Below are 72089 nucleotides of genomic sequence, written 5' to 3' on the forward strand. Positions count from 1 at the left end.
AAAAATTTCTAAATTCATGTATTTACCCCGTCTACATTTATGCCAAGTTTTATTAAAATCAGAATTTTCTGGTTCGCGAGATTTCCTTGTCAATCAAAAATGGTCGTAGGAAAAATGGAAAAAAAAAATTAAAAAGAAAAAATCAATGTACAAAAATCTTTCATCAGATTAAGTCAAAAAAACTTATTTTAGCCCATGAATACGTTCAAATTTGATGTAATTTTTAAATATTTTTCTCTTGTGCTTTATCTTAAGAAAAAGTGGTCATGTTGCAAAACTTAAAGTTTTTAATAAAAAGATTAAAAAACGAGAGAGTTTAAGCTTTCAAATGCTTTTTGGTTCGTATTTCCATGACCATTTTTTCACGAAGATATAAAGGTTTAAATATGACCTAATTTTTTTCACATTTTGAGTATACACATTTTTTGGTACTGAACGTATAAAGTTAAAAAAAATCGCATAAAATTATACTAATTATAAATAAACCTTTTTTTCATAATCACAGAATAAAACAATAAAAGTATGAAAAATTTCAAACTACTAGAACAACACAGACGCGCGCTACGCGCGCGCTATTTAGTTTTTTACTTTTTAAAAATAACAATTGCAATAATAATTATATAAATAAATAATTATATACAAAAAGAAAGGAAAAAAATAGAGAGAAAGAGAGAGAGAGAGAGAGAGAGAGAGAGAGAAAGCATACTTACATACATTAATTTATTATCTAATTTTCTTTCTTCTTTAAAAATATTATACACATAAAAAAAAAAGAAATACAATATACTGAATATACACAACATACATAAATCTTCTTTAAAGTAATATGATATTGACACTGAAATGTAACGAAATGTTATCAGCTCTGACTCTTTTTCTTCTTCTTGTTTTTTTTTTCTTTAATTAGCATTAGAGATTGACGACATAGTTTGAAAAACAAAATTACAATTGTTAATAAATTATTAAATACTTTGACATTACATGTATCTTTCTATATAAAATAAGATCAACATTTTTTGGAACTTTATATACATTAATTAATTAACTATTATTGCTAGTTATAAAATAATATTGTGACATATGCATGCACACGTAGCGTGCACATATAGAAATTAATAAATTAAAAAAATAACCAAATAAAAAAATAATCAATAGAGAAAACTAACTTTCGAAAATCTTTCATTTGAGTAAAATACTCCACAGTACACACGTACGGATGCACGCACTTCTCCCCTCCCCCTCCTCTCTCTCTCTCTCTCTCTCTCTCTCTCTCTCTCTCTCTCTCTCTCTCTCTCTCTCTCTCTCTCTCTCTCTCTCCGTCTCTCCCAGTCTCTCCCGTCCTCTCCCGGTCTCTCCCCGTCTCTCCCGGTCTCTCCCGATCTCTCCCCGTCTCTCCCGATCTCTCTCCGTCTCTGCCCGTCTCTCCCGGTCTCTCCCGGTCTCTCCCGGTCTTTCCCCGTCTCTCCCCGTCTCTCCCGGTCTCTCCGCGTCTCTCCCCGTCTCTTCCGGTATAAATAACTATTTATACAAATTTGACAGCTGTCAAAATTCAATTGCAATGGTTACTCTCGCAACACGAAGTAAGCGCAACGAGAGAACCAATCGGCATCGCGGAAAAGCGACAACAATACTTCGAGAGATGCGAGTATCGATGCCATGCCCTTTTTTAGAAAGGATCCTTTGATAAATTTTTTAAGATGCTTGTAAAAGTATTATAGACGTCATATCATTAATTTCATATAAACTCTCTTTATTTGTTTTTCCAAATTTAAGTATATTAAGCGCAATAAAAATACAGAGATTGTTCTTCCATTATTCGGATCTTAAAATACATCTTGGAAAGGAAAGTGGGCCTTATTTGGTTCAATAAGATCGGCGAGAAAACAGGCGGTGCCAGCGATGCCTTCATAGAGTGAATATGGTGAGTCGGGAACACGTGCGTCAGCCTGAAACTGTGGCGAATTCATAAAATCTGCAAATTTAGCAGCACGATAAAGGTGTCGTTTGTCGTCCGTGAGTCTGTATAGAAGAAGAAAGACATAGCCGTTGCCCGCCACGCCGTGACAGATTCCAGGTCCTTTACGCAAAAGACCTTTGCGCCAAACAAGATCGCCGGCGCGTTTGCACGAATCCAAGTAACGTTGATCCTTCCAGCGCAGGTACGCCGCCGCCATCATATAAATAACGCCAGGGGCACCATGACACCAATGCACCAATTCGTCATTGCTGTCTCCAAGACTTCGTCCGGAACGTTCTATTTCTTCCATGGAACATGGAAAATTGCCAGACGTCGTTTGAAGAGTCAATAAATAATCCACACACGTTCGCACATTTTTGTCAGCATCCGCATCTTTATCGAGGAATGATGGCAACTAAACACAAAAAAATTAACCGATATATATTAGTTTAATTTTAGTTAAAGTTCATGAATTATAAAATTAATTTAATTTTAATTTATGTAATTTTTAATTTAAATTAAAAATTACATAAACAAAAACTAACTCAGTTAAAATTATTTTAAGATCAACTAATATTAATTTCAAAGAGCATTAGTTAAATTAAAATATCATAATTCATTTAAGTTAGAATATAACTTTACTGCTATTATAATTGTGTTGATGATCCAACTGTTAGATCATCAACACAATTATAATAGCAATAATCAAACAAAAATAATACGATAAACAAATCAATATATCGAGCCAAGACAAATTATCCTAATACAATATAATTTATTAAATAAAAAATATATAATTATAAACGCGACTAAAAACAACTGTGCTAAAAAATGTTAAGCAAAATTCGAGAAACGTTTTCAGAAACGTTCACAGTCGTGACAAATTATCAATGTTTATGAACTTAAACATGAGTAAAATAACGTAACCGAAAATATAATTAAACAGTAAAAAAATGATGACCATTGAACAACCATAAAACAACGCATATCGTCTATAAAAATGTGTCATAACAAATAAAAACGTGACCAAATAAATAATACAATCAAATGAATAATAAAATTTTTACCGCAAGTCGGTTTTCATATTAAAAGGAAGAAGTGCCCGTAGTTTTTTTGTTTGTTGACAAAAAACGTTGAGTACAACGAGGTTTTTCAATGGCGAAAAAAATGTAGAATCAGAAATTTAAAGTGTGGAAATTAACAGTCAGAGTAGATAGTCAAGAAATCTTGTTGAGAAATCTAAAAGATCAAAACCGATGGAAAATGTGTAATTTATGAACGACATAAACTGATATGCGTATTGTAAAAAAAACAATAAACTTATATATTGTTACGTGCAAGCTCGCGTGTGTGAACGCGAGCGTTATTCAGAAAAATCAATATATCGATTTCCCTCGTCAGCTGACGGATGTCGCTTCGTTTTGAAGTTGTGTATTGTTTGTTTTGGTTTTCGGTTTTGAGCTGTCAAGCCGAGAGTTACCGCTTTTTTGTGCTTAAAATAAAGCGCTTTCTTAAACAAAACGAGTTGCTTTATTTCGTGTGCGGGCGAGTGCTCGGGAGTGCGTGAGCGTGTGCTGTGCGAGCGTGTGCGAGTGCGCGGCGCGAAAAGCGTTCCATTTGGGGGCTCGTCCGTGATCGGACAAGTGAGCAAGCCTCGCGTTAAGAAGAAACGTAATTCTCATGTAATTCTCGATAACACATTCTTCGAGAAGGATTCGTTCTCAGCTACTGTCGATTCCCGCGGAGAGAAATGCTGAGATGAGTTGATGAGATCCCGTGAGTCGGATGTCACGGAAACGGGATCGGCGGCGGGGGAGGCGGGGCGTTCTCTTCAACGCACGCGAGCGAAGAAGAGGCGCGCTGAAGTTTCGGGCTTCCTGCAGATGCAGCCGCGCCGAAGTTCCAGGCTGTTTCAGAAGTACTTCGGCAAATGCGCGAGGAGCACGCGGAAATCCTGCAGGCGCTGCGTCGTCGAGATGAGGAGGTATAGCGACTACGCGAGACCGTGCAGCATCTCCAACCGGATACGTACGATGGAACGATTTTGTTGCGTGAATTCCTCTTCCAATTTAATATTATTGCGAACGCGAATTCGTGGAGTGATTCGGAGAAGACGTTAGCTCTTGTTTCGAGTCTTAGAGGGAAGGCGCGTTCAGTTTTGGAATCCTTAAAAATTTCTATGGACTGGAATTCAGGGAGCTCGTCTCGAAATTGGAATTGCGTTTCGGAAAAGAGTTGAATTCTTTAAATTCATATTCTTTTTTTACAAATCGGAAGCAAAAATTCGGTGAAGATTTTGCGACTTACGGGGCGGAGTTAGAAAAACTCGCGCGTTTAGCTTACCCCGAATGTCCTTTTGCGGTGCGGGATAAAATCGCGTGTGCGCAATTCGTTTCCTCGCTCGCGGATAGGTATGTAAGAAGAACTCTCCAGTTGGAGAAAGTTAATTCTTTGAAGCTCGCAATAGAAAGGACAAAAGCGGTTAAAATTATACAAGGGGATTTTGGTAAGCGGAATAAATTCTTTAAGGTGGAACGAAGGGGAAATTCTGATAAACTGAGCACAGGCGGGGAAGGAAACAAAAGGGGATGAGGAAAAACGAGAAAATTTGTTAGGAAAAAAAAACGGGCGTTTCGGGGAAAACTTCAAGGGGAGAACGAGCGGGAAGGAGTGTTGATCATGCGCGAAGAAGGATCACTTCCGTTTTGAGTGTCCAGGAACCCAGGGAAATGCGGAGTAGTCGATCTCGCCGGGGTGAGGTCGACTCGTGTAAATAATACTCCGAAAAATTTGGGAAGGGAAAGATGTGTTAGTAAAGTTAAAGGAAATTCTCGAGATTTTTGTTTTAAGGGGAAAGCGGACGGTAAAGATAGTTTATTTAGAATTGATACGGGTTCCGACGTTTCTTTAATAAATATTAAATTTGTTGAAAAGGGAAAAAAGAAAATTCTTGAGGAAAATAGTTGTTTGCGCTATCTTACTGGAGAAAAGGTTCCGATTTTATTTAAGGTCTGTATGAAAGTTCAGTTAGGAAAAATTTCGGAAGAAGTTTCATTGTTTGCGGTCGAAATAAATGACGATTGTTTGTTGGGTGCAGATTTCTTGGGAATGGTGAATTTATGATCAATTCTTGTGGAAACTTTTGGTTTAGGAAAATCCGGAAAAGAGAAAATTTTGAATTGCGGTCGGATAGGGAATTTTTCAGGGGAAATTTCTGAAATTTTGAAGGGAATCCATAGGGGAAATTCAGAAAATTTGGATGAATATGAGAATGTTTTTATGGAAGACATTGTAGCTGGAAATTGTGATGTAAATTGCTCATGAAATCGATGTAGGAGACTCTCTTCCCATTAAGCAGGTTTCTCGTCGTGTCCCACTCTTTTTAAGGACGGAAGTGAACGAAATTTTAGAAGAAATGAAGAAACAAGGAGTAAAAGAAGAGACACATAGTCCGTGGGTTTTTCCAGCGGTTCTGATTAGGAAAAAGGATGGGTCAATAAGATTCTGCGTTGATTATCGTAAGTTAAATTTCGTCACGGTAAAAGATTGTTTTCCTCTTCCTAGGATTGACGATATTTTAGATCAATTATCTGGAAATAGTTGGTTTACGACGCTCGATCTTAAAAGAGCGTATTGGCAAATTAAAATTCGCGAGGAAGATAAGGAGAAGACGGCGTTTTCCAGGAAGAGGTCTTTGGCAATTTACTATGATGCCTTTTGGGTTGTGTAACGCTCCTGCAACTTTTGAGCGAATGATGAAGAAGGTTCTTAAGGGAATTTTAAATAAAATCTGTTTAATTTATTTAGATGACGTTATTATTTTCGGAAAAAAATTTAATAAAATATTAAAGAATCTACGTTTAGTGTTTCAGAGGCTGAAATTGTCGAACCTTAAAGTTAATTCGAAAAAGTGTGTTTTCTATGGTAGAAAGATAAAATATTTGCGCTATGTAATTTCAGCGAAAAGTGTTTCTACTGTTCCTGAGAAGATTTCGGCGGTTAAAGATTGGTCAGTTCCTTCTCATAATAAAAAACAATTGCAAAGCTTTTTGGGTTTTTGTTCCTAGTATCGAAGATACGTTAAAGGATTTTCTTCTTTAGCAAAACCTCTCTTTGTTCTTACGAAAAAACAAGTTAAATTTACTTGGGATGAGAAATGTCAAGCTGCTTTTGAGAAATTAAAACTAGTTTTGTCTTCTTCACCTATTCTCTCTTTTCCTAAGGGGGAGGGGGAATTTATTTTGGACACCGACGCGTCCAAAATCGGTATAAGTTCAATCCTTTCTCAAGGACAGGACGGTAAGGAAAAAGTTATACCTTATTTCAGCCGTGTTCTCAGTAAAGCTGAGAAGAATTATTGCATCACTCGTCGAGAACTTTTGGCTATAGTGGACTCTTTAAAATCTTTTCGTCATTATTTGTTAGGTCGGAAATTTATTATTCGAACGGATCATATTTCCCTTAGATGGTTGATGTCGTTTAGAGACTTTAAGGGGCAATGAGCTCGTCGGCTTGAAAAACTTCAGGAGTATAATTTCGAGGTAGTGCATCGCAAGGGGATAGTTCATAAAAATGCTGATGGCTAAAGGCTGCGTTTATTATGAGAAGGTTGAGAAAAAATTTTGCTGAAGAAACGGTAAATATTGTAGTTAGGATTATTTTAACTGAGGAAACTCTTGAGGAATGGCGTAGGGATCAAATGGAAGATCCTAGTATTTCTTTGATCTTGCAGAGCAAAGAAATGGGAGTACGTCCTTTTCGTACGGAATTAGTCCCACAGGACGTTTCGGCTCAGCTTTACTGGTCTTATTGGGAAGCCTTAGTCCTAAAAGATGGTCCAAAAATTTGAAGTCGAGAATATTTCAGTTAATTGTCCCACGTAAACAAATTAAGGAAATTCTTAAGGAGGCTCGTGATGGAGCTTCTGGTGGACATTTTGGAGTAAATAAAACTTTGGAAAATATCCGCATGCGTTTTTATTGGGCTACTTGCAAACAATATGTTGAGAACTGATGTAAAACTTGTGAGTTTTGCATTTCGAGAAAAGATCCTTCAGGAAAAATCCTCTTTACAAATTTACAATGTGGGTTCACTTTTTGAAAGATTACAGATGGACATTCTGGGTCCACTTCCTAAATCTTCTTCTGGTAACAGATTTCTTTTGGTTGTGGTGGACTGTTTTACGAAATGGGTAGAAGCTTTTCTTCTTAGAAACATGACAGCTAAAATGGTAGTTGAAATTTTTGTTAATGAAGTAATTTCTCGCCATGGTGTTCCTCAGGAGGTCCATACGGATCAAGAAAAAAATTTTGAGTCAAAGTTATTTAGGGAGTTGATGATTCTTCTTGGAATTAGAAAAACGAGGATCACGGCTTTACATCCTCAGTCCGATGGTCAAGTTGAGCGTCAACATCGTACGATCATCAATTACCATCCCAAACATATTTCGGAAAGTCAAAGAGATTGGGATTGTTGGATTCCTATGTTCCATTTGGCGTATAGGTCTTCGAGGAATAACTCCGGCAGAACTTTATTTGGGTAAAGATCTAAGATTACCGCTGGATTTATCAATAGGAAATCCTCCGAATACAGAGCTTAGGACTGTTGACGAGTACATAGATAGTTTAAAAAAAAGTTTAAAGAAAATTCGTGCAGAAGCTAGGAATCTTATGGAGATTAGGTCTTCTCGGATGAAAGCCTGGTATGATCAAAAGGCTAGGAATCTTCTTTTTCAAGAAAGGCAGAAAGTTTGGTTATTGAACCCTCGAAGAAAGCTCGGAAGAGCTCCTAAGCTTCAAAATAATTAGAAAGGACCCTATTTGATTGTTAAAAAATGAGTGAGATTGTTTTCTGTATCCGTAGGTCGGCGAGGCATAGGAAAAAAGTTGTTCATGCAGGCAGGTTAGCTCCTTTCTTGAAAAGAAAATAGGCGTGTAGAGCAGTCGGAGCCCAAACCCTTACACGTTCTTACATCCGCACACATTCACACACTTACAAAAGGGGAACTAGTTTTAATGTTAATGTTTTTATTCTGCTTTTGAAATATTTAGTTTTCAGAATTATTTAATTTTGGATACGAAGTTGTACGTCCTTTCGAGGAGTGACTCAAAACATTTGATTTCTTAGAGATTTAAAATTGAAGTCCGTCTCACGGTTTTTGAGAGTGATTTTTCCGTGAGACGAAGGGCAAATGCCGAGACGAGGACTTGGGAGTCCTTTGGGACTGAAAAGGTCCACGTAGTTTATCCCCCCTCCCCCCCAAAAGAGAAAGGCGCAAGACTCTTTAAGAGGAAGAGAAACGCGTGCAATTTCGGCAACAAGAAGGTCTCAGCGAGAAACTCTGCAGAATGGTAGTCATCGTTCGGAAAGCGTTCTACTTCCTGAAAGAGGGTGACAGAATATTCGGGAGTAAAGGTAAGTTCGGGTTGGATGTCGCTTGGAAACCCTTGGCATCAACTGAGAAAGAGCAGGAAGCACCAGAAAACCTGGGCCTACGAGCTGAAAGGGCCCTCAATTGTCGGGACGACAATTTTGAAAAGGAGGGGAAGTGTTACGTGCGAGCTCGCGTGTGTGAACGCGAGCTTTATTCAGAAAAACCAATATATCGATTTCCCTCGTCAGCTGACAGAGATCGCTTCGTTTTGAAGTTGCTTGTTGTTTGTTTTGGTTTTCGGTTTTGAGCTGTCAAGCCGAGAGTTACCGTTTTCTTGTGCTTTTAATAAACCGCTTTCTTAAACGAAACGTGTTGCTTTATTTCGTGCGCGGGCGAGTGCTGTGCGAGCGTTTGCGAGTGCGCGGTGCGGAAAGTGTTACAATATGTTGATTCCAGATAATATTAAAACGAGCAAAAAAAGGCCAGAGTATTCGACAAAGCGTTAAAACCAGTGTGACGTTCGATAGTCCAGTCAAATTGGACAAAAAAGAGCTTTTGTCTGCAAAAGGTCGCGATTTTTGTATGTTTTAAGGTTTGGTGTCCTAATAAAAACCGCAAGTTTTTGAATTCGGCGGGCCATGGGAACCGCCGCCATCTTGAAAAAGTGACGAGAAAAACACGTTTTTTTGCAATATCTCCTCACCAGTAGGTCCTACGACAAAAATAGTTATATTCAATCTTATAGAGGAGAACATTTCCTACAACTTTTGAACATTTTTTTTGTATTTCTAATAGGTAACGAGCTGTAGCGCCGTAAAGTTGAACAGTTTAGTGAAAATTTAAAGAAAGCTACGTTTTCAGTAGACTTTTCCCATTAATGACTATTAATTACATAATGACTGGTATTAATGTGTTTTTACTTGTTTTCACACCACAACATAGCAAATCAAAAATAGCATCCAATCTTAAAAATTTTGACGGCTGACACTAAAGAAATTGATTATTGATCAATTGCGTGCACTCATTTCTACACCATCATGAGGTAGAGCTTATGGAGCATTTTTTTAAATGTGGTATCCCCAGTAAGCCTAATCCACAATTGTTTTTTTATTAAATTTAAAAAAATTTTTTAATTTTTTTAAAGTTTTTCTTTTTTAATTTTTTTTTTCGTCGTTTTGACGGTCCCGGTTGATTGATATCAACTACATCTAACTCATGAACATCGCTCTCGATGAGTTGGCAATGATGAGTCTTGATTCCTGAAAATATCTTTAAAAAATAATTCTTTTTTTTCTTCTTTTGCATCTTCATTGTAAATTAAAAGCTCTGGCACATTTTCACACGATTGTCCATTACAGAATCTACAGATGACGGAACACTTCAATTCTGCTTTTCGTTTTGTTAAATCAATAACTAAAAGCAAATTTAATCTTGCTGATTTGCCGCCAACAAGAGACGCTGCACGATATCACGCGTTCAGGACGTATCATTAAGTCCAAGTATGGTATGGGATTGAGAAAAGTCCACAGAAATGGGGCTGGAATTGGGAACGCAGCAACACAGGGCTCACTCCAGTAAAAACAACGAAAAATCCAGCACATGAGGCCTTGCTTAATTTCATTTCATATAAATGCAAAAAAGGATGCGGCGCAGCTTGTGGATGCCAAAAAACAGGATTGAAGTGTTCTGTCATCTGCGGATTCTGTAATGGAGAATCGTGTAAAAATGTGCCAGAGCTTCTAATTTACAGTAAAGATGAAAAAGAAGAAAAAAAAGAATTATTTTTTGAAAATATTTGCAGGAATCAAGACTCATCATTGCCAACTCATCGAGAGCAATGTTCATGAGTTAGATGTAGTTGATCTCAATCAACCGGGACTGTCAAAACGACGAAAAAAAAAATTAAAAAACAAAAACTTAAAAAAAATTTAAAAATTAAAAAATATTTAATAAAAAAACAATTGTGGATTAGGTCTACTGGAGATTTAAAAAAACCACATTTAAAAAAACGCACCATAAGCTCTACTTCATGGTGGAAATGAGTGTACGGCAATTGATCAATAATTAATTCCTTTAGTGTCAGCCGTCAAAATTTTTAAGACTGGATGCTATTTTTAATTTGCCATGTTGTGGTGTGAAAACAAGTAAAAACGCATTGATACCAGTCATTATGTAATTAATGGGAAAAGTCTATTGAAAACGTAGCTTTCTTTAAATTTTCACTAAACTGTTCAACTTTACGCCGCTACAGCTCGTTATCTATTAGAGATACAAAAAAATGTTTCAGACAAAATATGCCTAATTAATATACATTAATATTCTTAATTAATATTCCTAAAATGGTATAACTTTGATTATTAAAGTGACAATTATTTTAAATAAAAAATTATTGTATTCACACGCACAAATTAATTTTTCTACAAAAATAATGATATGTAAATATTTTGCGCCAATTAAGAATAAACACTACAAACTGAAAGTATCAAGTTTTTTTTCTACAAAAATAATGATATGAAGAGATATGTTTATATTAGAAATAGATGTTTATTTTTTGGATGGCGTTCATAGTTTGATTTTTCATTAAGTTTGTATCGGACAAGAGATTGATATTGAGATTGAATTGAAATGTAACCAATTAGGAACAAAACCAAGATTTTTTAACTTTGCTTTGAACGGTCATATTTCAATTCAATCTCAATCTCAATTTCTAGTCTTATACGGCTTTAAAATTGTCTTAAGTTTGTCTTTAGATACAATTTTGTTGATTACAAAGGTTATTTAATTATAAATTTAAGAAAATCTCAAATACAAGATTAAACTATAAATATCAGCCTTTCATATAAAATTATTGGCTGCTATGTGCCAATACTGCGCGCCTGTAAAAAACAATTGTCAGGAAGCATATTAGCAAGAAATAAAGGACATAATATTGAGCTGACAAATAAGTATTTTAATACAAATAAATTACAAATATTACAAATTAATCTTGTATTTGAGATTTTCTTAAATTTATAATTAAATAACCTTTGTAATTAACAAAATTGTATCTAAAGACAAACTTAAGACAATCTTAAAGCTATATCAGACTAAAGATTGAGATTGAGATTGAATTGGAATTTAACTAATCAAAGCAAAGTTAAAAAATATTGATTTTGTTCCTAATTGGTTACATTTTAATTTAATCCCAATATCAATCTCTAGTCTAATACATATTTAATGAAAAATCAAATTATAAATGTCAGCCAAAGAAGAATAATAAAAAATTAGATGTTCTAGTTTCGTACAAACATCCATTTTTATAGTTGGCGCATTCATACTTTTATTTTGTAATGTCAAAACTTCATACTTTTATTTTGTAATGTCAAATCAAAATTGTTTTGTACAAGAATACATTTTTGAGGACGTTTTGTTTTGTATAAAAATACATTTTTGAAGGGTTTTTTGCGCGCGTATACTTGGCGCTTTTTTAACCTTTTTTTAAAAAAATAATTTTTGTGAGGATATTACTAGACAACGGTTATCCATTGAATCTTATTTTTCATGAAATTAATAACAGACTTAAGTAACATTTCAATAATCAAGTAAAACTCACAGACTCTCAAACTAATTAGGGTACAATTGAAAGTCAACACATAAAGAAAAAATATTTTGTATTGCCTTATATTAGGCACATATCTAAAACCGCCTCTTTTTTTGTTAATAAAGATTTATTCACGGTTGGCTTTTGTCGCCTCAACAAATTAAACATGTTTATTAGGGTGCAGAAGGACATAACCGACATAAATCTAATAAATATTGTCTACAAAATATGCTGTAAAAATTGCAACGCGTCATATGTAGCACAGACAAAAAGATATTTAAATACCAGAATTAAGGAACATGCGAATAATTTTAAATTAAAATCGTCGAGACACTCTGTGGTAACAGAACACATGCTAAAAAATGACCTTGTTTGATTGGAATAACGTTAAGATATTAGATTCTGAATCAAGATATCAGAAAAGATTGATTTCAGAAATAATCCATATTAAGCGAGTTAATGGCATCAATCTACAGAAGAACACAGAGTGTCTTTTCATAGTGACAGTTCATATTATTGTTTGTTTAACATTTTGTCGAAAATGACTAATGGGCAATAAGTTCGCTCATTCTGCTTCTGACTACCGAACGTTACGCTCGTTTTAACGCTTTGTCGAATACTCTGGCCTTTTTTTTGCTTGTTTTAATATTGTCTGGAATTAACATATATCAAGTTTATCGTTTTTTTTTTTACAATACGCATATCAATTTATGTGGTGTGAATTACACGTATTCCATCGGTTTTAATCTTCTTAATTTCTCAACAAGATTTTTTGACTATCCACTTTGACTGTTAATTTCCACACTTTAAATTTCTGACTCTACATTTTTTTCGCTATCGAACGGGAAAAATTCGTTGGACTCAACGTTTTTTGCCAACAAACGGAAAAACTACGGGTACTCCATTTAATATGAAAACCGACTTGCGGGAAAAATTTTATTATTTATTTGATTGTATTATTTATTCGGCCACGTTTTTATTTGTTATGACACATTTTTTAGACGGTATGCGTTGTTTTATGGTTGTTCAATCATCATTTTTTAACTGTTTAATTATATTTTCGGTTGCGTTATTTTACTCATGTTTAAGTTCATAAATATTAGTAATTTGTCACGACTGAAGAGGACTATGTATAGTCGAAACGTTTCTCGAATTTTGTTTAACATTTTTTAGCACAGTTGTTTTTGGTTGCGTTTATAATTATATATTTTTTCTTTAATAAATTATGTTGTGTTAGGATAATTTGTCTTAGCTCGATATATTGACCTGTTTATCGTATTATTTTTGTTTAGCATTAACGAGCTCTTCATATTTTGTTTGTTCAATGATCAATTATATTTAATATTTTATTTGTAAAGTAAGTTTATATAAAATAATAATACATATTTGTGTTAACAAGTGAAAGAAATCAATTTTTCTTCGAGTGCAGCAAGTGAATGCACGAGTCAAAGGCGAGTCGTAGGGATGCGTTTATCCACACGAGTAGAAAATAGCCGTGTTACACATAATATTTTTTGTTACCTTGCGTTATCTTTGTTCAAAATATGGTCCTTGAGTGTGAATTGATGTGTTAACCAAGATTAGATTAGGTTAGGTTTTTCATGAAAGCGACAAAGTGTCGAGAGTTGCCGTATGCGTGTCGCAAGATGGCAATAAAATGTCCGTAATGTTTGCAAGAATTACCATACGCGTGTCGCGAGATGTGCTTGTAGTATGACTTAGAATAAAGGGGAAGGTGTGAAAAAGTGATCAACCGTATAGGCTCTGGGAAAATGATCGTGCGGAAATAATTCCTGCATACTTGATTGGTAGAAAAGTAAGTTATTTGTGTGAGAAAACTGTTTGTGTACAATCGGTAAAGAGCCTCGTTAAGGACCACTTTTGACGCACATGTAACAAAGAAAAATATTGTTTTATTCAAGAGTAGTTTTTCTTTTATAATTTTTTTCTTTTTCACATATAAAATTTTTAATTTACAAGGTGAACACCAGAAACTTTTTCATCCAATTTTACTGAGTCTTAGTTGTCTTAGTTGTAGTCTTAGCTGTAGTTCTATTTTTCCTTTATTTCATGTTAAAAGAATACGATGCACTTCTCAAGCATTCTCGAGAAAATCGGATTTAAAAATGTACATGTTCCTTACATACCAGATTGTAAGAATCGATTTGCAACTAGCAGCGTAGCCCAGTCAGTAAGGCACTTAATGTACTACACTGTATGTTGTTGCTGGTTTAAATCTCTCTCTCTCTCTCTCTCTTTCGCTTTTTTAAAATATTGTGGAATATGTTATTTTTTCGCAAAAAACATTAGTAACGACCGTTCTTCGCGCGGAACTTTAGCTCGTCGGGAAGGGTCTAGGGCGAAAAAGGCTCAGAGATAGCAAACGTGACGGTTGGTTAACAGCACAAGATTTTATTACTATTTTATATTACATAATTTCGCGATTATTTACAACGGTGCGACGAGTATACAATGATTTGGCTTCGCGATATGTACAACGGTATTTACAATAGTCAGCGACGGTGCGCGTGACGGTCGGCCGATCACCTGTTCCGTTCGGCGGGATGTCCGCGGAGCGCGCGGTGAGGCGGGCGGTACGCGCCTCGAGCTCGTTGTTCGGAGTTTGGTGGGCGCGCAACGCGGGAGCGGTGTTTTCAGTCCCGGGTGTTCGGTGATCGGCGGGCGCGCGGTGCGGGAGCGGATGTCTCGCGCTCCGAATTTTTCCCCGAATTGCTTCGACAATTCCGCGGAGCATTGGTAGGTTTCGGGGAACGGCGTCGGCCCCGAGAACGCTCGGGGGGAGACGGAGAACACTCCGTACCGATTACCGGGCCGTGAGGATTCTAAGGCGAGAATAGTAATTAGCGGCCGAGAGCTCTCGGCGGAGACAGAGCACGCTCTACCCTGTGGCTTGCTAGCAAGGGAGGAAAGGAAGCTAGGCCGAGAACTCTCGGCGATGACGGAGAACATTCCACCGTGGATCGTAGTTCCAGGTCTGGCTTCTCGTCGAAACGGATTCGGACGGGATGCGAGAAGTGAAGATTATTGCTGCCGGGTGACCTTATATATGATCCCCGGCAGCTGCTCGAAAATCTTCGGCGGTTCTCGGCCTCCTCTCGATGACGTATCCCTTCAGATCGGAATGCTGGCTCGAGAAGGAGGAGGTATGCCTCCGAAATGTGCGTCATCTCGGTGGCGTGGAGCTCTTATGGCGGGCACGCTTGCCCGATGTTCGGCCCGGCGGGTGATCGGCCAGGCCGCGCGGTCGCTGTTAGCCGCTAGGAACGCGGTTCGTTACACGTTTTTATTTGGTACTTCGCCGACGAGGTCGGAATGACTCGGGGAACGTGAGAAGATTCGCGAGAAGGTAACAGAGTACTCGGCGTAATGTAAAAGTATTTACTCGGTATCAGAGCGCGTGTACAAGTCGGCCATGCGTGACCATAGACGTAGACACATCGGCGCAGCGGAAGCGCGCGCTTAAGGCAACACCTGTTGGTGTCAGTCGATCCAACATCTATAGCGACATCCAGTGGTGTCGGTCGATCCAACAGTTTTATTAATAAAATTGATTTTATTATATTTAAAAATTGCTTCATATTTTTATATTTTATGTAATAAAAATTATATAACTTTACATTATTTTATTCTCACAAGTTGTGCTATGCAATTTATAATAAACATTTTACAATTTATAACATTTCATAATAAAGAAGGAAATGTAAGAAAGTGGAGAAAATTTTTATTTGGAAAGATCTATTTTATTAATAAATAAAACTTACAATACACAATAAAGATACTATTACAAAAAAAAAATTTTCTGTGTAAATAAAAAATAACTTTAAATTTATTAATTAAGCAATTTTTAAATACAATAAATTTTATTAACAATAGTAACAAAACTCACCAAAATCGAAGAACTCTCTGGTGTTCCCCTTGTTAAAAAAAGTTAACAAATTAAGGTTTGTCTTAAAAATAACTGCTTAAAGTTAAAAATTAAATTATTTAAATTAATTAAATTAAGTTAAAAGTTATTGACTTTTCAACTTTATTATTAATTCTCCTTTCATCTGATTACCCAACTCTGGTTTAATTTTTTAATAAAGCATTTTAGGTCCTATGTTTAGATATTTTTTTGTTCGTACAATATAAGTTAGTAAAGTGTCCACAGAAAATCTTGAGACACTTTGTGTAGTTACAATAAAAAAACAGAACTTTTAACATAAACACTAAAATATAAAAAAATTGTTATTATTATTAACTTTTTAGAAATAATCAACAATTATATTGTTACGCGCGCGCTCGCGGAAATGGAGGACACACTCTTTTACTCTCGAAGCAATCGGTTTTATTCCCGAAAGAACAGAGACATCCGCGGGAGATGGAGATTCCACTCCGTTGTTTACATACGTTATCAAGCTCTTAACAACTGACAACACTTCGTCTCGAAAATCATTATATCGATCGGTCCTCGGACAGCTGAGTCGCGACCGAGGAGTATACTGGGCGACGCACGTAACAATATTTTACAGGAAACATTAATCTCGAAAACTTATTTTTTAGGCAATACATACAGTAGTAACTTACAATAAATAGATCTGCGAAGCTCGCACATAAAAAACACAATTAAAGTTCCAGTAGCACTTTCCATAGTTTTCAAGTTTTTTATAAAAATAAAAGTTCCGTAATTTTTATATAAAAAAAATAAAAATGCAAAAAAATGTCCTGCTAACTTCGCGAAGTCAGCACACCTTCCCTCTAAAGTACAAGAAAGCAATAAATATTACTATTTTAATATACATATACCAATTTCAGATAGTACTGTTAGAGTTCTACCATTATGTATAATATCAAAAAACATTTAACAATTTTGTTTCTACACTTTTAATCAAGAAGCACGGTAGTGTCTCGCGCCAAGTGTCGTGCCTCTTTTACGTGAGACGCCATTTGCGAGATTTCGTAGTTATCGGATTCTCCACAACGGCTGAATCGATTGTTGCTTTCCGCAAGATAGATGAATTACGACTTTATACGAGTTGACACAGACACGAGAAGTTACGTGTCATTACTGACGGCAGCGATATGTACGTTAAGTTAGTACCACCATTTTTATTTAAAAATAAAGAAAAATTGTGCTGAATTGTGCTAGGTTTATGCTACATTATGCCGCAAAAATTAGTCTTATATATTATAAAACAAAGTGTAAAAATAGAAAAATTGTATTTTTGCCAGTATTGCCATTTGACTTATCGACAAAATAAAAATTATGCTGAATACAACATTAAATACTGCATACTGTGCCGCAAAAATTTCAACCGTAATTTTTCTAGTTCCCACAAAAAAAATAAAAAATTGTAGTACCCACTTAAAAGTTAAGTGCACCTAATATCGCTGCGGTGCAAAAATTACAACTGGATATTTTTGCAGCGCAGCTATATTAAGTGCACTTAACTTTTAAGTGGGTACTACAATTTTTTATTTTTTTTGTGGGAACTAGAAAAATTACGGTTGAAATTTTTGCGGCACAGTATGCAATTATGCTAATTTACGCTACGTCAAAATAACTCGGATATACAACTCCGTGTGTGGCCGATAATTACAAACACTAATCGGCCAAAAATCCAATTGTGAAGACAGGCGTTCAAGAGTAAACTGCTCTTAATATCGCTACAGTGCAAAAATCTCCAGTTGTGTTGACTTGTGCTGCGCCAGGACAACTTATATATGCAATCCTGTGTGTGTATATTTCTGCGCGAGTAACTGTGTACGAGTGTATTTTGTTTAGTATGCTGTGTGTGTGCGCGCGCGCGCGTTTGTGAAATGTGAATAGGTGTCATACCAAAGATAAGGACCCCACTGTTCGTCACTCTCATAGTATTTATACCGACTTCAAACCCTCTCTGCTACATACATTTGTGTGCGCGTGCGCGTGTGTGTGTGTGTGCGGTGCGTGAGCGCGGACGGACAAGTGAACCTGTGTATGTGTTTATGCACATTTTTATATATTTAAAATATTTTTTCGTTTTAAATCTACATTTTAAAAATGTTGTTTTAATCCTTATTTTGTGAAATGGTGTAAATACATATGAAGTCTTTGAACAATGTCTTTCCGTCAACAACTCCTAGTTTACCTTTACGCGAATTGTCATCATACACAGTGAACACATTTTATAGCAGCAATATAATATGGAAGTTACATGTAATTTAACATTGTTATTCTTGTGATATGTAGATGCTATATGACATGGAAATAACCTGTTACGTAACATTTGTTATACGCAAGTGATATAACTGGTATACATCGTTTTGGCGTTACAGAGAGTTATTCAACAAAAATTGTATAATCATAACATAACACGCTCGTATCAATGTTATTACGGAACAATGCGTCGTAATTGACTCAGAAATCAGACAACATTATAACATCCTGAATGACAGATCTATTTAATAATAAAAAAAATTATCATAAAAATAATGTTTTCAAAAATAACGGTTTGTCTACAATTACTGCGCACAAAAAATGCACAAAATCTAAATTCATCATGCATTAAACAAAAACAGAATAATAAATATATACTATTCAATTTTTCTTAGAATCATAATCTATATAGTTAACCATCTAATTAATCATTTGAACGTTTCAAAGATTAGTGCTAAATAGATCGCAATTTCTATCAAATTATTAAGGTTATAGAAAAAAATAAATTTAACAATAAAATTAATAAGTAATAATAAATTAATGCTATTTATTTTTAATATATTTTGCAAAATTAAATTGCTTTTATAAAAAATAATATAGCTGCGTCAGTTTATAACATATAGGTATATGTAGACAATAACAAGTACCCATATCAATGAGTCAAATTGGCGTAGCAGGTAGAGTATAAGGTTCGTCATCCTAAGGTCCCGGATTCAAACCTACCAGAGGCAAGTAAGAATAAATTAAAAAAATAACAATTTAAATTTAATTAATTAATAAAAATTTATCCTAAATTTAGTATGCGCTGTTAATAAAAATAATTTAAAAAAATGAAATTTTTATTTTATTTTATTTTTCTTTGTAACTGTTGTGTGACGGTTAGATAACATGTTATATAACATGTTATATTGCTGAGTCGGAAATTGTAACTTACATGTAAGTTACGTGTAACTTCAGAGTAATGTAATCTGTTATATTCGGTTACATTGCTACTATATTACTGTGTTCACTGGGTAGTATCATCCATTTTTTGTCTATATTAATATAAACTATGTAATGACCGACACATTTTACATCATCACTACCTTCATATGCAATTACACCAGATAAGATGTATTTGTTATCGCCATCAGATATGCGTAATTGTTCGGGATATTCAGATAACTGTGTCAATTTTTGATTATTACTTTGAGTTTCTATAATTAAATGCAGGCTATACAGAATATTTGATTTCTGAGCCTTTCTGCAGTATGATACGTAAGATGACAGCAGGAGACGGTAAAGAGAAGTCCTGGGAAGCGAGAGTAGCGTTAGATCGCTCAATATTCCGATCGACAACGGAATCAATAGTTTCCTGAAAATTACGCGGGGTGCGCAAGTACCGCCGCGAGGATTCAGCGGGATTGCAACCGGTCTCCTAGAAGTCACTATTCGGCAAGCCAGCGACACGAGAGGTGCAAGCTCTGAGGACTCACGGACTCACGTCCGTGAACGAGCCAGTAATTTTTATTCACATTTAATGGAAGTTAAATAAAATAACCTTAAATCTAAAAAACCTTATTCATATAAAGGATTTAAAAAAATTAACAGCCTTAAATTAAGCCTTTAATAGATTTATCGAGAAATTTTGTCTATATGGAGATCTCAAAAGTGATCATATTATTAGCATACTTAGACCATATTGACAACATCCTATATCATCATTTAATTTTGTATAATTCGAAAAATAAAATACTCAAGTGTACATACATTTGGGTGATAATGCAATTAAGTTTAAAAAAAATGAGGAAGTATGTGTAATTAAATGTTAAAATGTACCGAAAAAATTTGCGAAATTCTTAAAAGTAAAAATGTCTTACAGCAAATGTTGACTGTTGTGTTTTGTCATATTAGTATCATTATATAACAGTAGGCTACTAAACAAATGATATCATAAATAATTATAATACTAGAATTCGTCAGCTAATAATGAAGAAAATATGGGTGGCCATATTATTCGCACTGGCCATATTACTACCTTCTCTATTAATGTTTTTTATGTTGTAATTGTTAACAAAAATAAATGTAAAAAATAAATTTATCTAGATGTTATAATTAATATTACAATGAGGATGAGCAAGAGACAAAAAAAGGAGAAGGAAGAGGAGAGAGGGAGAGAAGAGAGAAAAAGGAGAGAAAAATCGCGGCAGAGAAGACGGACGGCACAGGAGAAGATAAAGAGGAGGAACGGGAGGATTATAGAAGACAGGGAAAAATGACCAAGAGAAAAAAGGAAGGGGCACTTGGGCAGAGGAAGCAAAAGAAGAGGGGCGGCAGGAGAAAAGGAGGTAGTGGCGAAAGGTAAGGAGAAGAAAGGGGAAGCCAAGAAGGGAAGAAACAGCAAAAAGAAGACGGAGAGCAGGGAAGAGAGAGGTAAAGAACAAAAAGAGGAAAGGAAAGAAGTGGAAGACAAAGGAATGGAGGAGGAAAAGATGAAAAGGGGGACAGAATGGGCAGGCAGAAGAGGAGAGGGAGAGACGAAGAGAGAAGATGGTAGGAGTCACGGGAAGAAAACAGGAGGAAGACAAGTGGGGATAGAGGCGATAGAAGGGGAAGAAGGAGGTAAAGGGTGATGGAGAGTGGTAGAAGAAGCGGAGGAGGAAAAATGGAGATGGAAGAAAGAGGAAGAGACGAGCAAAGAATGGAGAAGGGAAAAAGCTCGGAGAAGACTAGAGGAAAGAGAAGAAAGAGCTAGGAGATTCAAAGAAAGAGAGGCAAGAATACAAGAAAGGAGAGAGGAAGAAGGGAGAAGGAAAAGAGAGAAGAGGATAATATGGAAAGGAGTGGATGGTGAGGACTCAGAAGAGAGAAGAGACTTAGTAGAAATTATCATGGAGGGTGCCTTAGACAGGACGGTTAGAGTGAGAAAAATTGAGGAAAAAAAAAGGAAGATGGAAGACAGGTTTTGATTATGGAATTAAAGAGTGTAAAAGACAAGAAAGAGATCCTGAGAAAGAGTATGGAGATAAGGGGAGAATGGAGAATTGGAGTGAACGAAAATCTGTCAATGGAGAAGAGGAGAGCAAAATGAAAGATGATGGAACCGGCAAAGAAGGAAAGGGCAAAGGGAAAACAGGTGATACTTACAAATAAGGAATTATGGGTAGAAGGAGTAAAATGGACATGGAACAAAGGAGTAAAAAGTTGGAGAAAGGGGAAGAAGAAATAAGATAAGAAGGAAGGACAAAAAAGAACAGAGGCAGAAGGAGTGGGGGATGAGGCAAAAGATAGCGATAGAGGCGTGGAGAGGGGAGGAAGAAGTAGAATGTAAAGGTCGCAAATGACCAGGCCGAGTACTAGGAGAAAGAAGGGTAATTGTTTGAGAAGATTGTAAAATTTTCTCTGTAAACCACCCCGGCAGCCCTGAGGGGAGCCCGGAATGAAGATTATTATATTAATGTTTATACTTATGTTGTTGACAATAATGTTGCTGCTTATATTTACGTTGTAAAAGATGCTGATCAAAAATTAGATATTAATGTTTTTAATGTTGTAGTTAAGAATTAAATTGTAAGTAAATAAACTGAATATAAATACAGAAAATGAAAAAGTACAATGTTCAGTATAAAAAAGTTAAATGGCGCGTGCAAAAAAGTGTTCTAGTGTTGAAAAAAAGGATAGAAATGGGGTAAATTAAAGTTTGAAATTTTTAAAAAATCTAAATATACTATTGTAAGGAGTATAAAATACTATAAAACTTTTGTATAAAACACATTTTTTCATAAACCTTATATTTTCAAAGATATTCGCCAAAAATAGAAAAATGCGTTATATTCGAAGGTGGTTTCAACCCCTAAACGTCGATATACGCAGATAAAAAAATAGGTCTAATATTTTTTTATGTTCTACATAAAATTAACATTCTGTCCGTTCCTTTAATAGTCCATTTAGTAACTGTCATACATTTTATGCGAGCTGGATATATGGATAAGCCCAGAAATATACCGATAAAGCTCTTAGTCAAATCAAAAATTAAAAAGTAAGTATTTAAATACTTTATTGTTCCTAAAACAATTTATTCTAATTAATACAATTCTCTTCATATGTACATTTACAAAAAAATTACATTTAAAATTTTTATTTTTAATTTTCTAACTTATTTTTTTTGTAAATTGAGACCTACATGAGACAAAAGACTACAAAATGATTACGAGTCGACTTTTCAAATATGAAACGACACGTTATTTCATATTTTATTTTTCATTCTCTTTAATCAATTTAATATAGCGTTATATTTAATTATACTTATTGATATTTTACAGTTAAATTTGTGTAGTTAAATTGTAATTGTACATTTATAAATATATTCATTGCTCTTTTACATATTATTGTTTTAATTAATGCTTTTAGAAAATATAATCATGTGCTTGTAATGAAAAACAAAAGCATGATTCTTATGAAAATTTCTCAAGCTTTTCAACTTTGCAAGTGACAGCTTAGGTTACTTAAAGGCCATAGACCACATTCACAATGTGGTCTGATTTTTCCGTAAAAGTCACGCTTTTGTTTCCCATTACAAGTCGGCACATGACAAGTCTGAGCTTCTGTGAATAAATAGCGTAGAAAATTCACTCCATTTTTTTATTATATACAATTCATTTATTCTCAAAGGTTTGGATTAATGAACAAACAAAACCTGGATGTTACAAGTCTGATGAATGGAGACTATTCATCGATTCTTCTAAAGGAAGCTTGAAAACAATGTTGCTGCCATAGACTAACTAGAATAGACTGCTTATGAAGTGGAAAAACGGTAGTGGAAGTATCCGTCACTGAGAAAAGAATAACTGTCGTTAATATGGGTTGCTATCTTTTTCTAGTGGGCGTAACTTCGTAGCAGCGAGGAAGGTCTTTTTCATATTCAACTTCGCATACGCAGCAGCTCAACACCATTATTTCAATTGTTTAAATAAAATTATTCACACGTTAAACTCACTAACCCCAAAATATCCGTTGTGATTATCCGATCTCATGAAGCTCACATCGACAACACGCATACTATGACAACACGCTCACGCTCTGACACCGTTATTGGTCGCTATGCTTCCCCACTATTCTGCATTAAAAAGATATAGAACCTCATCTTAACGACAGTTATCCTTTTCTCAGTGACGGATACCCCTTACCATCATAAGCAGTCTATTCTAGTGAGTCTATGGTTGCTGCACAATATATACTAATGTATATGCCTCAATTCCTGTAGTAGAGTCCTATAATAAGAGAAGCGCGATCTTGTTCCTATTTTCTGATTGGTCGATGATTATAGCCGCCATGTTGAACTCGCAAGGTCTACGTGACCCATATGTTGTATTGTTACACAATGTAAATAAATGCACACTTGTATTCACGGTAAATAGAAATGTTTTTTTTTAAACAGCACTGATGATTTTCTTTTGCATTCACTGCAACAAACTGCTTACGTTTAGTCCAGTTTACACTAACCTAGCATGACAATGTCATGATGACATGTCAGACATGCGCAGACATGCGGCTGTACAATTCTAAGATGGTGGCGGTTACAAGATAGGGGTAGAGTTCGCGCTTCTTTGATTATAGGACTCTATCCTGTAGCGCACTCGGTAGTAATAAAAGAAAAGTACACAAATCTGAAAACAGTTTTTAAAAAAAATTAAAGAAACTTTGCCTTATATTTTTCTCTATTAGTAGACTAAATTCTTCAATGCTAAATTTTTTATAATTTCTCACAGTAAATACTCTATATCTATTAACTTTTTTTTTCTTTCCTAACGCAATTTTTATCCACATATGGTCTGTTATTTTCGGCTCATGAACCACATGTACCTGTGCCACATTATTAGCAAAAACTAAGTCTATCATTGCTGACTGTCTTTCATAATCCTCGTCAAACTATTAACTAGTTGTTTCATACCTAGACTAAACATTATTGTTCGTAATTTATTTGTGTAAAATAAATCTATCTTAAAATCTATGTTAAAATCTCCTACTATCATACATTCTACCTTTATCACTAAATCCTCTACAGCTTCCTCTAAAAATCTCAGAAAATCGCCATCAAAGGCACTCGGTGAGTGATATACTACCATCAGCACGCCTTTATAAAATTCTTTTCTTACATCTATCGCAACGCACCAACAATTCGCACTTATAGATTTAATCCATATCAATTCATATTTAATGTCTCCTTTTAGATATAATATTGCACCTCTTGTATTTCTGTTCTCTCCATCACATCTGATTATATCATAAGCTAGCACATTCACTTTACTATCTTCTATTTCCGACTATCAGCCTCGTTTCAAACAATGCTATAACTGCTGGATGAATCTTCTTTATAACTTGATTACGTATTTCATCTTTATGCGCTATCAAACTTTGCGCATTTGTATACAGTATCAGTTCCTCTTCTTTCTGTGATTGCTATTTTGCATCCTCCCAGCCGGGCCTTCTCTTCTCCTCTTGAACGTAGAACTTTCTTGAACGTCGGGACATTCCGGGCTCAGTGCATCATAGTCATCTTTTATCTTCAGGTTGTATGTTTGGTTTTTATACATCCAATTTATACATTTCTTCTCATATGTTGTATACTCATTTGATTTGTGATTACCTGCACATTTATGGCACGCCTTATTTCGCGTACAGTATTTCGCAAAATGGTGATAGTCCCAGCATTTAAAGCATCTCTTGATACTGATATGATTAAATACAAGACATCTTTTCCATTCTATATTTATTTTTCCTTGGCTTAACATTAATTCATGGGTTTTTTCATCTAGTTCAATTATTATGGCGCCTTCTGTTTTACCTCTTCTATTAGATTTTTAATCTTTTCATTATTCTCATATTACTTTCTTCTTGTGTCCCAAGTTTATTCTGCTTTTTGATTGAATCAATTAATTCTTTATCACTCAAGTTCCATTCTTCTTCGTCAATATAAACAATTTTTACTTTCGGCTTCATTTGTAGTGACTCAGTAACTTTAAAGTCATCACCTAGCTTGCTTTGCACTGTAGTTTTCAATTTTGCCATTCTTCTCCAGTCTCACATCTCAAGATAACTGTACCATTGTTTCCTTTCCTTATGTGTGTTACTCCCAATTCCATATTCTTTATATCTACTTTCTTTTTTATTAACATAGCCGTTTCAACATTTTCTTGCTGAACCTTAGATTTAACAATTATAACATTTTCTTTCTTCTTTTCTTTAACTATCTCACTATAATTCTTCTGTGCTCCTCTTGATGAATAGGTCCAGTAAACAGCATCCTTTTTACTTCTTCTAGCTCTTCTTTGATATTCTTTAACTCATGCTGGATAACTTCTTTTATCATCACTTTAATTTCTTTCTTACATATAGTCTCGTCTTTTATTTCTTTTATTGTTCTCATGAGCCAATCAATTTTTAGGTCCATATTTTTCAATCTACTCGTACTTGTGCTTGGTCTTCCAGATGCTCCCGCCGATCCTAGCCTATCTCTGTTGCTATTTGCCGTTTTCTTTGCTTCTCCAATTTCACTCTTTATCCCAAATTTTGCAAAGGGACTCTGGCACGGTACTAGTTCATTATTTCTATAAATTTTGTGTTTACTAACACAGCCTGGATGGTAAAACAGTTTAACGCATGATTTGCATTGTACTACTTCAGTTTTAATAGCCTTCTTGCATGCCGAACATCGATATTCGGTATCCTCTTCCATAATTTATCGATCGTCGACACCTGTGTTCCGACGCTGTCGAATTCGCTACACGTCAACAGATTCCATCCACGTCAATGCTTGCTTGTCACAACGTCGTTGATACACATGATTATAGAAATGTACTTCAGCTATTCCCAAATTTGCATTTCCCGGCTAGATAACAATTCCTGTTGTCACCAATCTATAGAATTATCATCACACTAATTTTGTATTTCCCTCCTGCTTTCTTTTTCTTAAAACACACTATAAAGACGGAGCGATGTTCGACACGTCTACTCCATTCCACAGAGAGAGAGAGAGAGAGAGAGAGAGAGAGAGAGAGAGAGAGAGAGAGAGATACAATATAATGGAGAGGTAAGGGAGAGGGAAGAGGGAGAGGAGAGTGAGAGGGCGAGGGAGGTAGAGGGAGAGGGAGAGGGAAGGAGGAGCTTTTGGGATGGGGAGAGGGAGAGGGAGATCGGGCTCTGAGAAGAGAGACGAGAGAGAGCGTGAGGGGGGGAGCGAGGTCGCGAGGGATGGAGAGGGAAGGGAGAGGGAGAGGAGAGGGAAGGAGAAGAGAGATTAGTGAGCGTCTAAGAGGGAGAGTTTTTTTTGCTCGAGAGAGAGAGAGAGAGAGAGAGAAGGGAGAAAGAGAGAAGAATAGCATTGTGTAGTAATGTCTATACATATGTGCATATGTACATATACATGCATGTGTATTTTATATATATGTATATCTCTCTTTTTGTGTGATTCTCTCCCCTGAAACTTTATATTATATAATATAATAAACTTCAAAGCTCGAAATTAACAGTGTGGCCAATAGAATGTGTTTCTTTAAAGGTACCAAATATAACGTAATTTTACAAAAAAATTATATGATAAAAACTTGTCTGAAACAATTACAACAAAGTATACAGACTACAATGACACCCAGCTAACCTGTCGATGACGTGATTACAGTATGCAATATCGGATGTTTATATGTTTATATGAAAGTATTACTTGTAAGAATTATTTGTCTTGATCTATTTGGTAACTGTCATGTATTCTATGCAAACCGGATATATAGATAAAAAACAGAAATATACCAATAAGGTCTTAATCAAATTGAAAAACTAAAAAGTAATTATTTAAATACTTTGTTGTTCCCAAAACTATTTATTATAATTAATACAATTCTCTCCATACATTCACAGAGATAACATTCAAAAAATTATTCATTTGTAGTTAAATTATAATTGTGCTTTTATAATAATGTTTATTATTTTTTTACAGTTATTGATAATAAATCTATTTTGTCCGTGTTCACTTAACGCTCTCGAAACATAATCATGCGTATTGAATTTTCCTCGGATAATGTGGTTACGGAAGCCTGCATACTCTGGATTATACATTTGTGACCCAAACTGCTTTTACAAGGTGTTTTTCTTAGGTTAGAAAAAAATAAGCCAATTCAGCAATTCTGACATTGAATTTGGATTTTAGCGAGTCAAAATACATAAGAATAGACTAGTGTGGTCCACCGGACCAACATAAAAAAAAATTTTTTTTGAAATTAGAAAAAAATAAGCCAATTCAGCAATTTTGACCTTGGATTTAAATTCAGCGGGTCAAAATACATAAGGGTAGACTAGTCTGATCTGCCGGACTAACGTTAAAAAAATTTTTTTAATTAGAAAATACGACCTAACTTTGCAATTCTGACCTTGGATTGGGTTTCCCCCAAATGTCAAAATATTTAAAAATTGACTAGTCTAATCCGCCAAACCAACCACTTTTTTTATGTGCCTGTGTAATTATTAAAAAACCATCGTAAATATTTATAATTTTTACAACACAGAAGTACCAAGTATATACGGAACGGAAAAGACCTCAATTTTTCCGAAAACTTCACACTTTATTTTATCGAAAATTAAGGCCCGCTAAAAATCCTTTTACCCAAACACACACTGGTTTTTACAACATATATGTTGTTATGAGTGACACACTCATAACGATAAGGTGTCAGTAACACGATGACGTAAGTCGGTCAGCTGCAGTCAGCATCGAGCGCATCGCGCGAGGTTTCGCGCAATCCGCTTGACAATTAGCGCAATGCTCCTTAGACAGCACTTGCTGTCTAAGCAATAATTTGGAATACTGACCGATTTGCGCCCTCACGCAATCCTCCCCTTCTTTCGATCCAACTACCGAATTATCGGATATATAAACCGGCGAAAGAAGGTGAGGATCGGGTCAATCCGAAGTAGACAAACTAAAACTACACACGACACTCTGCTTTGCGGGGTCGTGTATCGCCGAGATAACTTGTTGTAAACACACAACCACGACACTCTGCGTTGCGGGGTCGTGGACAACAAGTTCATAGACGCGACACTCTGCCTTGCGGGGTCGCGATCTAACTATTGTAACTGAATACAAGAATAAAAGTGTTCAAGACAAATAACGGTGTATGTGACAAAATACCTTCCTCGCGAGATCTCTGGCAGCGATCCCAAAATCGTACTCACAACGAGGGGTACAACAATGTAGAACTTTAATCAAAATTGATTATTAACATGGGCAATTATTCAGTTTAGGGAGGCAGCCCCGTTGACCTTGACCTTGACATATGTTATCAAGGTCATCCTCCTGAGTGACCTTCAAAAGATTTTACCCGTCGCTCATAATTCGTTAAAAAGTTATTAACAAAAAAAATTGACATAATTATTCAGTATAGGAGTATATCACATGATTTTGCGACTTTCCACGCGTAGCGGGATCCATCCCCTCTTGCTTACAAAGTGAAACGACGTCCACGCCTGTACTTCACCACAAGGGTTTGCGACTTTAGATTTAAAATTGTGGCCAAATAGCGAATTAAAAATATTTGGGCTAAGTTAGGAAAAAATACGAGGAGGGGGTCCCCGCCCCTCCCACGCCCACACGTTCTCTGCACCACACTTTGCATGTGGATTAGCAAACATGCAAATCACGCATTTCATATATTATTAAATAATATAAAATATACATATTTTAGAAATTAAGATAGATAACAGTGATTGTGCAATTTAATTCTTCCTACATCAATAATAAAAACTTAAGAATTATAAATTTCTTACGTATACTATACTATGGTTTATGACTTTATCTGACACCATATAGGTAGAATTGTAGTATATACAATCTCAAATATAATAATAATAATAATAATAATAATAATTAATACATACATACTCAATACATACTCAAAATATTGAATATCTGTGGCGGGATATTCGAGCTGGAATACCACGATATGGCATCCGAAAAGAACACTATATGTATTATATAGCTGAATTTATTTTTAAACGTAAAAAATATAATTACTCCGAACAAATTGATAAATTCTTTAAAATTATGGCTTCAATGTATCCTATTGAAGAATATCATGAATAAATAAAATTATTATTGTATATAAATATTTCACACTCTCCTATACTGCAAAGTATGGCGCAAAGACCGTGTGGCAGGGGGAGGGACTCCGCACACACACACACACACACGCGCGCGCGCGCGCGCGCGCGCGCACACACACGTGGGGGTACAAGGGGGAGCCTTCGGCCCCCCTCCCGCACCCGCCTCGTCCAAGTCACTAACCTATGTACACATTGCAAACGCAGCCATAATGTATGAATATTTAATATGCGTTTGATTGAACAGCGTGCAATTGAACGATGCGCAATCGAACGGTGCGCAATCGAATGATGTCCAATCGAACTGTGTCCAATCGAACGGTGTCCAATCGAACTGTGTCCAATCGAACGGTGTCCAATCGAACGGTATACAATTAAACGGTGTCCAATCGAACGGTGTCTAATCGGACAGTGTCCAATTGAACGGTGCGCAATTGAACGGTGCGCAACGTTTCGTGTCTAATAGCACGGTGGGCAATTGCAACGTGTCCAATTGTACCTCTCCCCATCGGAGCTGCCTCGCCTAAACTGAACAATTACCTTAACATGTTTAAGGATTCCCTTGTTAGTTCGTGATGCTTTCTACGTTACACAAACAAGAGGAAAACTAAAAATTACATTAAAAAAAATATAAGCAATATTAGAATAAACAATAGATTTGTTCAAGCACTTATTTCTGATTAAATTAAAAAATTTAATTGTAATTTTATTTGAAATAGAGTTAAGATTATAGATTTTAAATCTAGATACTACAAAAGATTTATCTCAAAAATGATTCATATCAAAGAACAATCTAAAATAATTCATATCAAAGAATCTAACGGGCTCAGACAAAGATACTTAACTATTGGACATTGTATTTTGTTATCCTTGATAGGCTAAGAAACAGACAGAAAGAACGCGTTAAGCAGATCGATATTTAGGTATTATATCGAGTCTCTAATAATCATTTACGAAGTATACATATGAGAACATCTTTATGCGACAGTCAGAATGATCCGCATAAACAGAGTTCAAGAATCCCCACTTTCTCAATAGAAAAAAAAGATTTGATTGATGCGGCTAAGATCTTAAATCCGTGGAAACGCTTTAATGTTTTTTTTAATCAAATGCGTGTATACATGTTTATGCTCGTATGTAATGTATTTGACCTTTAATGTTAGTCGTATACGACTTCGATTTCTGTTTCGTACGTTATAGTATGTATTATATATAGTAATTCTCTACATCTATATGTTGATAAAACTAGAAAGAAGCAATAAAATTAACCTGCTTTTCGAATCCGAGCTAATAAGAATAAGAGTTTTACGTTAGATTAACTTTTGATAGCTACTGAGGATGTAGAAGTAATGAATTCTGATTATCTAAGAAATACATTACACTTACAAGATAAAGAGATGATATTTCAAAATTAATATTTTTCGAAGCGACATGACAATATAATATACAAAATGAAAATATTGTAAAAGTAATAGACAATCATATCGTCATCAAAAACACTCATAACATATATATGCATTTTCATCAATTTTGGTTCGCCATATTGAATTTCGGATCTCAGTATTAAAAAATTATTAGAGATCTCAAAAACTACCGAACAAGTTTGCTAGAGGCTAGTTTAATTCATAATTCTTCCACGTCGTAGACTTTATGATAGACTTTTTCAGGCAAATATTCACATCAACATCGATACTTGACTACCATTCTGATCATTTGACGTTTTACTAGTTGACTTAAGGGGATCCCAAAGTCGTTTGTCTTACCGACATTTTTTAAATAGACTAATCTTTTAAGAGGATGCTAAAGTGCCGTCAAACTTGATCGAGGTCGATAATGTAGAGTCATTTGTGCATATCATTAACAAGATTTCATATATATTTTTTTTATAAATTTGGAAATCTTTCCAAAACTAAAATATACGTATTAATATCATCATATAAACTGGATTTTATACCAAGAATTAAAAAAATGTTTTTTAGACTGCTCTTTTTCTAACCTATATCTGAATTTACATTTATAAAAACAAGCTAATCTTTTTTTCTAGATTTTAAATCTTAGTTTAAATTGCACGATATTCTTCGTATATGTTATCCCTAGAGAAATACGGTTTTATTTTGGACATATATATTGTAGATTTTGTATACTATGCAAATTGTCATCAAGTGACAGCTCTACCCCAGTGAGAAAGGATAATAAATTCGACATCAATTCGACGTCGAATCGACATCGAAATGATGATTTCGATGTCGAATCGATGTCGATTCGATGTACTATTTCTCACTGGGGTAGAGCTGTCACTTGATGACAATTTGGTCCCCAATATAAAATTCTTTTTCGTTTTTAATATCAACTTGACTGTATTTCTCTAGATTTTGATGCATACTTTAATTCTGTAAAATAATTTTACAATTCTATAAAGCCAATTAAAAAATTAATTTATTTAAAAAATGTCGGTAAAACAGATGACTTTAGGATCCCGTTAATTGGTTGTATAAAATCGCAAAACTCTTTTATAAAATTAAAGTACACATCAAAGTACGATCGAGTTGATGTCAAAAATGAAAAAATAATTTATTTTCAGACCTAAAGCTGTCACTAAATGACAATACCTGCATACTATTCAAAATTACCGATATATATAGTACCAGTCAAAATTATATCACCTTTAAGTATTTTAAGTATAACTTTCGTCAATGTACATTAAATACGCTAAAAATTTTACAGTAAACACCTAGTAGCAAGTGCATCTTGTACACGAAATGTAATAAGATTTGATCAAATACACCATAATTTTTAAACTTTTTATTAATTTTCTCAAAATTGCACACTTATGCTATCTTTGTTTTGTGTCACAGTCATATGTTTAACAGTTATAACATACTTTTAAATGTTAAATTTATTATTTTACGATATGGCAAAGACTCGTGGTTCTCGAGATATAGACAAACAACAGCAATTATAAAAGGCAGTAAACAAGGACGAACGCACAAGAAATTCGCGGAGCAGTTTTAACATGTCCAAATCGGCGGTGACCGACTTTTGAAGTTTAACAAGCAGTTTAGCATCTCTTAAAGTCAAAGTTAATTAAGCTCTTTTCATGTAGTAACTAGAATCGGTATCTCTTTTTATCTACTCATATAAAAATTATTATCATAATTCCGCGAGTTAAGAGAGAACCCCATCCTTGAGGTTTAAAAAAATTAATTTTTTATTGTTTAATTATTAGTTTAAAGTTTAAACTAGGCCTATTAATTTTGATCAAAGTTAGATAGCTTCGAAGCTTCAAAAGAACGAAGTTTCGAAGAAATCTTCGAAGATACGAAGCTTTGAAGGTTCGAAATTTCCAAAAATGTGTTATATCGTAAACTATCACATTTATGCTAGATTTTCAGCATTGTGGCACTCTTCAAGTGTACATGGCTATCTTTTCTAAAAAAAAGCATGTTAAAATCGATATTCAAAAGTCTTGAAATATTGTCAGCTCTTTTCTTGCATGATGCTGAATTGGTTTTCTCACTGCGCTAACTTAATGAGGTTGTCATAGCGGAATTAGCAAATGATAATTCATGTAGAAAGTTATCATTGCAATTTATATTTAAAAAATAAAAAATAACAAGTTAAATAGCGTTAGCAAAGCACGCGTTTGTGATGTCTAATAACTAGAAAAAAAATAAAGCATAGATAGTTTACAATTTGACACATTTTCGAAACTTCGAACTATCGAAGCTCCGTAGATTCAAAGATTCCTTCAAAGTCTTTCGAAGCGTCAAAGCATCAAAGCTTCGAAAAAGTAATAGTACTAGTTTGAACCCTTAAGAATACGAGAAAAAAAGGTCCAGAAGCAAAATTCAAAGCCAAAATGATTGAAGAAATGAATTTTCCGAAGCAAGGAGCACGACGCAGCGCGCGCGAAGAAAGAAGAAAAAAAGTCCCATAAAGGAAAGAGGCTAAATCATTACTAGTGGTAAAAAAAAAAGCTGATAAGGCTGATGAGTTGAGAAAAGGTCAGTTTTATAGAGCAGGCATTGCAGATTAATAAGATGAAAATTCTTGCTGTGACACAGTGTAATGTTTCAAAAATTTTAAACGCGCTTTTCTCAGAACTGCATTTTTTTCCAAAACGGTGTGATAAGTAAAACAATTTTCATCCGATTGACTTCAAATTAACTGAATATACTCATCAATATTCCCTATCGGCTCACGTAAAATTTTTGCAAAATATTTTGTAGTTTTTTTATAGACAATTAAAGATTCTTTAAGATTAAATGATTTTTTTATTGTAACTTTTTTTAAACCATCGCGATTTAAAAAAAATCAATATTTTAATCCTAATCCTACACTTGGAGTAGAATAAACCACATTGGTTTTTGGCTTTAGTTTTAGACTTAGTTTTTTGCTTAGCTTCATGAATTATTTTCACTGTTTTAAGATTTAAATTGTCCTAAACTAACCTTTAGACATTTTTAGAAGTTTTAAAAATGTTTTAAAAATTATTTGACCCAAAATGTTTGATAATGTACGAGTAATAACCATTTAAAGAGGTTGGGATGTATTACACCCTTTGTGTAGAATATCGAATTATTTGATAGTGTGTAGGATTATGGTTAAAAAATCCTTACGTCGGACGATAACTATAACAATGCAGATAATGTCTTTTTTTCATTTGCCTAGGTTGAACTGTTTTGCCGAAATCAGTCACATCACTTGAGCCTGTCTTACGAAAGGTGTTGCCGTAATTGAAGCAGAAAGCCGCCATTTTATGGCTCAAACGTAAAAAACAAAATATTTTTTATTTATTTCCGGATTTGTCGACCATAAAATTGCAAGCAGAGCAACATCTCAAATCAAGAGAGGCCTTCATTTGCGCACAGTACAATTGGACACGTTGCAATTGCCCACCGTGCTATTAGACTCAAAACTTTACACACCGTTCAATTGCGCACAGTTCGATTGAACACAGTTCGATTGGACACCGTTCGATCAGACACCGTTCGATTGGACACAGTTCGATTGGACACCGTTCGATTGGACACAGTTCGATTGGACACCGTTCGATTGCGCACCGTTCAGTTGCGCACCGTTCAATTGCACACCGTTCAATTGCACATCATTTAAGTCGCAAACTCATGTACACATTGCAAACGCAGCCATAATGTATGAATATTTAATATGCATTTGATTGAACGGTGTGCAACTAAACGGTGTCCAATTTAACGGTGCACAATTGAACAGTGCGCAATGTTTCGTGTCTAATAGCACGGTGAGCAATTGCAACGTGTCCGATTGTACTGTGCGCCACTGAACCTCTCCCTCAAATTAAGCCAATCTCGCACAAATCTTGGTCTTTATAAACACGTCGTAACTGCGAAAACTGCTTACTACGCGACTGCCTTGCTATCCCCCACGCTACTTACGTATACCGAAAGCATATGGAAAAGATAGTTTCTACTAACGCGAAGTTTACTATCGCGGGATTTCACTGTATTTTCTATAAGTTTTTATATATATGGAAATTCTGAAAAATTCCATAAAGAATTCCGGGAAAAATTTTCATATCAGAAATTCTCTGAAAAATTAATTCAAATAATCAATTATTTTCTTTTTAAATACCTGTATAAGAACTTGTAGAATTGCGCATAGTCCATGAGCTGCTCCTAGATATTCTGTGCCATAGTACGCATACATCAACGGACATGGACTGTTATGCACTCGCGCGTATGTCTTTCCCGAAATAATAATCGTTTGCGCGATTTCGTGCATTATATCAAGTGGTATAATGATCCTTTTCATTATGCGATTCAACCATAGCGCACCATATAAAAAACCGGCGCGGCCTACAAAAAATTCATCCGAGCCGCATTTCAAAAAATTCAGCTCTTTGCAACGCTCTCCCATTGCTATATAGCGTTTTATCAGTGCAGTGGCAGTTTCCTCATTCTTTCGAGCGACCGCAAGAACTGCACCCATTGCCAGGATACCCCAATTGCCTACAATATAAATGTAAATAAATCAATTGTTTTAAAATTTTCATTATTTTAAGATTTCGTTTTACCTACTTTTCAGCAAACATAAAATAATCCATCTGTAAAAAAATTCTTTGAATATTCAAATGTTTTTTCGTTCTTATTTTCTTTCTGATCGTTATTGCTTAGCAAGTTTAGCTACTGGCAGAAATAAATTTTAATATTTTGTATCTCTCGTTTTTTTGCATAAAGATGCGATTTAAGAAAAAAATGTATGTTTTTATAAAATAGTAATTCTTTTCTATAATATTCATTGATGTAGTTTTCTTCACATTTAATTTGTAATAAGTTATTTATAACAATTAGTTTTAAAATTGATTTTTGCAAAATGCATTTTATGTTAAAAATTTTTTTATGTTCTTATTCTGTTTTTGATTATTAGTGTAAACTAACTTTTTGTTGATTTGGCCTTGAGACTTAATTGGTTAATTAACTGTCTGTCTTTATCTTGTGCGATTTTTGTTACCTTTTTTTGTTTAATTGCTTATGGGCTCTTTTGTATTACTAGCTTATTATATTTTACTTATGCTGTTATCATTCTTTTCAAAAATAAGTAAACATTAAGTTACTTATTTAATTTTTAATAATAAAACTTAAGTAAAATGTTCAACTTTCTAGTCAGATAGTTAAATTGGCCTATATAACAAAAGACCTTGCAATATCATTGCAAACTTGCATATTGTAACGTAATTTTTCAAAAACATTGTTAGAATAAAGATATGTAATATGATTTTAATTATGTTCTTGCAATATTTGTTTAATATATTGTAAAACAACATATGGTTAAAATACATCACGAACAATTTTATGTGTAAATATTTATGTGCGCATATTTTCTAATTTATCAGGCTTTTAAGCAATTTTATATAAAAATCTGGTTTTGCATTTAAGCATGAGCTATTGTTATTGTGAAGCTATTCTTAAAAATACTTAGTAGCAAACATTTTTACAGTTAAAGACATTTTCAAATTAAAGTACAATTCAATTCTATAATTTTGTTTTCACAGCAAAGTTTTCACATTAAATTTTTTATGTAATTTGAAGCCATCTTATAAATATACAATATTGATTAAATCATGAAACATGTATACAAATGTCAAAAATTAAGAACACAATTACATATATAAATGCAAGTAGAACTTTGCAACTACGTTTAACACATCTTTAGTGTAATTGTATATATTATGAATAATGTGTATATTATTTTAAATAAAAGATATTATAATTTTAAACATAACAAACACCAAAATAGGCAATCTTAATTTTATCTTTACGTTTAAAACATTAATTGATCGAATAGTACTGATTATCGCAAAAAATAATGCTATATAGCTCAGTAGTCGAATTGGGAATACACCCTCATGGAATAATGAGAGATTCGGTTTCGAATCCAGAAGCAGAGATGGGTGGCAGCAAATACCTTTGTCTCCAAATTACACATTCAATTACATATTACTTTTACAATTTGTAATTGAAATCCATCTAATTATCCCTTATTTTCAGCACTTGGAATTAAGTTTCATTTAATTACTCATTATTTTGAGTATTTATAATTGATGTTGACAGTAATTAGTGCTCAAAGTAATTAAATTACACTATTGTAATGTAATTACATTCATGTAATTTAATTACATTTGTGTAATTTAATTACATTTGTGTAATCTAATTACATTTGTGTAATCTAATTACATTTGTGTAATTTAATTACATTTGTGTAATTTTAAGTACTTATTTATAATTAAATTAAATATTCTCGAAGAGGTAATACTTAAGGAGAGTTCACTGTTCACCAAATTTGTTAAAACTTAACAATATTGTGTGTTTTTGTGCGTAGAACACGAATCTGGCAGAAAAAAGCGTCCCTCTGCCCCGCAAGACGAGATATTAATCGTTAAAGTTCACTATTTGACAGGTTATGAAACCTGTCATACCGACGAAATGTTGCGACTGAACGTCCCGTGGCCATATATGCGCATGCTCCGTGCAAACACTTTAATGCGTTCAATTACATGCACTCAAAACAAGGTATTTTCTGCTTTAACAATTTTTTTTTTCGTTAAAGCAGAGAATATTTTGTTTTGCGTGAAACAAGACTGTCTCCTTCAGTATTATCTTAATATATTCTTAGAAAACGCGTGGACGAGGGAGGAGCTCCGCCCCCTCTCCGTAATTTTTCCTAACCTAACCTAACCTAACCTAACCTAACTCAAACGTTTTATAAATACGATACATGATGTCAGTGTTTTACATAAAATAAACGACGTCCACGCTTGTACAGTACCACATAAGTTTGCGACTTTCCACGCTGTTCGTTTCCAATGTTTTCGCATTAACCAAATAGCGACTTTAAAATATTTGTTAGGTTAGGTGAGGTTAGGAAAATTATCTTTTAACACATACCCGCTGTGGGGGACACGGCCCAACCAAATTGGGCGCGGAGTCTCCCTCCCTTACTAAAATGTTGCGGGTCGCTGGGGGGGGTCGAGACTGCCCGGGGCGACGTTTGCCCCCCACCCTCGACTCTCCCAGCGCGAGAGAAAAGGGAAGAACCGAACACCCGTCCCCCCGTCTCTACCCCCCCCCTACACGCATTGTGGACGGGGGGGAGAGAAAAAAAGTGGCGGCCGGGAGAGACCTGAGATAACAGTCTCCTCTCGCCGCCCTCCAGCTGATGGCCAGGTCCACAATGGACTAGTCGGGAGAGCGGGGCATCACACCCGTCCCGCTCGCCTGACAAGACGCCATTGGCGTGTCGGCGCGGGGGGCCCACCGGCAGTAATGCTGGAAGCGATCCCCGGTGGGTTCCCGATATCGCGCGGCCAAGGCCATCCGAGGTGGGTTTAGTGGATAGTACGGGTATTGCACGCGGTCGGGAAGGATTAGCCTTCCCGATCGTAAATCCGTGAGTCCCACATAACCCCCGCCCGAATAACACCCGTGGCGGGGGTATGCGTAAATGCATTCCCACTTCGTAAAAAAAAAAGTTAGGAAAATTACGGAGAAGGGCTTTGTCCCTCCCCCACGCGTTTTCTGAGAATATATTAATTCTCTTTCAATCAAAAGTATGCGCATATATAGCCACGGGATCATGTTCGGTTGCAACATTTTGTCGGTATAAGTTTCATAACCTGTCAAATAATAAATTTTAATAACACAGGCACGCAAAAAGAAAGTGGTTGGTAAGATAGACTAGTTAATCCTTATGTATTTTGACCGCTGAATTCGAATCCAAGGTCAGAATTGCAAAGTTAGTTTGCATTTTCTAACCTCAAAAAAATTTTTTTTTTAAACGTTGGTCCGGCAAACCAGATCCAAATTTAAGGTCAGAATTGCTCAATTGGCCGGACCAAAATTAAAAAAAAATTTTTTTTTAGATTAGGAAGAAAGAATGAGCCAATGCAGCAATTCTGACATTGAATTTGGATTCAACGGGTCAAAATACATAAAGATAGACTATTCTGGTCCGCCGGACCAACATTTAAAAAAAATTTTTTTTTGAGGTTAGAAAAAATGAGCCAATTCGGAAATTCTGATCTTGGATTCGGATTCAACGGGTCAAAATACATAAGAATTGACTAGTCCGGTTCGCCGGACCAACATTTAAAAAACATTTTTTTTGAGATTAGAAAATGCGAGCTAACTTTGCAATTCTGACCTTGGATTCGAATTCAGCGGGTCGAAATACATAAGGATTGACTAGTCTAGTCCGCCGGACCAACCACTTTTTTTGTGTGTGCCTGTGTAATTAATATTTCGTGTCGCGGGGTAGAGCGACACTTTTTTCTGCCAGATTCGTGTTCCACGCACAAAAACACAATATTATTAAGTTTTAACAAATTCGGTGAATAGTGACCTCTCCTTAAGTATTACATCTTCGAGAATATTTAATTTAATTGTAAATAAGTAATTAATTGTAAATAAAATTAAAATTACACAAATGTAATTAAATTACACGAATGTAATTACATTACAATAGTGTAATTTAATTACTTCGAGCACTAATTACTGTCAACATCAATTACAAATGCTCAAAATAATGAGTAATTAAATGGAACTTAATTCTAAATGCTGAAATAAATAATTAAATGGATTTCAATTACAAATTGTAAAAGTAATATGTAATGGAATGTGTAATTTGGAGACAAAATTTCCTGCTACCCATCTCTGCTTCTAATCAATATCTAACTAGTAACTGTGTTTCAAAACTGACAAAATTATTGACGCACAGTTTATATAAATTAAAAATCTATTAAATTAATAGAAAAATTACCAGCATATTCAGCACCAACATTTACTACAGACCAAATTAAGCAATCTTAACTTTATTTTTATAGTCTTGGAAAATTAGCTTAAAAAAGAACCGTTTTGGGAAAAAATTGATAACTCAGGTTTGACTGTACGTAAAGCACAATTCATATATGTAGATTAAGATAGGTACGTTTGTCACTCGCAAAAAGCTGGAGGGTTGCGAAATTACGGGTTGAAGTGAGAAGAAAGCAGTCTTTTGCTTGCGCCTCGTGAACTAAAAACGGAATAAAAAGTTTCAAATAAAAGTTGTAGGTATTAAGTAGACCTACAATAATAAATTTAGTTCATTAATTGGTCAATTAGTTTGGTTGTGTCAATCGGTCAATTAATTTGGTTTTTTTTACCAAATTAATGGTTTGGTAGAAAAAAACCATGAAAAATGGCCGTTTTTTAAATTGTTTGTAACTTTCTTAAAAATTAACTCAAACATTTAAAATTAGAGGAAAGTATAGCTTTTATTATAATAAAAAAATGTACCAAATTTCATTTAAAAATATTAACTTTTCGAGTTATGTCAATTGTTTATCCGAAAAGCGCTCCACTAAATTTAATTTCTACATTTTTGAGACCATGTACAAATCCGAACCAAAGTTTTTTCTCTTGTTAAAAAGTTGCAGTATCATATACCAGTATACAAAATATGTACAATGCAATTAAGTGCCTTAAATAAACGTGTAAAAAACAAGGCTAATTAAGAGGACCGTCTACATTAGAGGGTAAAAAAAATCGATTTTTTTTTCTTGCTTAAATCGATAGTATTTCATCCGTAGAACATGCTCCTGAAATCCCAAGTATAGATTCAAATTGTATCAGGCCGAAATGAGCACGTGCAGTGCGCACGTCTCGAGCGCTCCGAACGGGACGGCAAGTAAAAATCCCTAACGGTCTTTGAAAAGGTACATTGCCTACTCAGAAAGAATTACTTGAGAGGTGTTTAGATGGGTATACACAAAATGCCAATGAAAGTTTTAATGCGACGAATGCGACAGGCAACTGGCCCCAAAACACTTCCATTGCGGCCGCAAAATCATTGAAATTGCTGCCTACATAGCTGCTGGAATTTTCAATAAAGGCTATTTGTCGGTTCTAAGAATCATGTCATGCATGGAAATAATTATTGGACCAGTATGCAGAGATCTATTGCGGATAGAATAAACGAAAATCGCACGATTAGCCAAAATCGTCGTAGCAGATTTGTTGCGCAGGAAACGCGTACTTACGACAAACAATGGCTGTTGGAAAAGAATGAATTGTATGAGGACACTGAGGACATTTATATGGAGCAGTAGAGACATTTATATGGAGATAGTAGATTTAATCGAAAAGTACGGATGAACAATCATTAGCAAGCTTTTATCACCCTTTTTCTTTAATTGGAAACTTTAAACGCGTTTTTCTCGAAACCACTTTTTTCGAAACTGCGTACACGATTAAAAAAAAACTAATTGACGGATCTACTTCTATTTTTTTTAAATTAAAGGTTATTAAATTATCTTTTGTGTGAACCTAAAATATAAATTAAGTCATGTAAAAGTTATTTAAAAAAAAAAGTCAAAAATTTTTCACAAAACATCAATTTTTTTTTAAATGCCATTTTTATAAATATTTTGTAATAAATGTATGGCTTTTTTAGGTTCACTTAGAAGCTATACTCATAAACTTTACAAAAAACTTTGGTTTTTTCCTTTCAGTCAATTCTACTGGATGTTATCGTGTACACAGTGTGGAAGGAATTTTTTAAGGCAGTTGTGCATTTTTGCTTACAACTTATAATTAAATAAATAAAATTTTATAATAAAAATTTTAGGTACCTAAAGACATGCACAATAAGTGAAAAAAATCGCAAAAGTGCTCCATTGCTTAGTTTCATTAGAAAAAAATCATAAATAAGTGCTTAATTTTGACCTCCTAATGTAGACGGCCCCCTTAATAATTAAATAATTTTTAAAGTATTTACGTTATCAAAATGGGATAAAATGTATTTGAAAGGTGCAATTTCTCTTCAAATTTTAAAAAAAGTACATTATTCAAAGTTGCTTAAAAGCAGAAATAATTTTTTTTAAATCATTGTTGCTACAGTTATGAATATTAAGATCTAAAATTTTGACAACGTCTTATTAAAAAGTTAAAGTAGTCTTTCTCAAAAATTCGAAGCGATTCATGAAGATCGACCACTGCAAAAATTTTAACAAAAGCAGTATCAACTCGAGAGCGGCCGGCGACGCCGCGATTTTAAGTACAGCTCTCTCTTGTGTTGAGAAGGTATGGGATAATTTTCGCGTAAAGGGGTTGCAGCTTAAAAATTGAAACATACGTATTTCGTGAGCTCGTAAATAAACAAACAATATTTAGTTATGAAATAAATAGTCTGCGTAATTCTAAGTACGGTTCTTTCTTGTGTTGGGGAGGTTTGATACGATTTTATCGTAAAGGAGTTGCAACTCAAAGATCAAAATGTATGCATTGTAAAAGTTAATCTTTAAAATTTGTACGCTACATTCTTAACATGATTCTTAATAGGTTTCATCATTTTTTCTTACATTTTTTTCGAGTTGCATTTGTTAGGGGGTTGTTTGGCGTTTAAAGGGATGAGTTCAATTGCAACTATATCAACTTAAAAGCTCATAAAAAGATCATAATTCTCTCGCAATGATTCAATATCTTAATTTTTAAGTGGTGGGAGAGCTGAGTCGACGACGCCCCCCCCCCCAAATGTTTAATTCGTACTCAGAATAATGAGCTCAAAATTTTAATTTGTGGCGTGTAAATTATGAGCTCATAAATAGCTCATAATTTTGCGTTATTCGTTTTTTTATTTTTGCATGGTGAGAGGGCCAACTCGACCGGGGTTTCTATTATTAAAAATATAATTACTAGAAAATCATATTATTTAAGAGATAATATAATTCCAATAAGAAATAAATGGCCTTTATGTAAGTTAAAAAATTTATTTGAAAAATGATTTTATCATTACTTGTCTCCTTTTGCAGACCATATAATTTTTTATTAAAACATATTTAACCCTTTGTGGTCACACTTTGTATTTATAACAATTTGGTCACGTAGGGTGTGTTATATCCCACTGACATTTTTAGGGTTTTATAATTATTTTGCATTTTAAACTTTTGACTGGTATTGATACTTCATTAAAGGGTTTACAAATATGTCCCAATAATTAAAATGGTGAGAATAAACAGATGTAGTAGTCAAATTTAGCTTTGAATTTAGAATTTCAGCATGTAAATTAGAATAAAAAATTACATAATGCTATACACCCTATGTGACCATCGAGAGTCAATATGAATCTTTCATATAGAAAGAGTGAATAGATGGTCTAATATAGCTCCTGTACATTACACACATAAATTATTACCTATATCACTATACAGGAATATCTTCAAGAGTTTAGACCCACTTTTGAATTTGAAGGTTTAATGACAAGTAAAAATGTGTAGGTTTGAAAAATAATTTTATCATAAGTGAATAAATTCAGTTAAGTAAATAAATAAAAATTTTAGATCACAAAAATAGCTTAAGTTTAAAAAACGTAATATTTTCCAAAAAATGTTGTCCAAGTCATATAAATTTAGGAATATTTTTCTCTTTACTTTTTATCAAAAATTAACAAAATCAGAAAAAGAAGAAAAATAATATTTGAGTAAAATTTTTTATACTAAATATCAAAAATAAAAAATAAAAAATAAACTGCTTTCTAGATTTTTTACAATATATACAACACATAACATGAAACATCCTATAAAAAGCACCCGATTTCAAATAAAAAGGCATTTAGTGCAAACCTAGTGCAAATTCTGCACATTAAAGAGTCATATAGAAAAAAAGCATATTTTGCACATAGTAGTTTAAAGCATGGTCTACAATATATAGAGTAAGTATGGAGTAAAAAGTAACAGTAGGCGTAAAGGAGTAAGCAAAATAAATTAATTTTATTTCCTACTCCTACTCCATCTTTTACGCTTACACTCGGCCAATTAGAGCATAGGAATAGCTGTGAACAGTGCAAACAATGCCATTAGTTTCATAAAATTGTAGAAAATTATATAGCAAATTGTTAGGGCCCCCGCACAGACTTCTGCATAACACGAAATGCATAATGCATAAGAGAATTAAACAATCAAAGGTTTTTATTTCTATCCTGGGGAGGGAAATAGACGATTCTGATTAATTAATTCTCTTATGCGTCATGTACTATACAAAGTCTGTGTGGGGGCCCTTACTCTTACACCTTACTCTACGCTTACTCCATATATTGTAGACCATGCTTAATATTTAATATGGACCTAGAAGAAAGCCAGTGTTGGAATATCCTTCGCGATGTTGCATCGATAAAGATGAACGCAGATAATGCTCAGACAATAACAAATGTTTTTTACAGATTTCAGCTTCCAAAGCAGCGCATTCGGCAACTCGCATAAACGCATAGGAAATACCGGACGCGCCAACATACAGCCCACCGTTGGCTTCCGCGCGATCAGGTGGCTCCTTGTCAACGATACGCTGTAAAATCTTGCGTAAGTTATTTTTAGCGACACCTTGACTCTCAACAATACCACGTTCTATCAATGTCGGGTTGTTAACGATTTCGTCTTCACGCGCACGATATTCGTTAACGAAATATCTGGATCGTCGCGACATAATACAATTTCGCTCTTTCAAATATAACGGATTACATTGATAAACTGCGAACAATTGGCTTGTTCTTTTTCGCTCCACTGCTGCACTGGTGCAAGAGGTTAGAGTAAACAAATATATTCTCATTTAAGGGTCTTGCACAGACTTTTGCATAAGGGCCATCACACACAAGGTGCGTTCGGGGAGACGCTATTAAGGCCCTCACACATGAATTGACATAACCGTGTGACGTCGTCTTAAAAAATTCTTTTTTTTATTTTCTCCCTTTTCTTTAAAAACTCAGCTATGTTCCTCTGTTTCAGGACTAAAGGAGTCAGATTCTCGCAAGGACGTCACTTCTCCCCTATATAAACTATTTTACTAACAGAACTAACCTTTCTTATAAGTAACGCACGTAAATGTCTTCTATCTAAAAGAACAAACCTAAGAAATACGATCAAACTCGGATGACCACGTTCAGAAGGCCAAAATAATAAATCCCTAGATACTATAATTTTGGACCTAATTCAAACTATTAAATATTATTGGATCTCGCTCTTATAATAACATAAGAAGGGACTTCTCCACCAAAGAGAATCCATTGGAACTTACTATTTCGGAACTATACAGATTCTCACTAGAACCACTCCCTTGATGACTCATCCTAAATCTCCCGACAAACGACTATTCCTCCTTCTCCATTACCTTTCCAAATCCTTATGATCCAATAATAAATCTGCAATCTAAGACGATATCCCAATATAACGAAAAGTATAATAGTTATACTTTCGACATATCGAGACCAAGCACTCGTGGCAATCTTGAACGACTTTGAAATACGCTAAAGTCATTATAAAATGACCTGAAAATATACAAAGTCGCTAGCACGCTGAGGGTCTGTTGTAAGGAACTGCATACGTCGTTATGTAGATATTATACGACCTCGAACTTAAAAATATGAATTCAGAAGCTCAAAAATCTTTCTGGGAAGAAAGCGCTCAGAAGAGTAGATTGCAGCCCAAACTCAAGACCATAATATCTCGAAATTCTTGAGACAATACATTCTCCAATCATACCATACTCTACCCTTGACAATACCCTCGCCAATTCCTATTCCTTAAAACGTTTCATTAACGAGGACAACAAATTGCAAATACAAATTTATAGATTATAGATATCATTGTAATTTTGTTACAAGCATTGATTATTATATTAGCATAATTATTAACATGATTCTGATAATGAATAAGCCTAATGAAATATAAAAGGTCATCCCAGATTAATCCATGGTTATTAACATACTATTATTAATTACACAAAAGGGAATATTGTCCTCGGAAAGAATCTTGAAATAAGAATATTCAAAAATTAAAGATCATAACTCTTATAATAAAATTACTAAAATTATATTTCGAGACTATTGCAATAACAAAACTATAATCATCCGCAGAATTCAAGATTTCCAAGGAAATCAAGCATCATTGCATGTGCAAATAATAATATAATTATAAGAATTGATCTACATTCACCTTTTGTGTACTGTCAATGGATAGCACTACTAATCATTACTAACAAATATTAAATAATACTATTGTTAATCATTATTACAACCTTATATTATCATTCCTATTACCAATACGTTACCGATTTTTATGAACACTATATTACTTATTATATTATCAGTTCTTATATATATTGTCAACTTTATATATTACCAATTATTATATGGTGTCGATGATATATTATGTCGTTTTATATTATTCTTATCGATTCGCTTATAATATGCACGCCCAATGTAATACAACTACCAGTAACACGTACTCTAGAGAACTATCTTATAAACTGATAAGGAAGGAAAGAAACTCCGTCGCGCTCGCACCTGAATGTGTACATATAAATATGTGTATATCAGCATACTGAAAATTAACGAATTATTAAATAGACCATCTGAAAATTTTTATTCCCCAAAAATGATTTATAAACAAATAGGAAATAGCCAGAAAATTATAACGTAATATCTTGATAAATTAATAACTTTGACTGCAAGTAGAATCGTAGCATTAGAAGCCGATGTTGTGAAGGCCTTGCCGAGAGTCACGTCTCGGGAGATGCGACATATGATATATGCTGGCACACTGACACATATATATATGTATACACATTCCAATCTCCGATCACCTGAAAATTAAATTTAAGGCTTTTGCTTTACGCAAAGGAATATTGTTCTATAATTAAGAAAACATTTACATATTTTGTTTAATAACTTCCTTCAAACAAGAATATATATATATATTTTTTTTTCCTTTTTTTTTCTTTTTTTCCTACTCCTTTTATTTGTAATAATTTAACATATATTTGGACGAACATTAGAAATTTTGACTTTATAAAACCAAATATATTAGTTCAGAATTATTATGAAACCTTGTTGAGGAGAAACCGACCCCAGATAATAAGCAAATCAGGTATCAGGTGAAGTAAATATTCTTGTTTGAAATATCTCTATCAGCTCGAGTAGAGTAAGGATATGTAAGCGCAAAGCTTGTAGTAAGATTTAGAATTGCGAATAAACAAACAATAGTCACTAATACATAGTCTTATAAACACTGAATATTTACGACGACAAATTAAACTAACCGACAAACAATAATTTAAAATCAATTTTGTAAACAGGTTAATCAATCGACCACTGCACATATTCGCTCATGCTCTAATACGATCGATCGTTTTGTTTTACTTTATTGCTATTCTTATTTTATCCTTAGCGATAACTAGTAAACAATAATAATTATTTTAAAATTCTTAAATAATTCTATGCCATTGCGCCACTCCACCGATAACTATGATTCACTCAAGAAAACGGAATAATCAAATTGATTAACTCGATTGATTAACTTGCGGCCGACCTACACCGTGAGTAGCGTATCTACCACATGTATGTTCATTCACACCGATTATCACGCTCACTGATGTATTCTTGCGGCGCGTAAGGCGATAACTCGTGGGGGCTACCCGAGCATCTTGGGCGCCAATTGTTAACCGAATTGGAACCACCCCTATACAAAATCCAAAATGTAATTCACATAAAATATATAACCGAAAATTAATCGATAGTTTAATAACTAAATTTAATTATAAATTTAGATTATGCATCCTTAAAATTAAGATTTTTTACCGTTTAAATTACACCATGAAAATTTTCGATCGACTTAGATCGCGAATCCTGTTGGATCACCATCAGGGACGACCTATTTTTACACCATGCGACGAGGTCGGTTGTCACGTACACTTCAAAGAAAAGCCGCATTATGCATCCGACTAGCTAAGATAGCCATGGAGGGGTAAGGGAGGCTCGATCTATGTGCATCTAAGGGTATATAAACCCTGCAATTAAGACCGACACGCTTTTATGCCGTTTTGATTCGTGCGTGTACTTCGTGTGCATAGTCGTGTCTTGCAGAACAAAGTCTTAGAGCGAACCTGAAAGAGCAACTTCGATTTTGAAGTCTTGAACCACCCCTGTTCCTCACTGCTATCTTGGTAAGTCCGTTAACACGAATTATTGTACTACACTTCTCTTCTGCTTTTGTTCAAGTAGCCTTATTATAATACCCTGTAACCCTATTTTATACATATAAAAGTATAATTATTAACACAATAAATAAATCTTGAAACTATAATCAATGATAATTATTTATCGTTCTGAGAAGCCTATACAGTGTCCTTAAGCCGTATACTAAGCGACGCGCAGAGTCAAACTATAAAGTAGTCCTTTTGAGTTACCATCATAATTCCGCGTGTTTGCAACTCAGCCAGGTTTTTCCATCGAACCCTCTTTCACTAGGCCAATAGATCTCTCCTTTCTTCTGTCTCTCTTTCCCTCTCCCTTTCCTAAAGCTCACTATCGACATTCTTGCTTTTAAATCCTTAATTTTAAGAATTATTTTTAAGACTCTATCTCTGGTGCGATAGTGGGTGAGCAAGCGCTCATCTGCCGACGGCGAGGCTCCGCCACGCCCGAATATCGCCGCTTCCTTTCTTTAATTTTAAGAATTATTTTAAGTTTCCATATCCTCTTTCTGGTGCGATAGTGTAGGTGAACAGGCGTTCATCTGCCAATTGCGAGGCTCTGCCACGCATGTATATCGCCGCTTCCTTTTTAATTTTAAGAATTATTTTAAGTTTTCATATTCTCTTTCTGGTGCGATAGTGTAGGTGAACAAGCGTTCATCTGCCAATTGCGAGGGTCTGCCACGCATGTATATCGCCGCTTCCTTTTTAATTTTAAGAATTATTTTAAGTTTTCATATTCTATCTCTGGTGCGATAGTGGGTGAGCAAGCGCTCATCTGCCGACGGCAAGGCTCAGCCGCGCCCGAATATCGCCGCTTCCTTTCTCGTTTTAAGAATTATTTTAAGTTTTCATATTCTCTTTCTGGTGCGATAGTGTAGGTGAACAAGCGTTCATCTGCCAATTGCGAGGCTCTGCCACGCATGTATATCGCCGCTTCCTTTTTAATTTTAAGAATTATTTTAAGTTTTCATATTCTATCTCTGGTGCGATAGTGGGTGAGCAAGCGCTCATCTGCCGACGGCAAGGCTCAGCCGCGCCCGAATATCGCCGCTTCCTTTTTTTTAATTTTAAGAATTATTTTAAGTTTTCATATTCTCTTTCTGGTGCGATAGTGTAGGTGAGCAAGCGTTCATCTGCCAATTGCGAGGCTCTGCCACGCATGTATATCGCCGCTTTCTTTTTAATTTTAAGAATTATTTTAAGTTTTCTTATTCTATCTCTGGTGCGATAGTAAATGAACAAGCGTTCGTTTACCAACTGCGAGGTTCTACCAAGCACGAATGTCGTTGTTCCTCATTAACTTAAAGAAATTACTAGTCAAGCCGCTCAATATTGATCTTAAGGCCACAACTTTCCTTCTCCCGCTTCCCTCTGTCTTTATCTCCTCTTTGCCCAAATAAATAAAAATGAAATAAAACAAGATAGTTGCAAACACCATTCCCCCAAATTTAATTTTCGAGCCGATACTCATAATTGTTTCCCTCATTTCCTTATCAATGTAGATCGAATGGCTACAACATCCTTTAATTCGTTCGGGCCATTGACGCGAAGCGTCGCCAAGTAAGGACTTAATTAATTAAGTTCCGAGAACATCAAAATATTTTCTTTCCTCCTTCAACAAAAAGGTTGATGAAATTCATTCCCCTCAGTAGGCGCGCAGCAAACCGCGTATCGTCAAGGTCCTTAACGAAGGAGGAGCTTAAAGATTTCGACCGCGAGATCCAAGAATTCCTCAATTTGGAATTGCCTCCTCCGCCAAACGAAGAGGTGAAAGAATCCCACACCCTGCCTCCTCCTACTAAACGATTGAAACTTGATAACACGCCCGAATTCATACCCACGGACATTTACAATTTTGAAGACAGTTTTTTCCCAAATTTAGATGAGATCCCTGATATCGAAGATCCGACCGTCCCTATAAATTTTTTGATATCCCCTATAGACAACTATTCCCAACCCTTAGACGATCCACCCCCAGCTAACCCTACCACATCCCGAACATTAACATACCCCTTCAATCCGCAAATTTTTACTTTGGAGGAAATTGATGAGTACATCGAGGAACAACTGCTCGACGAAGAAGTGGAGAACATCTTGAGGAACGCGCCTCCACCAGGAAAATTTATATATAGATAATCATTATTCGTCATCTTCGGTTACAACTCCTAGCACCGCCATTATATTAAAACCCATATTATTAATTCGTAGTCTGGCTTTATTAGAGTTACCTAATTGTTAATTTCCTGTTATGAACTCTCTTGTCATCATCACTATTTACTATTTCTCTAAATTCTTGCAATTACTAATTTCGTTACTATTATCACTACTGCTGTTCAATTATTATCTTATTATTATTATAGATTTACAATCTTTATTATTATAGACACTAACTTGCTGTTACCATTATTATTATTGTTCAATTATCAGTTATCTTATTACTATATTATTGCTAGTTCTGTCACAAGTATTATCATTACCATTTAATTGCAATATTATTATTATTGATTTACATTATTATTATTAAATTATTATTATTGAAGTTACCAACTTTCAGTAATTATTACTATTATTGCTATTTGATTACTATTTCATTACCATTGTTGATTTATAATCTTTATTACTATATTATTGCTAGTTCTGTCACAAGTATTATCATTACCATTTAATTGCAATATTATTATTATTGATTTACATTATTATTATTAAATTATTATTATTGAAGTTACCAACTTTCAATAATTATTATTATTGCTATTTGATTACTATTTCATTACCATTGTTGATTTATAATCTTTATTACTATATAGTGTCGACTTTTAGCTACAACTATTATTGTTCGACTACCAACCAGCTATTTTACTGCCAATATTATTTAAGATCCTACGGAACTCTTGTAGTCGCTGATTTTGTCGTAATCATTATTATTATTTAATTATCATATTATTATTGTTGATTTACAATCCTTATTATTTAAGTCATCAACTTTCAGCTATTATTATGATTATTATTCAACTATCAACTAATTATTCAATTGTCATTATTATGTGTGCAATTTTACTAAACTCTTGTAATTGATAATTTTGTTGCGACTATCTTTATTATTATCCAACCACCAATCAACTTATCTCGTCATTACTAGTTACAATTTTATTGAGCTCTCATAATTGCCAACTTCGCTATTATTATTATTATTATTATTATCGCTATTCAACTGTTATCTTATTACCATTACGGCCTTATAATCTTTACCGTTGAAGTTACCAATTTTCAATTATCATTATTATTATTCAACTATTAAACAGTTATCCTATAGATATTATCATTTATAATTTCACTAAGACTTTGTAATTGCTAATTATTATTATTATTATTATTATTATTATTATTACTATTACTATTACTATTACTATTACTATTACTATTACTATTACTATTACTATTACTATTACTATTACTATTACTATTACTATTACTATTACTATTACTATTACTATTACTATTACTATTACTATTACTATTACTATTACTATTACTATTACTATTACTATTACTATTACTATTACTATTACTATTACTATTACTATTACTATTACTATTACTATTACTATTACTATTACTATTACTATTACTATTACTATTACTATTACTATTACTATTACTATTACTATTACTATTACTATTACTATTACTTCATATTACTATTACTATTACTATACTATTACTATTACTATTACTATTACTATTACTATTACTATTAACTATTACTATTACTATTACTATTACTATTACTATTACTATTACTATTACTTTAACTATTACTATTACTATTACTATTACTATGTACTATTACTATTACTATTACATACTATTACTATTACTATTAATATTACTATTACTATTACGATTACTATTACTATTACTATTACTATTACTATTACTATTACGATTACTATTAACTAGTTACTATTACTATTACTATTACTATTACTATTACTATTACGATTACTATTACTATGACTATACTTTACGATTACTATTACGATTACTATTATCTATTACTATTACTAGTACTATTACTATTACTATTACTATTACTTATTACTATTAAATATAACTATTACGAATTACTTATTACTATTATTATATTATTATTCTTTCAGTTATCATCTTAGTGTCAGGACTATTTTATAATCTTTATTAAAAGGGTATTAATTGTTGCCAGAAGTTATCCATAGTTGCTACTAACCTTACTACTATTCTAGATTTTATCGCCCTTATTACCACTCTTGTTACTCGTAAGTCATTGTCACTCTTGCTTCTATAGAGTAAGCTTACCCAAGACCCTTGAGTAAGAACTCCGCATAGAGGAGTAAACTCAGTTATTTTGTCCAAATGTCTTACAACAGCTAATAATTGAATCAACCCTAGCTCTCATATCCCAGGGTATTGCCGGCCCAGCAGGTAGCCCAAAAAGAGAGAGAGCGCCCCTTTATCTACTGCCGAGGTAAGTGGAATAAAGGAAGGTCCGTCGTCCAGGACGTTACAACCGTAACAGTAAGGTTTCGTCTTTAGCGCTATCAGCATCAGTTTATCCTTGTTCTACTTTTAATGAAGATAGACTGATGCTGGTAGCGCTAATAGCGTCTCCCGAACGCACCTACAAAAATGACATGAGCTGAACAAGCATAGCATAAGACCGTTGAATCAATCAACTCCCAGCATAAGGTCGCCATATTGATTTACATAAGATGCTTATTGGCTTAGGCCGAAATCACATGGTGCGGAATAGACGTGCGTCATAGAAGCAGCCAATCAGAGCTTTGCCGCATTAGAATGCGTTGATGCGGCAAAGCTCTGATTGGCTGCTTCTATGACGCACGTTCTATTCCGCAGCATTAAGGGCCATCTACAATGGAGAGTTGTAGGCCGTAGTAGTAGTCGTAGACAATATTTTCATTACGTACTGTTTTACTGATTACGGCCTACAGCAGACATTAAGCCAATTCAGTGGATGCTTACGATGAGCGTTCAGGTGTTCGGGATTAGTTTTTAGTCACCTCTCTATGATAGCCGGCTTGTATATTATAAAAACCTATAATCAAAGATGCGCCAATGGCCCCCCACCATGACTGCTATCCACCATATTGTACCCATACGGAGACTGGATGGGAGCTGGGGTCGGGGGCTGGGGTCTGGAGTAGTAGAGATAGTAAACAATGCAAGCCTGCTCCAAGTTGTACGCAGCTATATAACAGATGCAAATTTAATTTTTCTTGTTCTTCCTGAGTGTATCGTCAAAATATAGTGACCCTCGAGAGTGCAGAGATTGAATTACCCTATAATTTCTGACACATATTCCTTTAACCTATATTGTTCAACACAGAGCACTCTCCCCTCTTCCTCGCCCAGCGTGGGTACGCAATGGCGGATAAACCATGTGACTCAAGTGACCAATCAAAATTGTGTTCGCCATTGGCGAATCTTTGATTATAGGTCTTTAGTATCCCAGGTAGCAAGGTGACGTCTAATTGACGGCATTTTTTGGTCATTTTATGACGAACCAGACGTCATAATGTCGAGATAAAATGACGTCTAAATGTCGTAAAACTGACGTACACGCACCGGCAGAAATGGTGTCCCGCGACGTTCAGCGCGCGGCGATCACCCACACACGCGAAGCGCCGTACGTGTTACTGGGCGCGCGGAGGAGCCGAGGAGATGGGAGAGGAGCGAAAAAAGTGGGGATCGCGCCGGTGTTGCATCCTTCACCAACGTCGCACGTTGAAGAAGGATAGAGCTAAGATGAGTGAGAAGACGTGATACCGACTCGATGGTGTCCCAATATCCGTTTCACTCGCACTCGATACTAATATCGTCTCTCGCTCGCCAATACCATATTAATTATGTTAAATGTTAGATGAACAAAAAATTAACTTACAATCTATCTTACAAACTACAATTAACTTACAAACTATCAACATTAAATAAATCTAAATGTTAAAATAAAATTTTTATTATCTTTTAAAATTATTATTTACACAATTTTGCACACACTTACTTACAATACAAGAAATTAATCTTATACTCTAAATTTGTAAATGGATAAGAAACTCTTATAGTGAGTCTGAAAATTATCCGTAACAATGGTTATAATTTCACACAAAAATTTGTTACGGGATGAAAAAGAAGCATTATTACGCAATCATAAGTGAATCAATAATTAATTGGGATAAACGTTAATTTTTTTCTTTCTATGTATAACATAATTAATATTTCAATAAAAATTTGTGTTTTTTTAAATTAAATTTTATCACTTTACATAATATAAAGTAATGAATGACATGCTAATAGAATAAATGTCGACGCTTCGTGCACTCGGATAGCCGTCTCTCAAAGAAAAAGGAAAGCACGACGCATCGGTATTGGCGAGCGAGAGACGATATTAGTATCGAGTGCGAGTGAAACGGATATTGGGACACCATCGAGTCGGTATCACGTCTTCTCACTCATCTTAGCTCTATCCTTTTTCAACGTGCGACGTTAGTGAAGGATGCAACACCGGCGCGATCCCCACTTTTTTCGCTCCTCTCCCATCTCCCCGGCTCCTCCGTGCGCCCAGTAACACGTACGGCGCTTCGCGTGTGTGGGTGATCGCCGCGCGCTGAACGTCGCGGGACACCATTTCTGCCGGTGCGTGTACATTTGTCTCATCTTAACGACGTCATATATTGACGTCAAAAATACGTCATTATTTTCATATTATTGACGTCATTTTCAAGAAGCTAGTATCGTACATTTGACGGTATTTTATTGTTATTTTTATGACAAAACATAGGTTTTTAGGTTACATTTAATAAAGACGACATTTTAACGTCATTTTTATGACTATCCCAGGTAGTAAAAGCCGTTATTTTGACGTTTTAGAAAATATTTCGGGTACATGTCCTATATATGCAGTACTTGCATTATGAAAATATCGAAATAACATAATTATAATGTAAAAAAAAATCTACGTTATTTCTCAACAAGCATCACGACCCACCACACCATAGTTACATTTGGAATTGCCTAACTTCCGCGGTTACCCATCCAACTTTGAACCGCCGTCGACGTTGCTTGACTTCGAAGATCGTACACTACCTAGCCCTTTGTGATGATCCATGAACACTTGATGATCATGAATACATATTTGTTATAGATCAGTTCAATAGATGCGAGAAACATGAAACTTGTATGATAACGATAGCGAGTGAGCGTAGCGAGAGAGTAGGGAGGAGCGACGAGAGATGGCGTTAGTAAAAGCGAGAGTGGCGGCATGAGGCTGCGCGATGTGAGGTGTGACGTGACGCGTCGGGTCGCGTTCGTCACAAGGGCGTAAGCCCGACCGAGGGGGTCGAGTTGGGGCTCCTCCTCGCCGAGCCGAGGGGGACGCGACTTTGTTTTACGTTTGTTTCTTTCTTTTTTTTAGTTTCCGCGTTACCGGGTCAGATTGTTTAGAGTATTTAGGACTAAGGCGCCGAGTGAAGGCTTAATCTTATTGTACCACGAACGGAGGAGGAGCAGCCATCGGGGGAAAAAGTATCGCGAGCAGTCGACAGTAGGAGAGGTGCCCCGCGCAGAGTTTCCCCGCCGAGCCGTGCACCGAGCCCGGCTGATTATTACCGCCCTGAGCCGCCTGGATACCGCCGCCCTGAGGATACCGTGGCAAAAATGATACCGCCTAGCAACCGGAAAGATTCTTGAGAGGAAACACGCCGAGGGCACGCCACCGGCCTGCGGACCGGGGGAGTTACCGTCAAATTGTAAACGGCCCGCCACGCAGATCGGTTCGGCCACGGCATGGCCAGCCGGGCCAACCGAAAATGGCAGAGCCATAGCACTCTCCCCGGCGGAAGTCGTCACGCACGGAACACGAGGCAAGTGGATAGGCGATGCGGCGCAGCATGGGATCGAGGCGTGCGGATCGACCGAAAATCGAAGCACGCGCATGCGCGGCGGCTCGAGCCGGCCGGCGTGGGACCGGGGCTCCTCACTGTTCGGCAAGCCGTGACTGTGCGTACTTGGCAGAGGACGAGCCCCAGATACCGCGACAGATACCGAAGAATTCAGGGACCAGGACTCCGTTCCATATTGTAAGGCCAGCACTCGGCAGCCATCGATACGTAAGGTTCGGAAAAGGCGGTCAACCCTCGTGCGGGACCGGATACCGGATACCGTTTCCTCGGAGGACATCGGTCATCCGAATCCGATATTATTAGTGATATTAGTGTGTAAAGTAACTCAAAGAAAGAGTAGAGTTTTGTGGCCGCACGAGGGCTCGGACCGACCGGCCCCGAATAATTGATACCGCGAGTACGTCCCTCTCGGACTACGCCGGAGCCGACAGTCATAGGATTAATCTTTGTTACCGCGAATCGGTTCCGCAATCATTTATTTTGTCTTTGTTGGAGCGGAGAGCCTCGTCGGCCTTCCGCCGCGTATTATCAATTTTGTCTTTTCTACATGTTTGTGTCCAAAGTTCGTTTCCGTCTCTATCACAGTAAAATCCATGAATTAATCGTGTACAGACGCATTGAGTAAGCTCCTTGCAGCATTGTTACCGTTTTCAGTAAAGAAATATAAAATATTCTTTTGTTGTTTAATAAGTGAGTACCGAATCTTTATACGACCTGCCTCGATCCGACATCTCCACGCCTTCCGTCTCAAAAAGAACCACGCCACTCTATCGTCTCGCGAGAAAGAGCTACCGGCACTTGTAACGCTTTCCAGTTGGTTACCGTATTATAGCTGATTATTGTGTGGCGCGAGAAGTCGCGCCTGGCGCCCAACAATTTAGCGTATTGGGAAGTTACCGTTCTTGCAAGCTACCGCTATCGTATCGAAGGCAACCTCGATCGATATTAGGGGATACCGTATACAAGATACCGCTATCGTGTCGAGAGCAATCTCGCCCGATATTTGGGGGATACCGTCTATGAGTTACCGTTCTCGCTTCGAGCGTAAGCCTCGAGCGAGTGGGGGATACCGTATGCAAGCTGCTGATACCGTATCGAGAGCATTCTCGAGAAATATTGAGACTACCGTTCTAATAACTATCGCATCTAACTGGAAGAGCGTTACTCGTTACCGCGTATACTGAGCTTTCCGTTTAATTGAGCGTAGCCCCCTCGGACCTGGCGTTCCCGAGGGAAAGCGACGTTGCAAATTTTGGACAGTAGTGTGTGAGCGAGAAAGTAAGAGAGAGCAGTGAGAGATTTGGCGCGGAGAGTTTCGGATGTACGACCGAGCGATTTAGAGAGAGTGTGAGAGATTCGAGTCTTGGAACTGCGTGTCGCGAGGAGAGTGATTACGAGTTACTCGATTGGTTATTGTACCGAGCTAGACAATATATTTATTTGTGCAATTGAACACATCGTAAACTCAGTAGACTATCCCTACGAGCCAATCCCGACATCCCGACATCCTTAAAGCGAGAATACCCAGAGTTACGAGTGAGCGAGCAAACTTAGCAGACGTAGAGTCTCTATATACCTCTTGGTTAACATTCAGAAGTGGGATAGGTCTGAAAAAGATACAGTGATTGTGATCGGTACTGTGCGATGGCGTCGAGAAAGGATCCAAGTGAAGACGCGAACGATACTTCCCGATGGAACGATCTAGAAAGCACGATTCGGCCACAGGATCAAGATGGCGGCGTAGCATACCGGAAGACGCGGGAAGACAGAGAAGATGGCGGAGAGGCGAGAATATTCCCGGAAGTGGTAAAAGATTCACGGCGGTCGCGAAGAGGATCGATCGATGAGCGACAGAGTGTGATTACCGTCGATGAAGTCGGCGACAACGACGAGGGTGCGCCGGGCGGATCGTCCACGGACGCGCCAATCGGTACTAGAAGATGTAATCCGAGCCATGAAACGCGAAGACGGCGGGAACACCGACGCCATGTTGGTCAAGTTGCTCGCACGCGCGCTCTTGAACGAACAACCACATAAGGAAGTACCACTGTATCATGTGATACCAGACTTAAGTAAGAACATCGAAAACTTTACGGGTGACGGTAAAGGAGTGCGACCTAAGGATTGGATAACTAATATCGAGAGTATGCGCAAAATTCATAAGTGGCCAGAGAATTACGCGTTAGAAACGGCACGCATGCACTTACGAGGAGGTGCACGAGATTGGTATCGCGCACGCGCTTCGACTTTGGTGGACTGGGAGACTTTCAAGTTGGCATTTGAGGCTACGTTTGTGGTGCCAGATAGTACTTCCGATCGATGGCAGAAAATGATCGATCGAGTGCAGTTGAAGGACGAATCATTGAGTGCATATTTTCATGCGAAGACAAAGCTTTGTATAGATCTGCGACTAGACTTTCGCGACATTAAGGAGCAAGTGTTCGATGGGTTGTGGTCAAGAGAATTGTGTATCTCCGTGATGGCGAGGAATCATTATTCGCTAGACGACTTGCTACATGATATTGTGGCTAATGAACGTGTGTTATCCCAGCGTGCAGCTAGAATACGCTCTGGTAAGCCGAAGCCACAAGGAACTCCATTAACAAAGACGGTGAATACCGATAAGGAGAGCAAGCCGGGATCGTCATCAAACAACACCAAAGCGTCCAATCCGGACAAGCGACCTTCCGTAAAGAACGACGAGGGACAACCGAAGTGTTACAACTGTAAAGCGTTCGGACACATTGCACGTGATTGTCCCGAAGAGCCACGCGAGTTAATCTGCCGACAGTGCAAGAAGAAGGGTCATACACAGCGCCATTGCCCTGAGGCTAAATCACCGAATAAAGCAGAGGTGAACACAATCGACGAGGTGAATAGTAGCACGATCGAAAAATATGTGAAACTAGTGAAGATTAATGGCCGACAAGTACGAGCGTTGATTGACCCTGGAAGTTCCGATTGTACTGTGAAAGCAACGAGAGTATTAATCGAGAGATTCGAAGTGATACCGGTGCAGTCAGAGCTGAAGGGTTTTGGACCGGCCCATTACGTAGTAGCATCGCCGGGACTTGTTAAAGCAGAATTAAACGTTGATGACGTTGTAGTACCGGACGTGCTAGTGCGGGTAGTGCCGGACGATACGCAGAGCTACGACATGATCATCGGGCGCTCGTTCACCGAACAGCCGTACGTGGAATACCGCAAGAGTGGAGACGAGTTAACCTTCACGATACGAGAGGATTCGTTTCTATCAATCATTGAACCAAGCGAGACCGAGAGAAGAGTGAAGTGCGTTACTGTAACGAATGACGTGATAATACCACCGTCATCAATACAACTCGTTAACGCCATAACCGACACTGAACGTCACGAACTGATGGTGCTAAATACAGGAGTCTCTCAAGGAACTGTGACCAAAGGGCAGCGTCTAGAGCGAGGCGACGTTACACGGATGCCCGTAATACCAAGGATGGAGAAGAAGGAACCCATCACACGTCAGGACTTGATCATCGGAGAGGACCAACCAGAGGAAGTGATTGAAGAACTCGTGCGTATCATGAACGAGTACCGTGACTGTGTCGCAATCAACCTTTCGGAGTTGGGCCAGGCAACGAATAGTGTAATGGACATTGAAGAAATACCGGGTAGTAAACCAGTGATGTCAAAACCCTATAGAGCTAGTAATTCCGAGCGAGAGGAAATTAAGCGTATCATTCAGGAATGGCGTGACGCGGGAATAGTGCGAAACACAGACTCACCGTATGCGAGTCCAGTGCTGTTAGTTCGAAAAAAGAATGGCGATGCGCGACTAGTAGTAGACTTTCGAAAGCTTAATCGGCAAACGGTTCGCGTACCTTTTCCTATGCCAAATCCGGATGACCATCTAGAACAAGTAAGAGACTGCGCACTGTTTATTACACTCGATTTGGCACACGGTTATTTGCAAATTCCGTTGACCGAACAGGCAATGCCGAAGACTGTGATAATTACTCCGGACGAAACAGTAGAATTCACGCGAATGATTTTTGGATTATTGAACGGACCAGCGTATTTTACTAAAGCGATGAAGAAGGCATTAGGGCTACTAAGAGAGAGAGTAGTATTATTCTATTTAGATGATATATTTATACCAGGACGCGATTGGATTGATTTGCGCGAGAGATTAGTACTGACGTTACAAGCGTTACGAGAGGCGGGATTAACGATTAAGTTAGGTAAATGCAGATTTCTCCAGAGACGAGTTAGCTACCTAGGATTTGAGATATCGAGCGAGGGTATTGAACCGGGAGAGTCGAAAGTGAAGGCAATCATTGATTATCCGACCCCGACGAATGCTCACGAGACGCGACGATTTATAGGTATGGCTAGCTTCTTTAGGCGATTTATTCCAAGATTTGCACAATTGGCCGCGCCGTTACATGAGTTACTAAAAGGCGAAGCTAAGTTCGAGTGGGGCGAAAAAGAGCAACACGCGTTTGAAAAACTGAAAGGATCACTGTCGAATAAACCGGTATTGCAGCCATTCAATCCCGAACGAGTAACTGAGTTACATACCGATGCTAGTGCTCTGGGACTAGCGGCGATGATGTTTCAACGCGACGAACATAAGCGTTTACGTTTAGTCTACGCGATTAGTTGACGAACGAGCGAACTCGAGAGGAATTATCATTCTAGTAAGTTAGAACTTTTGGCGATCGTTTGGGCGATTACGCGATTGCGACCGATGCTAATAAACATTTCGTTTACCATAGTCACAGATTGTCAAGCGCTGTTATATTTAAGTACTCAGAAAACTGTAAACCCGCAAGTAGTTCGTTGAAATAACACGTTGAGCGAGTTTGATTTTAACATTACGCATAGACCGGGAACGAAACTGGTACATGTAGATGCGTTAAGCCGAGCGCCAGTAAGCAAGGGCGAACAGATGGACGAGTGTGGTATGTTTACGTTAGTGAATGAACACGACGAGATTGCGATGAATCAGCATAGCGATGAAGCGATAAAACGGAAAAGTGCTATACTTAGAAAAACCGCGAGCGATAGAAGTAAGCATGAAGTAAGCGAGATAGAGGATTATGAGCTAGTGAACGGAATAGTATACAAACGACGAGGGGACCGATTACTCTTTGCAGTACCACGTACGATGAGGAAGAGCCTAGCTATACGCTTCCATGATTTAAAAGGCCACCCCGGACTGGATCGGACACTAGCAATGCTAACGGAACATTATTATTATCCAGGAGTGAGAAGGTACATACGTCAACACATTGGAGCTTGTCTACAGTGTGCGCTGACGAAGATCAAGACCGGCAGACAAAGCGGATTGTTACACCCTATCCCACCGGACGAACGACCATTTGCTGTAATTCATGTGGACCACACGGGACCGTTTGTGACAACAAAAAAGGGCAACAAGTATATATTCGCAATAATCGATAACTTGACCAAATATGTAATTCTACATGCAACCAGAGACACGAAAGTGAGTGGAGTGATACGAGCATTGGAAAAATTCGTTTTGGACCATGGGGCTCCGCGTAAAATAATCTCGGATCGCGGGACATGTTTCACGTCCAACCGGTTTGCTAACTTCTGCAAAGAACATGGAATCCATCATACTCTGAATTCGCCACGCCATCCCCAGGCCAACGGCCAAATAGAGAGGATAAACTTTACCTTGATACCAGTGCTACAAGCGAGCTTACGAGACGACGAAGAACGAGATTGGGATACCAAATTACCAAAGGTTCAACAGCAACTTAATGACGCACCTAGTGCAACGACTGGGCGAGCACCTTTCGAGCTACTTTATGGTTACCAGGCTCGACGGAACGAAGGGGAAATACGGAAGATAACGGACGAGAGTGCGACGTACACGAAACCAGGGGAACTGCAACAGGCAGCCTGAGAGAAAATCGACAGCGAGCAACAACGAGTGAAGGAGCGCTATGATCGGAATCGCGCGAAGAACGTTCGATACAACGTTGGGGATATAGTACATATGAGGGTTGCACCCACCCCGACCGGCGAGAGCACGAAATTACAGTGTAAATACCGAGGGCCACTATTAATTACAGAGAAACTACACGAGGACACCTACAGAGTAGCTGATCTGCGACAAGAAGAGCCAGGACGTCGATATGCCTCCACGGCACATGCTAGTCAATTAAAAATTTGGCGACCACACATAGAAGACAATAATACATCTGAAGATGAAAGCGACGAGGAATACGAGCCGCCGGATTCAACCGAAGATAACGAATCTGCACAAGAGGAAAACAGGGATCCAGAACATACCGATAGCAGGGAGAGTAATACGACACAGGCAGGTGGTAAAACAGAAGAGGAAGACGCCGAAGAGGGAGTGAATGGAAAGTCACAGCCACGACGTTCGAGAAGAGATAGACGAATTCCTACACACTTAAAGGACTACAAGACACAATTACCCGAGGACGAGTAATTACTAGGATGGCCGAGTGATAACAATAGCGAGTGAGCGTAGCGAGAGAGTAGAGAGGAGCGACGAGAGATGGCGTTAGTAAGAGCGAGAGTGGCGGCATGAGGCTGCGCGATGTGAGGACAGTAGAGCGAGAAAGTAAGAGAGAGCAGTGAGAGATTTGGCGCGGAGAGTTTCGGATGTACGACCGAGCGATTTAGAGAGAGTGTGAGAGATTCGAGTCTTGGAACTGCGTGTCGCGAGGAGAGTGATTACGAGTTACTCGATTGGTTATTGTACCGAGCTAGACAATATATTTATTTGTGCAATTGAACACACCGTAAACTCAGTAGACTATCCCTACGAGCCAATCCCGACATCCCGACATCCTTGAAGCGAGAATACCCAGAGTTACGAGTGAGCGAGCAAACTTAGCAGACGTAGAGTCTCTATATACCTCTTAGTTAACATGTAGTTAACTAATATTTTTATAAATAAATATAAATTTACAGTTTTTTTCCTGATTTTTACATATGCAAAATAACATGTTGAATAACTTATAGAAATATGTTTTTGCTCTGTTCTTTTGATAAAGCTAAATTATACCTCAGACAAAACGCAATATTTACAAAATATTTATAAAATATTTATAATATTTATTTAAATATTTTATAAATATTTATCCAAATATTTTATAAATATTTTTGTGGTCTTAGATTTGACAAATCATAAAGATTTATCATAAATATTATAAAAATATTTATAAATATTTACAAAATATTACTTATACAAATCTTTATCTTTTATTTACCATAAATATTATATAAAATATTTAATCTATATTTTAATATGTTGAATAAAGATTTTTTCTTCGTATATATAAAATATGTGTAAAATATTTATATAATATTTTGAAAAAATAAATATTAATAAATATTAATAAATATTTATCATAAATATTATGTGCTGCCTGGGATGATTATAAAATATTGATAGTATAAATTATATAAAATATTATATTAATTTTAATAATGTTGTTTATTAACCAATCTTTAAATAATGATAGTTATAGGTAGCAAGGTGTCGTCCACTAGACCTCAATAATTTGTCATTTGAGGTCAAATCGTCAATTATTACAAAGAATTATAGTTAACGTCAGTAATTAGTCACTAATAAAATCTTATTAATACGTCGTAAAATGATCAATTAACTGACGTTATTAATTAGTCAAGAATATGACGTCGGAAATACGTTGTAGGATGAATAAATGACTGACGTAATTAATAGGTCAAAAAATGACGTTACTATTACGTCTTAATTTGGTAACATGACGTCTGCGACCTTAAATGACGAATTATTGACGTCGTATTAACGTCACCTTGCTATCTGGGATATTATTGCTACGTCGTTTATATTATTGACAGCATGGTCATAAATTTAGCGTTGTTACGACTAAAACACTCCATTGTAGATGGCCCTTTATTCCGCACCATGTGATTTCAGCCTTAGCGCTCTTATGCTATGCATATGCAAGTTATGCCATTTCGTCCCAGTGAACACATTTTATATCGGCAATGTAACATGGAAGTTACATGTAATTTAACATTGTTATTCTTGTGATATGTATAAGTGCTATATGACATGGAAATAACCTGTTACGTAATATTTGTTATACGCAAGTGATATAGCTGTTATACATCGTTTTGGCGTTACAGTTATTCAACAAAAATTGTATAATCGTAACATAACACGTTCGTTTCAATGTTATTACGAAACGATGCGTCGTAGTTGACTCAAAAATCAGACAACATTATAACATTCTGAATGACAGATCTATTTGATAATAAAAAAAGTTATTATAAAGATAATGTTTTCAAAAATAACGGTTTGTCTACAATTACTGCGCACAAAAAATGCACAAAATCTAAATTCATCATGTGCTGAACAAAAACAGAATAATATAAATGTATACTATTCAATTTTTCTTAAAATTATGATCTATATAGTTAACCATCTAATTAATCATTTGAACGCTTCAAAGATTAGTGCTAAATAGATCGCAATTTCCATCAAATTATTAAGGGGTTACACCAATCTAGCGGGAAAAAAATTCAATTTTTTTTTATTACATTTTTTTGAAGCTTTAAGTTTCAAGAATATATCCTGAAAGTTTTATGTTGATATCTGAAAAAATGCCGGAATTACAGAAAGTTGAGTAAAACGGGATCGAGCATTCGAGTGCTCGAATTGGAGCAATATCAGTATAAATCGCCACTGGACGATGATGTGATTAAAGCCATTCATCCAATATTTGAAAACAACTTTCTAGTGATAATTTACTGAAGAAATGCGTCGGTGGATTTACGCAAAACGTTAACAAAAGTTTAAACAATCTGATTTGGCGCATAGCACCAAAAGTGCAGCACAGCGGTGCACACGTTGTGCAAATTGCTGCCAATATTGCTGCATATACATTTAATAAAGGTGCTGCCGCACATTTATTAATGATAATAAAAGAATTGTGCTGCATATTGCGAAAATCAAGACCGAGCGCGCATCGATGTGGCCAAAGTACGAGCGCAGAAAGCGACGCGCAAAGAAAGGATTGCTCGCCGTCAACAAAAGTCTTCATAAAACGCTGCTGCTATTAATGTGGAAGGAATCTCATATGGCCCCGAAATTGCGGGAGCGTCCCAGATGCGCACAGTAATAAACGGACACAGCAGGCTGAGTGAAACGGACACAGTAATAAACGGACACAGACCAAACGGACACCCCAGCTAGCAAAATGACGCAAACTTTGCGCGAAATTTGCCGCAAACTCGAGCAAACCTTTGCAACAAAATTACGACAAGGTGTGTCCGCATTAAGCTTAGCTTTTGTTGGCAAGTCTTGTTGTAAATAGTATGACGCATATTTTATGCAAATAACAGGGTAAAATTTGCTAGTAAAACATAATAACAAATTTGCAGCAAGAACAAGGCAAACCTTGCTGTACACAATATGATAGCAAATTTGTGGCAAGAATAGAGCAAACCTTGCTGTACATAGCATAATAGCAAATTTGTGGCAAAAACGAGGCAAATATTGCTATGCACAATATGATAGCAAATTTGTGGTAAGAACAGGACAAATATTGTTGAAATTTAGATCAACAAAAATGATTATTAGACTGAAATATTAGACTGATTAGTCCAATATCAAATGTTAATGGTGCAATCATACTTGGTTCTCTGTTCTCGACGAGCCCTTTTTATTAATCCAGTAGGTAAATCTTTTTCACGAGAAATGCGCCATCTCGAGATAGATAGTAAAGTCAGAAATAAATTTTAAAACCCGATAATGCAATCCTGTTATTTGCATAAAATGTGCGTCATACTATTTGCGACAAGCATTGCCAACAAAAACTAAGCTGTTTACACACCTTGTCGCAATTTTGTTGCGTAAGTATGCTCGGCAAGTTTTATTTTGTTCTTGCTACTAATTTGCCGTTATTATGTGCTTAACAAGATTTCCTGTTTCTGCCATAAATTTATTGTCATGTCGTGTAGCAAGGTTTGCTTTGTTATTTGCTTAAATTTTGCATTTTATCGTGTCGGAACTAATCTTGTAATTTCTATACGTAATATTTATGTACAAGTCTTTCTCTGTTATTTGCAGCATCGTGTGATGAAAACTTTTGCCGTAAATTTGCTCGAAACTTTTAGAAAACAAAGCAACAGACAATTACTTGTCATAAAATTGTTGTCAAAATTGAAACAATCCTTGCTGTAAAGCTTTCACGATATGTGATTTTAACAGGCCTGGCTAGCTGGGACAGTAATAAACGGACACAGTAACAAACGGACACAGACCAAATGCGCACAGAGCGAAACGGACACAGTGCGAAACGGACACAGTAACAAACGGACACAGACCAAATGCGCACAGAGCGAAACGGACACATACCAAATGCGCACGGACCAAATGCACACGGACCAAATGCGCACACTGCACATGCGCACACTGCACGTGCGCACGGACTAAATGCAATCCATGTACATTGCAAGCAGAGTAAAGTCCACATAGATTAGCGACTTGGACGGGGTGGGTGTGGGAGGGGGGCCGAAGGCCCCCCTTGCACCCTCCCGTGTGTGTGTGTGTGTGCGTGCAAAGCATTCACTGCATCACATGGGTTTGCGACTTTCCGTGTATGCATTTGGTCTGTGCGCATGTGCAGTGTGCGCATTTGGTCTGTGTCCGTTTCGCTCTGTGCGCATTTGGTCTGTGTCCGTTTGTTACTGTGTCCGTTTCGCACTGTGTCCGTTTGTTACTGTGTCCGTTTCGCACTGTGTCCGTTTATTACTGTGTCCGTTTGGTCTGTGTCCGTTTGTTACTGTGTCCGTTTCACTCAGCTTGCTGTGTCCGTTTATTACTGTGCGCATCTGGGACTCACTCGAAATTGCCGACTAGAGGTAAAGTGCAAAATTCGGCTGTTAACAATAGTAGAACTAAACTTGAAACTTTAAACGCGTTTCTCTCGAAACATGGTTTTCAGTAGTATAGGGGCAGCCATGGGGCGTCAAAACAAACCCCCACTCCTCGCCCTCACAGCGGGGAGTGTCTGCCCCCCTTCCCCCCCCCTGTTTGGGGCAGCCATGGTGCATCAAAACAAACCCGAACTTCTTCCTCGGCCTGATGTCAAACCTAACTCCCTTCCCCCGTCTGGGGCCTGGTGGGGAAGACTAGACGCTGTGACGTCACGAGTTTGAACGGCGCGTTTTGATTGGCACCCCATGGCTGCCCCAAGTCTTGATTGGGTACCCTGAGTTTGTGACGTCATGATTTTGAACGGAGGGTTCTGATTGGATACCCCATGGCTGCCCCGAGTCTTGATTGGTACACCATGGCTGCCCCGAGCCTTGATTGGCTGCCCCTGAGTATACTACTGGATTTTGAATAGGAAAAAGCAGATCTTAGTGCCGAGCGTTTTACCCCAGCGGGGGTGCGGCTCGAACAGGTACGAGTTTTTGTAAAATGGGTCAATAGGTTTATAGGTCAAGTATGCTTTGTGAGCGCGAGAGAGAGAGAGAACTTTTTGCTATTATGTAGTGATACCTAAGGTAAAAACAGGTGCGAGTATAATTTTTGACTCGGATATAGGAAAGAGTTATATATTATAGAGTGGGAGCGAGAAAGAAATAGACATTGCTTAAAATTACAAATAAAATATTTATTAATATAGCTTACTTTTTAGGAATACAAAATTGTACATGGCAGCACGCTTGAGGTTTTACACATTTTTTAATTTCTTTACACGAAAAAATTTTATTAAATATTTTTACTATTTGTCTGTCGTTGAGCTCACAATTGGAAGAAAATAAATTGAGAAACCGATTAAGATTATAACCACGAGACATAAAATATAGAAAAACACAGCAGTATTGTCCGCAAGTTTGTGAGAGTAATCCTTGTAGTGGCACGGTGTTCCATCGGTACTTCGCTGAGTTTCGTCGCAGTCGTAGGAGGAATCTGGAGTCCAAGGGTGGTAATCCGTAGCTATCGAAATATGTTCCTGTTCCGCGTTCATCGACGTAAAACGCGACCCAGTGTTCGCCAGGTTGATTGTGATTGTCTGTGTTAGCGACGATTGCTGTCGATCTCGTCCACACCCTCGGTAGTCTGTCTGCAGGATAGACGCCGACATACTTGACATTCAGTTGTCGCAACGCACGTAAAATTTCCAGTGAATTCATACGAAGGCGACGACCGGGAGAGTGGAATCGTTTGCATAATTTCTGGGTTCTCTTTAGCCGTGCGTTCGTTTTCTTTCTCTTCGTCTGTTGTCGGATCTTCGACTTTTACTTCTACGTTTTGTATGATTTCTCCTTCTTCTTCCTCTTTTTCTTCGTCGACGACGTCGTTAGTCGAGAGACTGGCGTGACTCGAGTTTCGGCTAGATGGCTCGTTTAACCAACGTTTTAATTTGTGAGCGTTACGTAACGCACAATTAAATTTTGCGTTAGCTCGAAGTCCGTGATGAGTACAGCGGTGACCGTACTCGTCGACATCAGGCAAATATTTTTATGCCGGAGAATCTGCTTCCAGATTATATATGTTTCTGGAGAGAAGATCACGCAAGTAACTTGCTTTTTCATGGCCTCTGGTAAAGATGCAGCGAGCCCAGCGGGTAATGTCACGTAGTTGGCTTACAAAAAACTTTGGATTAGCTTCACCGTCGAACCACTCGATACCGTGGTAATTCTGTGAAAGCCAATTGTTTTCACGTCTTGAACTTTCGGGTAATTCTTCAAACGAGCAAGGAGGCAGTGTAATCCAATGGCCGATGATTGCTGCGTCGAGTGCGACAACTGCGATCTCTTTAGAAGTAAATTTTCCCTCGCTATCCCGAAAGCCTTGGATGTCAATAACTATGTCCATGGTTATAATCAACAGCTTGCTTGCTTCACTCTTTTAAGTCGATGTGACTGTCTTCGTGTCTCGTAGAAAACTGATTTCTCTTCGTATGATTTTAAAAATATCAGCGAAAAAGTGCGTTGTTAGCGTTAGTGACGGTGGTGGGGTTAATTGATGATAGTACTGCTGAAGGTAGTGGTGGTGGTTATAATTTTTTTCACACGATTTTACCGTTTATCAGACATAAAGTCTATCCGGAAAAGTCGACGATAATTTGACGAGAAGAGTCGATTTCTAGAACATTATCAAATTCTGCATAAACGATACAGTTAACAGACGTGGATAATGCCCTTGCGAATCGTACTTTTAATCGTAGACTGCCATGTTTCACGAGATTCCAATGTCCGGCACAATTTGCGGATAAATCGGGAGTGAGATCGAAAGCGAAAAGTGTATATCCATCGGCATAATTGTTTCTACTTATAGAATTACCCTCGTTCAAAAAGTGAATGCCAGTTCCGGAAAAGAGCGGCTTCGACGTAGAGCGGTTCGTCTTTCGAGAAGTTCGGCTGTAGCGGTCTACTAGGAATTTGTACACCGTCGACGTATAGTGAAAAGAAATTTATATCGTAGTTTTTGAAATTAAACGGATTTAATTTTCTATCTCCGTTAAACGCTCTGTTATCAACAAAACCGACAATTACGCGTTTCAGTAGTTGACCGAGGATCACGTTATCTATCGATTCTCCTACGAGCCCGGAGTGTATCGTGAACGTTTTAACCTCTACTCTCGTTAGAGAAGGATACTTGGCAGTTGTCTTACTCAACATTTTAGCGTGAGCGAGTAATACTGGGGCTTATTTTTGCTCTTCTTACGAGTAGACTAGCGTCTAAAATACGAATTTTTGACGTGGAACTAGATTCCATTAGACAGAAAGAATCTTTCGAGCGTACGAGCCTCATTCTAACTTCTACTCCGTTAATTAAAAATTTATCCTGATTAAAAACGTCGCAGTGAAGATGACCTAAGAGATCTAACTCCTGTCCTGCCTGAATATAACGCGCTCGTCTCACGAGAGCGTTATTTGGTGCCGAGGAATCTGCGTGAGTGTCCATGAGACCGGGTGTATCCATGTCCTATAGACACGCTGTCAGATGAGAGGATTATGCGGGAGAAGCATAGTTTAATAATACTTCGATGTATGCACGATACGCGTAAGCGTTGTTTGGAGGTGACACGAGTTTCTGATTAAAATATACGTCAATTTGATTGAACATGGAATGTAACAAATGATTTACAGGGCCTACTTTGAGTATGAAGTCACTGGCCGTCGTATCTTTCTCCCCACCGGCGAGAGGAGTGGTTTCTACGCGTAGCCGAATACTTAACATGGTATGCGTGAGATCTAAGTAATCTTCCCCGTGACCGGGTATGACAAATTCTATAAGTGCATTGTCAGCGAGTGATGTCACAGGCTTGTAATAAATCCATTGTGAACTCGCTATGCTGGTTTGAGTGGGAGGTAACGAGAAGAGATCGAGTTCACTCTTTAAGCACTCGCTGGAATGAGTGTGAAGAAAAGACATACTTATTTCTCACGCAGAGACTTTTGACGTGAATTAAAAGAATATATCGGATACTCCACGCTTCTTACTAACACGACGACGACGATTCGTAGTAGAAGTCTTTTTATTTTTGCATCTTACCGAACGAGACTTTTTCTTCGTCAATCTTTTAACCGTTTTTTTCTTCCGCCTACTGTTTTTTGATGTTTTCTTTTTGCTTGTCCGACGTTTACGCGATGCCGACTTTGTTGCCGCGAAGCGACCAGTGTGACTAACGAAGGGGAACTGAAGCGGCAGCTTTTTCGTCGATATTTTATATCCCGATCCCTTCATTAGGTTTTTAATTTTTTCTTCTGCTTTTCTTTTGAGATTTCCTCGAGATTCTTTGAATCGATTTCTGAGTGCCTCCTTCAAAGGAGTATTATTTTCAACGTCGTCTATCACGTTAATACTTGCACGTAAAGCTTCTTTACCGATCGCACGTACACCTCTACTCAAGTAAGGAAGTGCCTTTCTGAATAATCCACCAAGAAAACTCCCGATTCTGTGTCCGCGCTGATATGGCGAACCGACGAAAACTCGTGGTATCCCTCCCCCACGGGCGTCTGTTGAATTATAATATTCTTCCTCCTCTGGTATCATATTAATGAGTTATTAATTTTTACCTTTAACGTTCAAGTTACTGATAACGTCCCTGTTCAAAAAGTACGATAGAAACTGATAGAAACATATAGAAATTCGATAGAAATTTAATATGATTTTATCTGAATCTATCGTTTCTATCGGACACTAGATTTCCTGCCAGATAGAAAAGTTATAAAATTCTATCGTTTCTTATTGTATCTGAAATAAACGATTAAAACTTTATCTGAATACGACTACTTTTCTATATGATCCTATCTACTTATCGTACTGAATATGAAAATTACGATTCAAGGTCTATAAGACTCTATATAAATTAATCTGAAATTATTCCTATACGTTTCTATCAGATGTATTCCAATTTCGGCGGACATAAAGTTCTATCGTTTCTTATCGTATCTGAAATAAACGATTAAAACTTTATCTGAATACGACTACTTTTATATATGATCCTATCTACTTATCGTTCTGAATATGAAATTTACGATTCAAGGTCTATAATACTCTATATGAATTAATCTGAAATTGTTCCTATACGTTTCTATCAGATGTATTCCAATTTCGGCGGACATAAAGTTCTATCGTTTCTTATCGTATCTGAAATAAACGATTAAAACTTTATCTGAATACGACTACTTTTATATATGATCCTATCTACTTATCGTTCTGAATATAAAATTTACGATTCAAGGTCTATAAGACTCTATATGAATTAATCTGAAATTGTTCCTATACGTTTCTATCAGATGTATTTCAATTTCGGCGGACATAAAGTTCTATCGTTTCTTATCGTATCTGAAATAAACGATTAAAACTTTATCTGAATACGACTACTTTTATATATGATCCTATTTACTTATCGTTCTGAATATGAAATTTACGATTCAAGGTCTATAAGACTCTATATGAATTAATCTAAAATTGTTCCTATACGTTTCTATCAGATGTATTCCAATTTCGGCGGACATAAAGTACTATCGTTTCTTATCGTATCTGAAATAAACGATTAAAACTTTATCTGAATGCGACTACTTTTATATATGATCCTATCTACTTATCGTTCTGAATATGAAATTTAAGATTCAAGGTCTATAAGACTCTATATGAATTAATCTAAAATTGTTCCTATACGTTTCTATCAGATGTATTCCAATTTCGGCGGACATAAAGTACTATCGTTTCTTATCGTATCTGAAATAAACGATTAAAACTTTATCTGAATGCGACTACTTTTATATATGATCCTATCTACTTATCGTTCTGAATATGAAATTTACGATTCAAGGTCTATAATACTCTATATGAATTAATCTGAAATT

General features: G+C 36.5%; 2 protein-coding genes, 1 long non-coding RNA gene and 1 pseudogene across 3 annotated transcripts; 1 reads left to right on the forward strand and 3 right to left on the reverse strand.

Moving 5' to 3' along the window:
* Positions 1-1728: 1728 nt before the first annotated feature.
* On the reverse strand, positions 1729-44365 carry LOC105834017 (lanC-like protein 3 homolog). Its single transcript, XM_036291844.1, has 3 exons — positions 43872-44365; positions 34850-35226; positions 1729-2372 (listed from the first exon to the last, which is right to left on the reverse strand). The coding sequence occupies exons 1-3, from the start codon at positions 44347-44349 to the stop codon at positions 1824-1826; spliced, it is 1404 nt and encodes a 467-aa protein (XP_036147737.1). The 5' UTR covers positions 44350-44365; the 3' UTR covers positions 1729-1823.
* On the forward strand, positions 13432-48727 carry LOC105834018. Its single transcript, XR_004964581.1, has 4 exons — positions 13432-13726; positions 33911-34009; positions 43967-44102; positions 44526-48727. It is a non-coding gene; the product is annotated as an uncharacterized LOC105834018 (long non-coding RNA).
* On the reverse strand, positions 23854-28147 carry LOC118647279. The gene is made up of 2 exons (XM_036291845.1): positions 28137-28147; positions 23854-26095 (listed from the first exon to the last, which is right to left on the reverse strand). The coding sequence occupies exon 2, from the start codon at positions 25821-25823 to the stop codon at positions 25335-25337; it is 489 nt and encodes a 162-aa protein (XP_036147738.1). The 5' UTR covers positions 25824-26095; positions 28137-28147; the 3' UTR covers positions 23854-25334.
* An 18762-nt stretch (positions 48728-67489) lies between the features above and the next one.
* LOC118647472 lies at positions 67490-68022 on the reverse strand (annotated as a pseudogene).
* Between the last annotated feature and the right edge of the window lie 4067 nt (positions 68023-72089).

This window comes from Monomorium pharaonis, chromosome 9 (assembly GCF_013373865.1).
Source record: "Monomorium pharaonis isolate MP-MQ-018 chromosome 9, ASM1337386v2, whole genome shotgun sequence".
NCBI classification, from domain to species: Eukaryota; Metazoa; Arthropoda; class Insecta; order Hymenoptera; family Formicidae; genus Monomorium; species Monomorium pharaonis.

Coding starts and splice junctions, on each gene's coding strand:
- LOC105834017 (XM_036291844.1), bottom strand. CDS start 44,349: ATGAGAATATATTTGTTTACTCTAACCTCTTGCACCAGTGCAGCAGTG. Junction 35,227..43,871: donor CAACACTGGCTTTCTTCTAG/GTCCATATTAAA, acceptor TTTATATTGTAG/GCAATTGGGGTATCCTGGCA. Junction 2,373..34,849: donor TTCTACAAGTTCTTATACAG/GTATTTAAAAAG, acceptor TTTTGTGTTTAG/TTGCCATCATTCCTCGATAA.
- LOC118647279 (XM_036291845.1), bottom strand. CDS start 25,823: ATGGAAGAGGATACCGAATATCGATGTTCGGCATGCAAGAAGGCTATT.